The 72,089-nt window shown below is 41.8% G+C and overlaps 2 protein-coding genes across 2 annotated transcripts; one reads left to right on the forward strand and one right to left on the reverse strand.

Moving 5' to 3' along the window:
* Positions 1-947: 947 nt before the first annotated feature.
* On the forward strand, positions 948-33,649 carry syngap1a (synaptic Ras GTPase activating protein 1a). Its single transcript, XM_083766915.1, has 20 exons — positions 948-1,010; positions 2,003-2,124; positions 4,522-4,675; positions 11,090-11,188; positions 11,341-11,580; positions 13,307-13,642; positions 14,735-14,879; positions 15,407-15,551; positions 15,857-16,093; positions 16,929-17,130; positions 18,502-18,692; positions 19,546-19,750; positions 20,095-20,559; positions 21,565-21,732; positions 23,682-24,100; positions 24,784-25,033; positions 26,738-26,899; positions 27,063-27,274; positions 30,322-30,383; positions 33,500-33,649. Exons 1-19 carry the CDS (start codon positions 966-968, stop codon positions 30,371-30,373), a joined length of 3,849 nt encoding a protein of 1,282 aa, XP_083623041.1. The 5' UTR covers positions 948-965; the 3' UTR covers positions 30,374-30,383; positions 33,500-33,649.
* A 7,113-nt stretch (positions 33,650-40,762) lies between these two features.
* On the reverse strand, positions 40,763-41,887 carry LOC310872070 (relaxin-3 receptor 1-like; the record flags this gene model as incomplete). Its single annotated transcript, XM_083783765.1, has 1 exon — positions 40,763-41,887. The coding sequence occupies one exon, from the start codon at positions 41,885-41,887 to the stop codon at positions 40,763-40,765; it is 1,125 nt and encodes a 374-aa protein (XP_083639891.1).
* Positions 41,888-72,089: the final 30,202 nt, after the last annotated feature.

Here is a 72,089-nt window from a genome sequence, read left to right on the forward strand (position 1 = left end):
CTGGGGGGTCAAATTGTGACAGGCAATTCCTGCTGACCAAATACGACCCCCCCCCCCCCCCCAGTCAAAAAACACTTTGTTTGAAATAGGCACTCATGGCCATATATCATCCTTACTGGGGGGGGGGGGGAGTATCATTACTTTGGACAGTGCAGAAACATAATTGCCTTCCTTGATGGGCATCAACGACCATCATCACCTGGGCACACACACACACACACACACACACACACACACACACACACACACACAGCTCCCCTCTACAGTGCTCTACTACTGAAAGTGACTATCATTTCTCTATTGAAGCATATTCAAGCACGTGACGTGAATATGATGGAATATGACTAAAGCTCACATTTCACATCACACACTAGCCCCCCCCCCCCCCCCCCCCCCTTTTTTTTTTAAATCATTTTTTTTATTTCAATGAATCGATTCATATCGTCAGGATTAATATCGATATATGATATATCGTTACATGCCTAGTGTAGACTGGTATGGAAGCCGGGAGAAAGGCATGATGTGTACGGATAAAAAAAAAAAAGCCAAGAACAACGCAAATGCTTCAGTTAAGGAACTGCATGCAGGTGAGTACTGGAGCACTTACATATAGGTGCTCCAGTACTGTCTGTGGGGTTTCTCATTCAGAAGTGGTTCATAGTTGTTAATTGGATTACTCAGTCCTTCTGAGAGCACTGACCTCCTGGTGGACAGGGGGGCTGAAGCGCATGAGACCCTGTGTCAACACTGTTAGTTAGAGCTGCAGGTGAGCTTCTCGCTCAGACGGCACTGGTCAGAGTATTGGTTTTCTTTTCTTTTCTTTATTTCTGTCACTGTTGGCCTCTTGTCTGGTTGTTTATACATAAATGTCTTCCCTACGTATACTCTTCCCTATTAATCCGTTCTTTGTCTTTCTCCTAGACAAACACTTGCAGGCCAAGTTTGCCTCTGCCAGAGAGTCAAGCATGGAAACGCCTCCCAACGCCACACCACAACCCTTCAGACAGCCAGTGAGTTCACCAACCTCCTCTTGTCGCCCCTTGGGGTGCAGCCGGGGTGCATGCGGTCAGGCTTCATGAAACAGTGAATGAGTAATGTTCTTTGTGTTGGCGCCCGTCAGGAAGGTGTCCTTCATGAGCAACGGGCTGCTCCAACACCCCAGTGGAGCTGCTCAATGACGTGTCAATGTCACCAACACAGAAACTCATTTAGCTCTCTCTTCGTTTTATATGAATAATCCGTGTTCTCCTCAGTGGGAATTTGTTTCTAATGAGAAAACCTTAAAAAAAAAATCTATAACGCATTGTCTAGAATAAAGTCACATAATTAGGTTTCTGGCTATGCGTTTCAGTATATTATTGGTTTGTTTAATCACTTCTGACAATACTAATTATGGTATTCTGCAACTTGGCAGAGTAGTAAAAGGCAATAGCTTCATTCTACTCTTTATTTCTATTAAAAGTTCTTGTTCAATGCCTTTCAATGGCTTTAGATGGACAGTAAGTCTATCTCATGCTGAATGACTTTGAATTGTCGTGTATGCTGTGCATAGAATGTGCAATATAAATAAACTTGCCTTTAGGGCTGTCACAATTACAAATTTAAGATGATGATTAATTATCACAAATAATTGCGATTAACCATTTTTATTGCATTGAACAATGGAACTTTACAATTTGTATTTGTCCTAATCACAAATTGCACAGCGCAGATTTAAGAATTCTTTATAAATGTTTTTCTTTCCAAACAATTTACAAAATAGTGGAAATAGTTGATCGCTGAGCGTGTTGTATAATCTTGTAGATCTGCTATTTTTGGAAAAATGTTGAAAATCTATGGACATTTTTCAACACGGGAGCATTAATTATACGATTAGGCAAATATGCAATTATGACAGGCCTTGCCTACTGCGTTACAGACATCCTCCAGTGTTTGTAACGGCTACGAAATGTCTTCTATTGTGCTCTTACAGACTGTTCCTTTCTCTTTGTTGAATTTCAAGAGTTTTCTCAATCGGAGATTGAAGAGCTCCATCAAGAGGGCTAAAAGTCAGCCAAAATTGGATCGGACTAGCAGCTTCCGTCAAATGATTTTACCTCGTTTCCGAAGTGCGGACCAAGAGAGGTGAGATCTTTTTGTTAACTGTCCAATTAGCGTGCATAGTCTGTGATTAAAAGCCAAATTGTCCAATTAGCGTGCATTAGTTATGATTAAAAGCCTTTATGGTGCCCCCCCCCTGTGATGCCATTTCCCCAGCCGGGTCATACCAAAGACAATAAGAATGGCCCAATGGCTCCCTGCTTGGCACTCTGTATCAAGGGTTGGATTGGGGGTAAGTCCCTGCGACATACTAGCGTCATGTCCAGGAGTGTACTTGTACATCATGTCCAGGGGATGTACTTGTATATCAAAGCACCTCCCGCCACAGAAACAGGAGATGGGCTCCTGCCCTATGGGCCTGAAAGGCTCGGCTAGGCTTACTGGTTTGTTGTGATGCCATTGTGGTGGTGTTAATGGCCTCTTGTACACAAGTACTGTCACATGAACACAGGCAATACGTAGCAAGGTACGGGAGTGAGCTACCCAGTGTGTAAGTCAGTTGGATCAGCGGTTCTACAAAAATATCTATAAATCCAGAAATGCCCATATTGGATAGCCCAATAGAATTACGAGGCATTCGCTCTTATTGCACACATTTTGATGGGATGCATATCAGCCGGCTGTGCTGGGATACACTTCAAATATACTGTAGGTCTCCATACTCCTATATGTCTAAATGAATGAGGCCTTTTATCCTGAAGGGTCCAAGGTCACATTGGGATCAGAGCTCCACAAACACACTGTAAAATCTACCGTGTTTATTCATCCATTTTAACTGTTTTTTTTTTTTATAATCTTTATCCCACGTTTTTGCAACGCATTTTTTCACCCAGTGTCAATCATTCAACGTAATCCTGGGCACTACACTTCCTCTGCCAACCTGGGGGGGGGGGGGGAGGGGGGCAGCAGACTGAGCTCATGCTTCAATCTATGCATGAGGAGTCCAAGCTGCTTCTTTTCACAGGGGGGGGGAGTTTCCCCGGCCAGACATAGCGCGTGGAAGGATCACGTCATTCCGCCCAGCAGTCGACCCGGCTGGCCAGGTGGAGGTAGTTTAGGTAGACCAGGATTACTGCATGTTTTTTTGTGCGGGTACCTTACCCTAGGGGACACGGGGAGAACATGCAAACTCCACACAGAAAGGCATCTTGAGAGGATGCACGATTAACACGTGGACCAAAAGGGTTTACCGCCGGGTCCATTTGGTTAAATGAACACTGAGGATTTTACTATGTGGTTTGGATCCAGTCCAGTGACTGCTGCACACATGGGAGACAAAGTGAGAGGGCAGAGTGGGGGGAAAATGATGCTGACACAGATTAAAATAAATAAAGAAATAAATAAAACGAAACAAAGCACAACCCTAGCAGATGCATAATGGACATTTCCAGGGCAGGGATGTGTGGGTGTGGGACTGTGGGTGCACCACGAGATGTGATCTCAACATACATCAGACATTCATGATCACATCGAAATGAGGTTGGCTGTAGTCTGCCTTAACACGCCGGGCGCCACAGTAGCGTTTTAGTTCATAATTCTCATGAATAAGGGATTTTCATTGTCAAAATGATACAGAACTGAAAAGTGTGACCGCAGACTTACAGGGCATTGCAATATTAGATATAATATATATATGCGACAGATAAAAGCTAGACTCTCTATACTAGCAAACCTTAAAAATCACACCCCTGTGAACTGAGCGGTGCAACTATGAACTGTACTGTAGTAGGGTACAGGCTTTAGGTCCGACTGTCATTAGAACGACAACCTACCTCAAACACTAACCTAAGCATAACCGCAAGCACGGGAGCAGCGCATGTTCAACCACATGTCCGACCGTTGTTACCGCATGTCGGACCTTTGGTGTGTAGGATCGACGTGTGCATCCCCTATTCCCCTGTAGTACTCGTACTGCACTGTCTGTACTACTCATATACTGTAGGCCTACTGTACTGTACTGTACTGTACTGTATACTCAGTGGTCTGTACTGTACTGCTCGGAAAATGAGCATTTTAGATTACGTTCAAAATTGTACCTAGTTTAAAAAGCTGAATTGCCCCCTCCTGCATTGTGACTCACTTTGTGTATTCTCATTTAGTGAGTTCTATGAAATCTTCAATCCTTACCTGACAACATGAAGACTTGGCATCAGTACTAATTAAAAACAAACTAAAACACTGTAACCATTGACTACATTTGATCTCATGGACTTCTAAATGCATATAATCATGCCTGTTGCATTTTGTAATTTTATCCGACAGTGTGTGGGTGTGTAATTGTAACTTTGTATATGTTTTTTTTCTTTTATCTATTGTGCTATTTTAATTGTTTTCTGCCAAAGTGACTGCAGGTGGAAATTAGATATAAGTAACATTTGCAGAGAATTGATCTTACATAAAGCTCTCCCCGTGTCTTCCCAGGACACGTCTGATGCAGAGCTTCAAAGAATCTCACTCCCATGAGTCTCTGCTCTCCCCCAGCAGTGCGGCAGAAGCTCTAGACCTAGTCCTGGACGAAGATGCCGTGATCAAACCTGTCCATTCCAGCATACTGGGACAGGAGTACTGCTTTGAGGTTTTGAACTTGTATTTTAACGTTGTCTTAACCCATTCTGACCGGGCACCCATTTTGGTGTCAGCATCACGTCATGCTTTAGCTATTTAAAAATAGCAGATCTACAAGCTCATATCGCGCCACCGAGTGGCGCGATACGAGCTTGTAGGTCTGCTATTTTTGAAAAATCGAAGAGCGACTGACATTTCTAGAATCTGATCTCAGGTCAGAATGGGTTAATCAGACCAGTGTGTGTCCAGTGGAAACCTCGTTATGAATCTGATCTCAGGTCAGAATGGGTTAAATGTTAACCCGTCCATCCAGTTATTACATTGGCCCGGGGTGCAGTCCGCAGAGAGAGAGAAAAATGAGATGAGAGAAAAACGTAGGACAAAGAAGAATAGTCTCAGTCACACCGTCTGTCAACAGCCTGATCGATTCTCCTGAGCCCTGTGTCTTTCTACTTTGTGTCTGACAATTTTATATAGGATATCCACCAATATTACAAACGCCAATAGTTGTGAATCCATTATGTTAGGGGCACAAGCGCACACACACACGCACACACACACACACACGGCTGGCTGGTCGAAGGCAGTTTTGCTCTGGCTGTGATTGTGTGCATTGCAGAGCCGTGGCTGTGGATGTCAGAGCGGTGAATGAGGACGGGGTTGAGGAAAAGGGATACAATGGCAGCACCATTCGCTATAGAGGAACCTATAGACACCTTTAGAACATGTTCCAACCTTTTTGTCTAGACGACCTATTCTAGCCCTAGTCATACTGACCCGATTGGCTCCTCTGGCCAATGGGACACCAAGTAACGGCAAAGCTGCCCTCTGGCCAATGGGAAGGGGAGAGGCAAATATCAGACAGACGGCGCAGGGGGAGAACACGACGAAGACCGCGCACACAAACAACGGCCGCAAGGTTGTGACACAAACATACACGTTACTAAAATAATAATCGTACTAATATGGGGGGGGGGAACACAATGGAGACAGTGCTTCTTTCACCTGACAAATATCACTGTGGTCATTTCTTATTTTTCTTCTCGGCGACCCCCAGTTTGAGATAGCCTGACCCCACCAGATTAAAAAACAACTTTAGTTTTTTTCAACCAAGGTTCATGTTATAGGTTGTTATTAGAGAAACTAAAAGGTGAGTGTTAATTTTCTTTCATTTGCTGCTTTCTTTCGTTTTGGGGATTTTAGCAGTTTCTGACAGGGGGGCGGGGGCATTCGAGCATGGGGTTAAATATGTATTTCTTTACCAAATGTGATGGTGATTTATTTATTTATTATTTACTATAGTCCTAATAAACCCCAGGAAATTACATCTGGCCACAGAAGATCACATGATCTACTGAATGTGAAGGTAGCCTACTGGGGGAAGGCTTATACTGTGTGTATAGGCTCAATATGTCAGTTTGTCACATTCAATAGATCCTGTGATCTTTTGTGGCCAGATGTAATTTCTTGGGGTTTATTAGGACTATAGTAAATAATAACTAGAAAATTCGCAATTTAAAAAAATTGCAGAGTGTGGTTGCCGCAGTGGCTTACATATGCCCCTCCCACTAGTATTGCCAGCCAATTACAATTTCAAGTCACGCCTTAGATCATGCGTAAGTAATTCGGAGGGGATTTAACCCCCGAAATTCATGTTTTTGCGACAAGCGGTTACATTTCTCGCATTTGCGGCGCCCCCTATAGATGAAAATGGAATTGCTTTTAGAACTTGGTTGATTGAACCACCCCGGACATGTGATTCAAATTTGGGATGGATTGGACATTCCGTTCGTGATTTATGGCATTTTTTGTGATATAGGCCCCTCCTACTAACTTCGGAAGACGATTACGGCCGAACGATACGCACTTTCAAAATTCTGCGGCTCAGTTTTAATTGGATGGGTCCAGAGATCACGTGTGCCGATTTCTGTGAGATTTGGACAAAATCTGTAGGAGGAAAAGCAAAAAGTGTGTTTTGGACAGAATTCAAAATGGCGGAAAATCTATCATGGCGGAAATGGGCGTGGCCTATATGGGGAGATGCGTCATGACCCAAGGAATCCAGGGAAAAAATAATTTTGATTTTACGACCTACGGTTCAAGAGTTATAAGCCAAAAGGTAAAGTGGGCTGTTATAGCGCCACCATGAGGCCGACCGATAAAATTTTAGGGTTAAATAATTTTAGGGATAATGTTGAAATATCCCTAAAAGTTTTGTAACTATAGTGATTACAGTCTCCGAGGAACAAATACTTTTATGTGAATTTTTGCCTTTTCCCATTCATGTCAATGGGGACATTTAATTCACTAATAAATTCATATCAATTAAACTATACAACATTTCTCTTAACAAAATACAAGCACACGATTCCCGATTTTTCCGGTCAATTTGACATATGGCTCAAGTGCGTACAGCGTACAGTGTGGGAGGTATAAAGCGTCAAAATAAAGACTACTCCAGTGAGAAAATAACTAGAAAGAGGCAATTCTGGGAAATTGCAAAGTGTGGTTGCCCACATCGCACCCGTCGAAAATGGAATCGCTTTTGTCTCTGCGTTGATGAAACCACCCTCGACATGTGATTCAAATTTGGGATGGATCGGACATTCCGTGCGTGAATTGTGGCGTTTTTTGTAAAATAGGCCCCTCCCACTAACTTGGGAAGACGATTACGACCGAACTATACAGAAGATAGCTGTTTTAATCGGATAGGTTGGCTGATATAGGCCCCTCCCAGTAATTATACCAGCCAATTACAATGTCAAGTCATCCTTTGTGATCATGCATAAGTCATTCAAAGAGGATTTCCCCCCCCCAAAATCATGTTTTTGCAACAAACGGGTATAGGCCCCTCCCAGTAATTTTGCCAGCCAATTACAATGTGAAGTCACCCTTTGTGATCATGCGTAAGTCATTCAAAGGGGATTTCCCCCCCAAAATCGTGTTTTTGCAACAAACGGGTAATTGTTTTTGCAATTGTAGCGCCCCCTATGGATGGAAATGGAATTGCTTTTGGCTCTGTGTTGATTAGGCCATCATCAACATGTGATTCAAATTTGGGGAGGATTGGACTTTCCGTTCGTGATTTGTGCAATCTTTTGTAAAATAGGCCCCTCCCACTAACTTTGGAAGCTGATTACGGACGAATGATATGGAATATGGAATTTCTGACTGTGCTGTTTTCATCGGATAGGTCCCGAGATCATGTGTACCGATTTCTGTGAGATTTGGACAAAATCTGTAGGAGGAGGAGCAAAAAGTGTGTTTTGAAGAACATTCAAAATGGCGGGAAATCTATCTAGACGCAAATGGGCGGGGCCTATATGGGGAGATGCGTCATGACCCAAGGAATCCAGGGAAAAAATATTTTTGATTTTACGACCTACGGTTCAAGAGTTATACCCCAAAAGGTAAAGTTGGCTGTTATAGCGCCACCATGAGGCAGAACGTTATACTTCTAAGGTAATTAATTTTAGTAATTATTATGAATCTCTCCTCCAAGTCTTGTAAGTATAGCCCTTACGGTCTCAGAGGAAAAAATACTTGAAAGTGAGTTTTTGCATTTTCCCATTCATGTCTATGGGGAAATTTAATGCACTAATTAATTCATATCAATTAAACTATCCAACAAATGTCTTATCCCAATACACGCACACGATTCCCGATGTAGCCCGTCGTTTTGACATATGGCTCGAGTGCATGCGACAAAAACTGTGGGAGGTATAATGCGGCAAAATAAAGTTTATCTATAATAAAAATAACTAGAAAGAGGCAATTCTGGGAAATTGCAAAGTGTGGTTGCCCACATCGCACCCGTCGAAAATGGAATCGCTTTTGTCTCTGCGTTGATGAAACCACCCTCGACATGGGATTCAAATTTGGGATGGATCGGACATTCCGTGCGTGAATTGTGGCGTTTTTTGTAAGATAGGCCCCTCCCACTAACTTGGGAAGACGATTACGACCGAACGATACAGAAGATCTAAATTCTGATTGTGCTGTTTTAATCGGATAGGTCCGGAGATCATGTGTACCGATTTTTGTGAGATTTGGACAAAATCTGTAGGAGGAGGAGCAAAAAGTGTGTTTTGAACAAAATTCAAAATGGCGGGAAATCTATCTAGACGCAAATGGGCGTGGCCTATATGGGGAGATGCGTCATGACCCAAGGAATCCAGGGAATTTTTATTTTTTATTTTACGACCTACGCTTAAAGAGTTATACCCCAAAAGGTAAAGTTGGCTGTTATAGCGCCACCATGAGGCAGAACGTTATACTTCTAAGGTAATTAATTTTAGTAATTATTATGAATCTCTCCTCCAAGTCTTGTAAGTATAGCCCTTACGGTCTCAGAGGAAAAAATACTTGAAAGTGAGTTTTTGCATTTTCCCATTCATGTCTATGGGGAAATTTAATGCACTAATTAATTCATATCAATTAAACTATCCAACAAATGTCTTATCCCAATACACGCACATGATTCCCGATGTAGCCCGTCGTTTTGACATATGGCTCGAGTGCGTGCGACAAAAACTGTGGGAGGTATAATCCGGCAAAATAAAGTTTATCTAGTATAATAAGAAGAAATAAAAGGTCACTAAAGCAATAGTATGGTTGCCCTCAGGGCAACCACACTAATAATAAAGTGTCACAGTTACAAGAGTCTGGTTGCCCATTCGGGCAACCACACTAATAATAAAGTGTCACAGTTACAAGAGTCTGGTTGCCCATTCGGGCAACCACACTAAATAAAAAAATCGCCATAATATTTTGTAAAAAAATACATATTTATCCCCATGCTCGAATGCCCCCGCCCCCCTGTCAAAAACTGCTAAAATCCCCAAAACGAAAGAAAGCAGCAAATGAAAGAAAATGAACACTCACCTTTTAGTTTCTCTCATAACAACCTAAAACATGAACCTTGGTTGAAAAAAACTAAAGTTGTCATTTAAAGATGGGGCGCTATTGCGTTCACAATACAGCCTCCATGGATTGGCGTTGAAACCAATCAGTGGAATCAGACGAACCAATCGGTGGCAGATACGGGCGGGATCTTGGCGAGACCGGGTGTGACGTACGGCATCGAGAAGCGCCTGTTGAAATTGTATTTCCCCCGCTGCCTTAAAACTGGAAAATCGTCTTCTATTCTTGAAAGCAAGCGAAGGCATGACCTACACATCTGACGCGATAGTGAGGTTTTATTGTGTTTTGAATGTTAAACCTAATGCTATCAGGGTGTTCGTTAACACTTTTTCGTTTGCGGGGGTTAGTCCTTACTTTCCTGTTGTCGCAGCTACTATAGGTCATGTAGACGTCAATATGATTTAGCACGCCCCAGGTGATGAACAGACGGTCCCATCCAATCATCTGCCTATAGTAGCTTGAGATTTTCAGCGATTGGGCTGCAGAGCTGCTTCCATCTGGCGTAGTCGGGTTAAGTTTGATGAGCATTAGGCCATGACTTCCATTTTATAAAATGTTATCTCTGGGCCCGCAGCCCATGTTGGGAACAAGTTCAATCGAACACATGTGCAGGCCCATAGTCCCATACTAGCCTGGGTCTACACTCTAGTCTACACCATAAACTAGGCCCATGCCTCCTTTTCTCTTGAATAATAAAACACCACCATAACAAAATGGAACAAATCCAGCCTACGGGATCATGTCTGTTCAATGCAAGGGGTTAGAGGTGAACGACGCACCATGTAACCACCTCCGCCAGCATTCCCCTTCACCCACAAACGCAAGTTATGTAGCTGCCCGTAATAATGAGTCATTTCCCAGAAGGTAATGCAGAATCATCATGGGATACGATGTTGTCTCCAGTCATTACACATTCGGCATAGGATCTGTATTTACGGTACATGCTTAATTACAGCGTCGCCCAAAGGGTGTACTTTCTGGAAGAAGCTGGGAACATGCACAGTGAAATCCAGAGTGTTCATTTTACTCTGAGAGTGATGTAATAGACCCGACCGTTAAGGGTCAATTATAACACACTTCAATATACACACCAGATTTGACTGTGTACTGTACATACACCGGGGAGCTGCCTAGTAAAACATTAGCATTTTACTCTTAGTAATGATGCAGCTCCACTGTGACCGTTGGGAATTATGAGTGCCTTGCTCAAAGTGTATCTATGCAGGAGTTTTTAGAGTGTTCATCATACCCCACCCCCCACTTGCATTTAGTGTGCGTTAAATTTAAAATAAATACGGGCATGTCCCTCAAATTCTGTGTACTTTTTTTATCATCGCTATCGTAAACCTTGAATTTATTTTGTCACAAGCTCTTAATACTTTCCATTGGTTAAATGTTTATAAAAACCCTCAGGCAGACTTATACTCCTGTATCCACTGTCGACCTTTTCAGAAAAGGTTTCTGCCTGCCGGGGATAATGGTGTGTGCTTTGTGTCTGCAGGTGACGACTAATTCAGGGACAAAATGCTTTGCGTGTCGCTCAGCTTCAGAGAGGGACAAATGGATCGAGAATTTGCAGCGAGCTGTCAAACCGAACAAGGTACAGTAAGACCCATAAGTGGTTGAAAAGAGAGTGGAACTAAACAAAAAAAACATCTGAATCGAGGCCAAACTTTCTCTCATCTCAAGAGAGAAACTAAAAGCATTTAGTGGGGGAAGTGACACCATTTATAACATGACTTTCTTTTATAGGATAACAGCAGAAGAGTGGAGAATGTGCTCAAGCTGTGGATCATCGAAGCTCGGGACCTTCCGACGAAGAAGCGGTACTATTGTGAGCTGTGTCTGGACGACATGCTGTACGCACGCACCACCAGCAAGCCCCGCACAGACACCGTGTTCTGGGGAGAGCACTTTGAGTTCAACAACTTGCCGACAATCCGTAGCCTTCGTTTGCACCTCTACAAAGAAACGGACAAAAAAAGACGCAAGGTACATTAAGTCTATTCATTCTACACTTAACTTTCCGTTTATCCATGACACTCTTTTTACTGTGCCATATTGCACAAGATATGTGCAAAATGACTTGCTATGCTGTACTGTAGTGAAATAAGTTGTACTGTTACGTAAGGCACATTTAAAACATTCTTTATTGTAAGATTTCAACTTGTGGATGGCATAGAGGCATTGTAATGAGTGCCAATATTCACTTTATTTACATTGCAAAGTCGTTTTTTTTTCTATCTCATGAATATTAATAATTCAATTGTGTAATTAAGAGCAAAAGAATACACAAGAGAGTAATTTAGACCCAAAGTCCTTTGGGGTATTTGATTTATACTTTCCCATCATTTATTTTATTTTTCTTACAACATAACGCTACAGTACATATCTGTCTCACTGACATCTTTTTAAAGTTGGAGCCATCCACTGGGCACCAATCCGGTCTGCTACTGGCACTCCTCCTCCTCCAATCATCCCCCCCCCCCCACACACACACACACACACACACACGGGCGGCGGCGGTGGCTCAGGGGTAGAGTGCCTGGATGGTAACCGTAAGGTTGCCAGTTCGAACCCGGGCTCCCCCAGAGTTACTGTCGAAGTGTCCTTGAGCAAGACACTGAACCCCTAATTGCTCCCGATGTGCTAGTTGGTGCCTTGCATGGTTTCCGCTGCCATCGGTGTATGAATGTGTGTGTGAATGGGTGAATGTAATGCACAATCTCTGTAAAGCGCCTTGGATAAAGGCGCTATATAAATGCACCATTTACCATTTACCATTTACACAGACACACACACACACGGGGGCGATATCGTCCGGTACTGATAATCTGAGAATGTGGCCGATATTATCTGTGCATCCCTAATAAGCGGTGGTGCTGTACCATGTGATATTGGACCTGGTGTGCTGTCACTCTTGCCTTTGGTCTCATGCTTATGACCACAGCAAACCAGTGCCCATATCTTACAATAATACTGTAGCACAGTAAAAAAAATAATTGGGGACATTTTCGTCGCTGTCGGGTAGAAACATCTCAACTGCATATTCTATAACTTGTGTTTTTTCCGTAAATGAATGTCCTATACATGATCATATTACAGCGTCAAAAGGTAGTACATCCACAAGCTCGGAACGCGGTGTGTACGAGGCGACGCATTCCGAGCTTGTCGATCTGCTACTTCTGTTGGTTTTGAATTTCTGGTACTGAAAATGGCTCATCTACAAGCTCAAAGTACATTGCATGTTTTGAGCTTGTAGATGAGCTATTTTAGCAAATTTTATTTTATTTTAAATTTGTGAAAAAGGATATCTCACATTAATAAAAAACGTATTTTGATCGTGCAAGTGGTAGTGTGCGGGTGTAATCTTTCCAGATTCATCTCACCTATTTTGATCCAAATTAAAATATTTTACACTTTTACCAAAAATAAGTATGCCATAGGTATTTATGCATTCAGCAAAAATGTTTAACCAAATTATTTAATTGCGAAATATCAAATGTATCAGACAGTGTACCTTTCCCAATAATAAAGAAGAGCATGCATTTATTTAAATCTGACCAGAAGTAGGGATATAACACATCTCTACCGGCGAGAAAAGGTCATGATCAGAGTGGGGGGATATCAAGTTTTGTCCTCCGATACCTTCCTTACTAAGGAACAACTGTGTACTTGAACCTGTAGTGATTCTACCATATTTTATTTCCCAATCAAGGAAAAGAGCACATACCTTGGCCTGGTGAGCATCCCCATCTCCAGCATCACCGGCAGACAGTTTGTAGAGCAGTGGTATCCCGTCATACAGTCCAGCGTCTTGGCCAAGAGTGGCGGCGTCGGGAGCGGCAAAGTAATCAACGCCTCGCTCCGCGTCAAGTCCCGCTACCAGACGATGAACATCCTCCCCATGGAGCTGTACAAGGAGTTCGCCGAGTACACCACCAACAACTACCGGACACTGTGCGCCGTCCTGGAGCCGCTGCTCAGCGTCAAGAGCAAAGAGGAGGTGGCGTTTGCCCTGGTGCACATCCTGCAAAGCACAGGGAAGACCAAGGTGAGGTCGGTTGGCAGTGGTCAAAGACATGATGTAACATGTTTATTTTTAACTTTTTTTTTTTAATAATTTATATTTTTTGTCCCACGATTTTGTAACCCATTTTTCACCCCTGTGTCAATCATCCTGTGATGTGATCCTGGGCTCTACACACCCTCCGCCAACCTAGGGAGAGCAACGGACTTAACTCATGCTTCCTTCATGCTTGAGTGTCCAAGTTGCTCCTTTACACCTGACAGGGGGGAGTTTCCCTGGTTGGACGTAGCGCGTGTGAAGGAACACGTTATTCCGACCAGTTCCTTTCCCCTCCATCAGGCGTCCCGGTTGGCCAGGGGGAGGCAGTTTAGAGACCAGGATTACTGCATGTTTTTGTGAGGGTACCTACCCTAGGGGACACGGGGAGAACATGCAAACTCCACACAGATTTTATTTTATTTTTAACTTTATCTTATTCATGTTAAAGTATCACAAAGAAAGCCAAAATCATAGGAAATTAAGTGGCTATCCTACTGTACATAAGTGATGCTCTGAATAAATCAGAGAACCGCAACATGGGGCAAAACCAGCATCAGTGTTTAACCTTTATTTTGGCATGAATGCGCTATGTTGGGAATGTCCAAGATCCCATTGTAATAATCGGTGGGATCTGAAGAATAAATAATTACTTACTCATTTTTATTTTCATGCTTCACAGAAAGTGCTACATGTAAACGGCCCTTTCGCTTATAGTGTCATCCAAAAACACACATGCAATCGTAAATTAATGTAACTAAATGATATTAACACAATTACCCCCAAGCAAATAATAACAAAATAAAACAATTGAACAATAACTTTCTTTGGGATAATATAATGTAAAATACGGTAGTATACTGTATATTTGCCACACTTAAATAATCATAGGTTGTAATAATTCTGGCCAAGACTACATTCACTTGTGTCAAGCTGTATACCATGAAATGATGATGAGTTTGAATCAGTCCCAGGCCTGCATTGACACCCATTCACCTTTGTGACTATCTATACATTGTGTGTTTTTTTTTAATTATAATTATTATTTTGTGACTTTTTTTGTGACTGATCTCTTTTCAGGAGTTCCTGTCTGATATGGCGATGAGTGAGGTTGACCGATACATGGACCGGGAGCATATGATCTTTCGGGAGAACACCCTTGCAACTAAGGCTGTCGAAGAGTACCTCAAATTGATAGGTCACAGATACCTCAAGGATGCCGTAGGTAAAACACTGTGTAATGTAGTATTTTCACAGCAGATTTCTAATCTGTCACCATGGACACCAGCTGGTCTAGGGGTGGAAGATTGGAATAATGGGTGGTGCTTACCTATTGCCTTTGGCCCCTTTTCCACCAAAATAACTGGTCCTAGAACTGGTTCCGTTTTAGATTCTTGGAACCTTGGTCCTTTCACGGAACCGGTGGCCATTTTTTGGATCCAGTTCCAAACCAACTTTTAGCGTTTTGATTTCCAGTGGAAAAACTCTGAACTGGTTCAATATTAGGTGGGAAAAAATTACTGGACTGTAATATATAATATGAAATATCTTTACATTGGACAAAACATTTTCAGATGGGGGAGGGGGGGGGGGGGGGGTGTCGGCAGCCAAATTTTACTTTGGGCTGCTACTGATTTAGAAGGCATTTGCAGAATCGCCCTCAGGTCTTAAAGAAGCGGTGTTGCATTCTTGATTGCATGAAGCAATAGTAATAATAAATTGCACAATAATGAAAACGTGTTTATCTTATAGGTGACTTCATTCGAGCCTTATATGAGTCTGAGGAGAACTGTGAGGTGGACCCCATGCGCGTCCCCCCCTCAGTCCTTGCAGACCATCAAGCCAATCTCCGCATGTGTTGTGAGCTGGCACTCTGCAAGGTCATCAACTCCCTGTGGTCAGTATTACCATTACAGCCATACAGTGTCACGGAATGTGATGATTTTATTGGCCGAGCACAGACTGATGATGTGATTCTTTTGTTGCACATCGTAGTGCTTTTGTTGATTCATACTGTAAAAATCACACTCTTGTGATGAAGTGAGGGGCGCTCTTATCATCATACATCAAATCAAATCATCACATTCCGTGCTACGGACACACACACACAGCTGTACATAGTCCATTTTGTGCTGAATATTTTATTACGATTATAAATCAAATAAAAGGCAATCTTATTTATTTTTTATTTTTTCTCCCCAGCATATTTCCTCGGGAATTAAAGGAAGTTTTTGCCTCATGGAGAGCCAGATGTGCTGAACGGGGGAGGGAAGACCTTGCTGACAGCCTCATCAGTTCTTCCCTCTTCCTTCGCTTTATGTGCCCTGCAATTATGTCCCCTTCCCTCTTTAACCTCACCCAGGAGTACCCCGCTGAACGTACCTCTCGCACACTCACACTTATAGCCAAGGTGATTCAGAACCTGGCCAACTTCAGCAAGTGAGTCACCACCTTCTTTTCCCACCGTTATGGAAGCTATAACATTCTAAATATATTCTACTTGACCTATGGCATGTTGGGGACTGACATTATTCTTGGAATTCAGTGACGGCAAACTCACATTTCAGACTGCTACCGCGTCATATACTAAAAGATATATTGTCAGGTCCAAAGTGAATAGCACTGGGAAGTATCCAATTTCTTTGCAAATAAATATTTTTATATGGACAATCCAATTTATAATAATTAAATATGTATGTTTTAATTCTTCTGGCACCCCGAGATGTACAGACAAGGTTCAGAAATAATTAATTGATAGAGTGCATACAGTACCTCAACCAACACCGACAATTTGTTTAGAGCAGATTACTGTAGATGAGTCATTAATAATGATTATGATGATTATTGCTTGTTTTAAATCAGAAATGAAAATAGAGAAGAGATGCCAATGTAGTGTACTGTATAAGAATATGCATTAATAGCATCAATTAAGCTACATTTATTGTTTGACTAGATTTTCAAACGCAATAAGAACAGCTATGTACATGCAATACAGAGTGGACAAATTAGGAATGAGTGTTAACTCTTCAACACACAAGTTATGTTTGTATGTGTTTATTGCTCCTAGAGGCTGTTCTCATCATCACGTTAAAAGCAAACTATATTGTGCTTCAGTAGTGCTATTTTTAAATGTTTGTTTCACTTGACCTTATAAAGGGGAGGCGTCCTGTTAAAGAAGGCAAGCCATTACTAGTTATGGTATTGAAAAAAAAATGTTTCTGTCCTCTTTATTTCCATGACTTAACCTGTCTTTGTCATTTATCCACCTCTATAGATTTGGACCTAAGGAGGAATACCTATATTTCATGAATGAGTTCCTGGAGATGGAGTGGGGCTCCATGCAGCAGTTCCTCTATGAGATTTCCAACATGGAGACAGGGGGCAACGCAGGCGGGTTCGAGGGCTACATTGATCTGGGCAGAGAGTTGTCCATGCTCCACAGCTTACTCTGGGAAGTCATGGGCCAGCTCAGCAAGGTAAGTGAAATTGTAAAAAAGGGGGGAAAAAAGCCACTAAAGAAACTTGACCTCTAATAGAAGGCTGAGTATTTGTTCGCCGGAGCTGGCTTTTTTTTTTTTTTTTTTTTTTTTTTAAATAGTTGCCGACGGGAATGGGTGATCAAAAGAAAACCTGCAGGGTTTTTTCTTGCGGACACACCACATACATCTGGAATAAAGCAGTTGTACTGTAGTAATGTAGTCATTTTGAAACGCGCTTGCTGACAGGGACGTGTACATGCATTATTTAATCGAGGCTTACTGCTTGACAGTAGGTTATTTATAAATTATTTATTAATGACCTACTGTCAAACTGTAAGCCCAGCGTGCCGCTGTCTGTGGTGCTATAATGGCCATCTCTCTTTCTCTCTCTCTCTCCGTTTGCAATATCTTTCCGTCCCAATGGAAATATTGCAGGATTATGCTGGACTGGACGGTAATATTGCAGGATTATGCAGGTCTAAGCGACAGGAGCGGGCCGGTGGTCAGAAAGAAATCACAAGTGCTCAGAAATGATACCATTGTGGGCGCTGGTAGGGATGGTCAGAAATCCAACTGGATCGTTGTGGGCGCTAATGGGAATGGTCAGAAATCCAACTGGATCGTTGTGGGCGCTAATAGGAATGGCCAGAAATCCAACTGGATCGGGCGGGAGCGGGACTAAAGGCCTATTCATAGTCCAGTTCTCGGTGATAAAGTGACCAGACCACCGCTTATCACCGAAAACTACAACATGTAGTGATGTCCCTGAGCCGCGGTGAACAGCAGACCACCGCTCTCCCTGCAGCCCTTCTCTCTGTTTTAACTCGGTCACCGAGTTGTGCTGGCTATAGTATATTAGAATAGTTCCAATGAGAGCTCAGATCGCAAAACCACCACGGAGCATAGCCGTGCAAAGCGCTGTCCTCCTGGCCGTGACGAGTGTATGTGTGGGCCGTGACAGAAGAACGGGGAGGCGGGGTTCGCAGGCTCGCAGTATAGCCAGCACAACACAAGTAGCTCCCCCCATTCCTCTGCCTCTCCGTTCATCTGAATTTCTGGGTAAAACGGGGATACAGTCGATATAGGCTCACACTCTCGCCCACACGTTTTGTCCAATGTATTCATGTACTGTAGTAGTATAGTTTATTTGATATGGACAGTTTCACACACCCATGTCATCAACACTGAATTAACAACCATCCAATATCGTAGCTTATATGCTAATTGGCAACACTCCAGGGCCATCTCCCTAGGAGGGTTCATGATGGAAAGTGTATAACTCTGGATTAGAATAAAAAATGTGGTCTGTAAAAATGATTCTGTGTCACACTCACTGGACTCATAATGTTGTTCAAACCATCCTTTTAGGATGCCATTCTGAAACTCGGACCTCTGCCACGGCTACTGAACGACATCAGCGTAGCCCTGAGAAACCCCCAGCTCCACGCGCCGGCCAATCACCAGCCGGAGAGGCCGAAGGATCGATTCTTCTCCCGGCCGTCGTTCAATCGCCTGATGTCGTCGGATTTCCAAAACCTTATGATGCGTGACTTGAACAGGTGATGGGATTTCAACTTAACCCATTTTGGGTGTTATGTTATACTTTAGCTATTGAAAAATAGCAGATCTACAAGCTCATAGCGCGGCACCGAGTGCCGCGCTATGAACTTGTGGGCTATTTTAGAAAAAATCGTGAAAATGTGCCTCAAATCTTTGAATATATATTATTTCAGATGGGGGGTCGGTGGCATGTTAATGGGTTAATGTGGTGTGTTCCTTTTGTATAATAGCCTCTCTTATTGCGTTGTGTTGAAATGAATGAGTGGCAGTCAAATCCCCTTCATATTTCTATTCTGGAATATGGCAGAAAACAGTGCAGGCAGAATTTGAGAGACTTAGGAAGGATAACAGGATTCTATATAAGCCCATAAAAGCTACATGTGATCGCAACAGTGAGCATCGTAAAGCATGAGTAATATTTGGTCGTACACCGGTAAGTAAGTAAGTAAGTAGCCTTGCCGAGCCATGAGGCCCATATCTCTATCTAGCCTATCTCCTGTATCTGTAGCGTGAGGCAGCTTGATGTACAAGTACACCCCCTAGTATGTCGCAGGGACTTACCCCCAATGCTGAGTGTCAAGCAGGGAGGCACTGGGTCCCATTTTTAGAGTCTTTGGTATGACCCGGCCGGGGATCGAACCCCGACCTCCCATAGTCTCAGGGCGGACACTCTAACCACAAGGCCACTGAGCTGGACCGTGCACCGGTGGTGACATGCTGAAATTAGCCGATCTACAAGCTCAAAATGCATCGCGCAGAGACACATTGTGAGCTTGTGGATCGGCTATTTTTGGTGCACGACACCACTCATACTGTAAGTATAAATTGCCATTAATGGTTCTGTTTCTGCAGCTCCATAGACATCTCCCGCCTGCCCTCCCCCACAACGGGGGTATCCGCCGTGGAGGCCCTCTCCTCTCACCTCAACATGAGGCGCCAGCCGGAGCGAGACCTCCGCTCGTCCAGGGAAGTGTTCTACGTGACCCGGCCGCCCTTGGCTCGATCCAGCCCCGCATACTGCACGAGCAGCTCGGACATCACCGAGCCTGACCCAAAGGTACTGTAACTCAATCCAGCCCCTGCATACTGTACGTCCGAGCAGCTCAGACATCACCGAGCCTGACCCAAAGGTACCGTAACGTCGTCTGAATGGGTCATTTGTCTTTGTTCCCACGACCCTGTCGGAGGCATCTCTCATGACCCAGTTTTGGCGCCAGAAATTAAATAAAGCTCTAAATGTTTTCATATGGTTTATTATTATAATTATATTATAATAATAATACAATTTTTTCATTTTTTTTGGGGTAACACTTACACTTTTACATACAATTTCAAAGCGGAAACTCAAGACTGCACTGTTATACAATAAGTACGACCTTTTATCTTTTCCCCCTCCCCAAGATCCACAGTGTTAACAAAAGTGTCTCCATGATGGACCTCCAGGACTCCCGGATGAACAGCGTCTCCAACCTCAACTCCGTGGGGGACATGCTCGCCTCCTCGCAGGCCTCCATCGCCGGCCTGGGCCACAGCTTCGGCAACCTGCAGGGCCCGGGCTGCGGCGGCGGCGGTCCGCTTCGCATGGGAAGCGGGCATATGTCCGCCCCGGGCACGGGGGGCAGCGGGGGCTCCGCTCTGAGGCTGAGCCAGATGGGACACATCGGAGGCCCGACCGAGTCGCTCTCCCAGCAGCAGCAGCAGGCGGCGGCGGCCATGCACTACCCGCTGTCCTTCCAGAACCCCCTGTTCCACCTGGCCGCGCAGAACTCCTCCCCGACTCAACAGCCCCAGCCTGCTCCCCCCCCTCCTCCTCTGCTGCTCGCCCCGGAGCCCGAGAACGGCCACCACAGCGACTACACGTCGCAGGTACAATTGGCAATTTTCGGCATTTAGCACTTAATCCAGAGCTACAAGAACAAAAACGACACGTGGTAATACATCAAATACATAGAAAATCATTAAATGTCATTAATCCATTCTGACCTGAGATCAGATTCATACGAGGTTTCCACTGGACACACACTGGTCTGATTAACCCATTCTGACCTGAGATCAGATTAAAAAAAATGTCAGTCGTTCTTCGATTTTTCAAAAATAGCAGACCTACAAGCTCGTAGCGCGCCACTCGGTGGCGCGCTATGAGCTTGTAGATCTGCTATTTTTCAATAGCTAAAGCATAACATGATGCCAACACCAAAATGGGTTCCCGTTCAGAATGGGTTAAATACATAAATATCACACCCATGTGAAGTGAGTGGTGCAACTCCGTGTGGGGGTAGTCATGAAGAATCATAAGTAAGCTATGAAACTATGAGTATACTCTATACATAGTGCTATGTCTACTCTACATACAATTCTATCTAAAAACGCGCCCAGGGGGGGGGGGGGCGGCCCAGTTCCAGCAAGCCTTCCTGTGTCCGAAACGGTCGAGAAGTGTACCGTGTTGCAACTTTTCGTGCTCGGACATACATTCATACAGACACACATAGCTGCGTAATGGAGCCGAGGCACCGCTCAAAAATGACATAAGTTGATCCTTTGCATAATGCCTGTAAGGTCGTCGGGGCTAGGGTAGATGGCAGGTAGTTGGCTGGTACGATTACACATTTGATGATGAATTGTCACACAAATAATTGCAGTTTTTATGCGTCACATTTAATAATATACTGTCAAAAATAGCGGAAATTAAGCTTGTGGATATGCTTTTTCCGCTATTTCTGTCAAACGTTTGAAAATGTACTGTATGAACATTGAAACCATTACGGTATGACAATTATGCACAGTGCGATTATCTCAAATGATTATCTCAAATAGCTGTGGGGGTGATTGGGTGATTACGGTATTTGATAATTGTGACAGGGCTACGCGCAGGCCTTTGGCAACAGCGCCTTCTCCCGCAGCGAGGACCTGTCGGCGCTACGGTCACAGAGCAGCCTGGTGCAGCCCAGCATCGTCCACTCGCACAGCTACAGTGATGATTTCACCCGGCAGAATCAGAGCAACGATTACGCCTGGCGCCAGCTGTCACTGCAAGTGCAGGTAGGTGGCCTGTTTGATGCCCGAGGCATACATTTGCCGTTTCACTTCATTTACATTATGTGATGGACAAACCATCCATGCGGGCACACTAAAACCCAAACAATATGCGGATTATGCTCTGAATGGATACCATTTTAATTGACAATGTATTTCCTCTTTACCCATTTTGACCTGAGATCAGATTCTAAAAATGTCTTCTACATCCTGACAGTTTTCTGAAAAAGCTATGTTTCTATGTCAGTCGTTCTTCGATATTTCAAAAATAGCAGACCTACAAGCGCTATGAGCTTGTAGATCTGCTATTTTTCAATAGCTAAAGAATAACATAATGCTAAAACCAAAAGGGGTTCCCGCCCCAAAATGGGTTAAGTTTAACAGGTTCTCTTCTCTCTCATCGTCCGGAAATACAATTTAACATAAAAGTTAAGCCTTTATTCAATCAAGGGATATACTGGGATAATCAACGCGTCGTGTGGTTTAAAAAAAATGATGCATTATGTAGGGGTTCATGATAGCGTTTGCCGAGTGTATTATGTTTCCAGTTGATTATCTTGCTCATATACCATGGCCACTTACCAACAATTAAACTGTCTTCATTCATATGCAGCTCTTTAGTTGGAACGTGAACTTTGTGTTGGCACTAAATCTTTGTCAACCTTGGAATAAACGTTACCTTACAACTGAACTCCAACTACATGCAGTGGGAGAAGCGTCTGTGTCTGGTGAAAATATCTTTTCACAACGTCAGAACACATACATTTTGTGTTCCTTAAAACGTGTAACTTAGTAACGATTGTTCTTCCACATTGTTCTATCAAATTATAGATATCTTTTGATTGTATTTCCACATTCTTCTCCCTGCAGAGTTTCATTAGGATTAGGACTAGGCATCAAAGGTGTTCTTTTATCTATATATAATGCACATCCTCCGGCCATACAGAATAATTTATTGTCAGTGGCCATGCAGTACAGCAGGGGTTGTCAACCTTTTTGGCTGGGGACCCCCCGGGAAATGCTTTGGCCATGTCTCGTGATAAAAGACCTCTTTCTCCAGGACTGAAATGTTTCTTCATAGGAAGATTAACCATAGTCCCAAAGGGGCTTTATATTATTTTCCCATTAAAGGTGCTCACCTTAATGTACATTTTGTACGGATAAAAATGCTATGTGTAAATGTGTAGGTACCTTTTTGTTTCTTTATTCTTTCTTCCTCCCCCCCCCTCCTCCCTTGATCCCCATGCCCCCCCCCCCCCCCCCCCCCCCCCTCTAAAACTAATTTCACCCAATGTCTGTAAATCATGTGATGTGACAACAAAGATAGTTCTATTCTTCTGATTATAAACCTGAATCTTATACATCTACTTTGTATCACAGGTTTGATAGCAGTTCATGTACCGTATGTGAAAAGACGCATCAGTCCACTGATGCCATGATTTCCATTACTTTGACTGAGCCTGGATATAGACTGACGGAAAATGTCAGTATCCACATCATCCATTTCATCGTATGTAAAGTGCTGTACAGTACATTCAGGTTTGAAGACATATTAAGTGCAATATAAGTGCAATATATTGTGATACCAGTTTGATGTTAAAGTGGTGGCATTTGACTTGCTATAAAGAACTGAGGCAAGGATGATTGCATGTCATTGGCACCAATGTGTTTTGCTTTACAGGGAGATAAATGACGACATAGTTTGCTCTAAAAAAGATACAACATTTTATCACTGTATAAAAAAAGCTGTCCAAGCCTGGATTCTTGTGTTCCTGTGTTCATGTACATGTTCATGTACATGTTCGCGCCCAGCGGCTACTGGCTTGCACCCACCCACCCCCCCCCTCATTGCCTCAATGCATCGGTGACCAGATGGATTCTTTTTGGGCCAAGTCTGTCTATACTGTAGCTCGCTGATCATTTCTCTGTCGGTTCCATTGTCACTTCCCCTGCAGGAGTCTCTCCAGCAGCAGCTTCTCATGGGCCTGACGTCGCAGCAGACGCCCACCGGCACGGGCACCCCCGCGTCCTTGGCCACGCCGCCCGCCACTGTCCATCCCGTCCGCCACACGACGTCGTCGTCCGCCGTGCCGCAGCACCTCATCAGGTCACAGCGCTCCTTCAACTCGCCCACGGCCACGCCCCCGAGAGCTCGCCCCCAGAGCAGGAACCTCCTCCTGGAGTCTTCGGAAGCGAGCTTTGGCGGCGGCAGCCAGGCGCTGCCGCGGCCACTGCAGCCTCAGCCGTCGCTGCAACAGCAGCCGTCGGCGCTGCAGCCACAGCCGTCACTGCAACAGCAGCAGCAGCAGCAGCAGCAACAGCAGCAGCAACTGCAGCGTCAGCAGGAGGCTAAGGTTAGTATACATTTACTCAAGTACTGTAGCCTACTTAACCCATTCTGACCTGAGATCAGATTCATACGAGGTTTCCACTGGACACACACGGGTCTGATGAACCCATTCTGACCTGAGATCAGATTCTAAAAAAAATGTCAGTCGCTCTTCGATTTTTCAAAAATAGCAGACCTACAAGCTCGTATCGCGCCACTCGGTGGCGCGATATGAGCTTGTAGATCTGCTATTTTTAAATAGCTAAAGCATAACATGATGCCAACACCAAAAGGGGTTCCCGTTCAGAATGGGTTAAGTGAAATGTTGAGGTATTTTATTTTTTACTTTCCCTCGAGTATTTCCAATTTACATTTTTTTTTTTTTTTAAATCTTGTTACTAGATACTTTGAAAATAGCCGATCATCAAGCTCACAATGTGTCACGATGCGACCAAGCCCCATGGAGGCTCTCCAGCATTGAAGCACTCGGCCCTAGTGGTTAGAGCGTGAACTGCAGGCGGACCCGTGGATTCATGGCCGGGAAACCCCTGTGCAGTTGGGCTTTAACATTGAGCACTCGTTTGCACTTCCGCATTTGACCACCAAACTTTGGCGGTCAAATGCGGAACAATACTTATATACCGGTACTTAATACTATAATAACAATACTCTTGTACTTTTACTCAAGTCAATTTTGAATTCCGTACTTTACTTTGATACTTTTTCAGTAAAAAGTACTTTTTCCACCTCTGCCTGCAGGAGCCACAGTCTCTGACGTCGCTGACGGACAGCCCGGCTCCGGGCCTTCCTTACCAGACGAGCTCGGCCAAGGAGAACCAGAACCAGGCCCAGGGCCCGGGGCCCGCTGCAGCAGCAGAGGAGTCTACCGACACACCCACCAAAAGCACCAAGAAGCCTCCGCAGTCACAGCTGCAGCCCCCGCAGCCTCACCTGCTCAAACCAGTTGTCAACAAACAGGTGAATGTGACGAAGCCTAACGTATGCTTCAGCCGCTGCTTCCCCACTGTTTCCCAAACAGTGGGGACGCATGTTTTGGTCGTGGACCAATTTTTATGGATCACAAGTGTGATTTGGGGTCCTAAGGATGAATACAAAATTAATATTAACATCTTAAAACCAAAATGTTGAATTGTGGGTTTGAGCTCACATGCCCCTTTGATGTAAATCAAAAGGGGGGGGGGGTAACTACCTGTAACTGTCAGTGGGGAGTGTTGGCTGGGAGGAGGAGTAGGACTAGGGCCCTATACGTCCTCTCTTTTCTTTTCTCGTTTCCTCCATATAATAGTTTTTAACCCATTCTGACCTGAGATCAGATTCATACGAGGTTTCCACTGGACACCCACTGGTCCGATGAACCCATTCTGACCTGAGATCGGATTCTAGAAATGTCAGTCGTTCTTAGATTTTTCAAAAATAGCAGACCTACAAGCTCGTATCGCGCCACTCGGTGGCGCGATATGAGCTTGTAGATCTGCTATTTTTCAATAGCTAAAGCATAACATGATGCTGACACCAAAATGGGTGCCCGTTCAGAATGGGTTAAAGTATAATAAAAAAGTTCACGTAAATTGCACGCCGCGTTCATGATTTGAGGCTTTTTGTTCAAAATGGGCCAATCCTGCAAAGCCAATGTTAGCCAATTAGGATGGAATATGAAATATCGGACAGATCCGTCTTGACTATAGAGATACTGTGTAATGATTTCTGGGATGTTTGGTCAGAATCAGCAGGAGTAATATCAAAATATGTGTTTTACAAAAGTCGGCCTCCTGGTGGCGCTACAACAGGCCGTTCTGGAACATTTGGGGCAGAGGTTCATCGTTGGCATCCAGGGAGTGTGTGTGCAAAATTTGGCATCGACCGGGTTAACAGTGTCGGAGATTAGCTGGTAACAGACGGATGGACACACACACACCCACACACACACGGATGGTGTGCAAAACATACTCTCTCCCCATGCCTTCGGCCTGGTGGAGACAATTAACAGATTTAATAGATTTTTACAATATAAATTGGGGGTCCCAGATATAGAAGTGCCATTAAATGGGGGTCCATAGCCTAATGCATGTCAAACTGGGGGTCCTTGAACTTTAACGAGTTGAGAATCACTGCTAGAACTGTAAAAATCTTCTCTTATGGGGGTCCCTGGCATAACTATTCAAATGGGGGTCCGCAGGCTAATTGGTGTCAAATTGGGGGTCCTTGACATGAGAACCACAGAATTAGAGTTCTCTGGACTGTAAGGAGATGCGTTTAATACAATTCTAAATGGAAATTGTTAATGTCGACACCAGGAAATTAAATGTAGGGCAGTAACCCCCAAGTAATTATGCATTTATATGGAGTGCTGCAAAGTTTGAATGATTTATAATGAGACCGGTAGTGAGTAATATGGAGTGCCTCATGAAAGATGTTGACATTTTGAATAGTCTTTTTGGGGGGGGAAGTTTCTCCATGAAATTGCGACCTCACATTTTTCTGGAGTGCTGCAACGTTTGAATGATTCATAGTGAGACAGGCAATCGTGGAGTGACTAATAAAATAAAAATATGACAACAATTTGAATCTTTTTTTCCTTCTAAATATCAGGTGCATTGGTTAATTGCAGAAAGAAAATGAAATTGACATCAAAGACACCGTTTGATTTTTTTTGTATTTCAGGGTTCTCAGTCTTCGCTGAGTACCCCAGCTATGAACGAACGGACGGTAGCTTGGGTCTCCAACATGCCACATCTTTCAGCGGACATCGAGAGTTTGCGACCTGCCCGTGAAGGGCAGCTGAAGGAGTACTCCAAGAGCATGGACGAATCACGACTTGAAAGGGTCAGTGCTCACCCCACAAATAGTTGTAGTAGGAATTGTGATGGTAAAGATAGTCCTACAGATTTAGAAGGCATTTGTAGATTCAGTCTCAGGTCGTAATGGGTTAAAACACGGCAGTGACTGCATTCTTTAAAACGTACTGTATTTTGTGTTTGTTTTTCAGGCGAAAGAATATGAGGAAGAAATATATTCCTTGAAGGAGAGGCTGAAGATGTCTCACCGCAAACTGGAGGAATATGAACATAGGCTGTTTTCACAGGAACAGCAGACCAGCAAGATCCTGCAGCAGTACCAGCATCGCCTGGACGACAGCGAACGTCGACTGAAACAGCAGCAGATGGAGAAAGACAGTCAGATCAAAGGCATCATCAACAGGTGACATATTTAGAGGCTTTTTGAGGAGAACAAATTGAACAGTCCTTTTTAGCGGTATTGACACGATAGAAAGCAAGTCAGGAGCGCATGAGAAGAGCAGTCGAGGGGCCCAACTTACTGAATGAAAAAACTCCCGCACACTTCATAAAATAAAAAAATGATTTAATGGGAATACAGCGACGATTCTGTCTTTTAGACCTTCATCAGGTTATCCTAATTATCCCTTTAAAACCTGAAGCCAATTCTACAAAATAATGTCTTCTTAAACGAGTAGTTCTCAAACTTTTTTGTGCTTGGAAAGGCAGAACCATTTAGTACAGATTTCCGATAGCATTCCGAGCGTCTCCCTAGGGAGGTCCTCGCTGCATGTCCCACTGGGAAGAGGTCCCATGGCAGACCAAGGACCAGGGTGGGATTACATCTCTACACTGGCCTGGGAACGCCTCAGGATCCCCTCGGGTTCCCCCAGGAGGAAGTGACTAATGTTGCTCAGGCTGGAGCTCTCTGCTGGAACTGTTGCCCCCATGACCGATTCCAGATAAGCGGTTGAATATGGATGGCCTGTTCTAAACCACTGTTCTAAATCCCAAGAGTTTTCTGAAAAACGTATGTTGCTATATTTATAGCTAAATCACACAGATGCTTTCCCAGTTTGGAATGGAGTAATGGAGTTAGCCTAATAAAGAGCTAACCGAACTTTCTTGCATTTGAAGACGGTGTACGGGAGATTTCCTTTCGCAGTATTGACAGGAAACACGTTTATTTGAGAGGGACGGCACATATTCATGAACACAACACATACAATTCCTTGTAAATACACTGGATTTAGCAAGAATGCTAGTTTCCAACCGTAGTCCCCTATACAGATGACAAGAAACAATAAAAAAGAGCACATGTTAATTACTAAAAGGGTACAAACAGAAGAGAATAAACAACAGTAAAAAAAGGTCAAGTATTGACCTAAAATTCAAGACTAAGAAAACTAATAAAATTAGCCTATTTAAAAATGTTCACATATACCACACAAGTCATGAACCATGGTGCTGTGAGAGGTCTATGCCAATGTAGAAAGTGCACAAGCTGGTCGAGCCACACCAGCTGCCTATAATGGGTCATGTTCCATGCCATAGCCTCTGGTTGTGCTACCCCCGCTCCCCACTGAAAAGGCTTTAAAAAAAATGAAAATAGCTATCTACATCTCACAACTCACTGCGATGAAATGTGTTGTGAGCTTGTAGTTTTTCTCTATCATTTTTAACATACACTACCTCTCCTTTAACTAATTTCCCCTCCTTGTGGCTCCGATCAACTGTGAAAAATCACACCTGTGTGAAGTGAGCGGTGCTACTGTAGTGTGTGGCCAGGTGGCCTGCCCGGTACGGCGAGCTTTCCCGCGTCTGAAACGGTCGAGAAATGACAGAGTTATCGTGTTGCAGCTTTCCGTGCTCATCCATGCTATGACGCGTAGACATACAGTACATACATACATAATTAGGGACACAGGGGACCATCCGGACCCCCAGGAATATGGCCAGGTGGCCGGCCCGGTTCTGGCGAGCCTTCCCGTGTCCGAAACAGTCGAGAAATGACAGAGTTATCGTGTTGCAACTTTCCGTGCTCATTCCGTGCTCATCTGTGCTGGGACGGACATACATACATAGGGACACAAATAGCTGCGTGATGGAGCGGAGGCACCGCTCAAAAAAGAAATAAAAAAGCTGTAGATTCCCAGCTCATTATTAACGAGCCAAGGGGATTCTGTATGAGTTCGTTGTTTTCTTTGCCGAAAGCATGCAATTTGTCTAATTCAAAACTGCAAAGCTGCAAGCAAAGAACGTTTATGCACAATTACTTCCAAGCAATAGAGCACCGAAGTCTGACGTCACTTTCAGTGGAGGGCGCCAATACGCAGGTTCATGTATTTTTTTTATTTGCAGTGAAATCTCCATAGGGTGATTTTAGGTCGCTTCATATAAGAACTGTTTGAAAAATAAACCGACCACCCCGGCCTTTCTGTCAGGGGAGTGGCTGTGCGTCGTTAATGATGTCCATTCATATTTGATACAGCCAGTTTCTGGAGAAAATGGAATTAATGTGGCCGCAAAAGCCTTGAAACTACATATGAAGGCAATGTCGCTGCTAATATACGTCACGCCCAGCTGTCAACACATTGCGTTCCTGAGATTCCTCGTTGACGTAAGCTCAGCTGGTGGTGACTCGACTCGTACTAACCACGAAACATTAAATATCAATAAAATCTAAATCTAAATAAACGTAATTAACATTCAGTTTCTGTTGTGCGACGGGCAGGCACCCGCCTACCCGGAAATGTAGTCTCTGGGTTGTTTGACTTGTTCTAACGCTTATTTTGTTACTCTTTGGGTATATTTGTACATTTCCACCTTCAGTCGATGCTTCATGTCCATATGAGTGAAAAGGCCAGGGTGATCGGTTTATTTTTCAAACACAGGCGATCTAAAATCCCCCTATGGAGATTACAATGCAAATAGAAAGTACACGAACTTGGGGACTGACGCCCTCTACTGACCGTGACGTCAGGACTTGCTCTATAGAAGCAGCTGGTTAACCCATTCTGACCTGAGATCAGATTCCTACGAGGTTTCCACTGGACACACACTGGTCTGATGAACGCATTCTGACCTGAGATCAGATTCTAAAAATGTCACAGTCGTTCTTCGATTCTTCAAAAATAGCAGACCTACAAGCTCGTAGCGCGCCACTCGGTGGCGCGCTATGAGCTTGTAGATCTGCTGTTTTTCAATAGCTAAAGCATAACATAGTGCCAACGCCAAATTGGGTACCCGTTCAGAATGGGTTAACTCAGTATTTTGATGAAACATGAACGCATGTAGCCAATAGCCATATATAGCTGTAGTATATCTCCATTAGCCATGTAATGCTAAGTCAAAGATATTCATTTCAGTACCATGTACTGCTACTGTAAGTCAATGATATTGCATTCAACAATGATGGACACTTGGTATTTGTGAATCAATGTGTGTTGTTTTGTATCTTTTTGTTCCCAGACTCATGGTAGTAGAGGATGAGCTGAGAGGGAGTGCCGATATTAAGGTTTGAATCATGACAGGTCTGTTTTTATTATTTGTGTTGCATGACTTCTTGCGTTTACACCTTTTAGAATACTTACTGTATATTTGTAAATACTTCAAATGCAAACTTTTACGAGGCCATCCAAGAGCAGATCCCATTGTCTTTGTTATGGCCAGGGTTTCTGTGCTGAAACCATCGGCCTTCAGCTGCAGGACAATAGCAAGGGGAATATTATTGCTGCTTCATTACTTTACTTTATTTGTTTATTTTGACGGGACAGAGCATATTCATGAACATTTACAAATATATGCAACAGTCAGGCACATTACATTTCCGGTACAGTATGAGACAAGGCATAAAAACAAACATTCGAGAAACAAAAGTACAAGGTATACAGTGCATCTATATGGTTTGCAGCATTTTTAAAGGGCAATACAAAATTGTAACTAAAGTAACTCGTGCATTATTGCTTTCAAGTACGGTAATCTAGGATACAGTACGCTGTCAAGGTGCACTACTAGACTATTAGACCATTCATGGTCACAAGTTTGGTTGTCGAGTAACCATTTTTTAGGTTGAACTTAAAGGATGGAGATGAAGTCCAATCTATTACACTAGGAGTGTAAAAAATATTTGATACAAATACGAATTAACGTTAACTACGCTACTACACTGATAGGCGGACCCCTGACTGTAAAACGTAGATGCTTTGGAAGACTCTCTGATCTAACATTGACCTTTTTCAAAAGAGCACTTGCAGACACAAACGCAGAGCCTATTTACAGCACACCACGATATTTAAATTCAAACGTTTGGAAGACGTGGGTGACAAGTGCACTGTGGATGTTAGTACAACAACAAGCAAGAATAGGCAAGACACAGAGAGTAAACATTTACCAATCACAACTTGGCCACACATCGATAGCCCATTTTATTTTACTCTGTCTACTGACAGTGTGTACTGTACTGTACTGTACTGACAGAATACTGTACATGCCATTTTACCATACTGCACATTGTTTACTGACTGTACACTGCATATTATAACCATACCACTGACAAATTGTAATTGATAATGAAATAAATTAACATCATCATATATTACAGCGTATCACATTGAATCGCACTGAATCAAGTCAAAATGGATCGCTCGGTATTCAATTGTATCGTCATACAGAAGATATGAATCTCATCGTCTTATAGTCAAAATCATACAATTAGTCACGCACGTTACCGCAGACACTAACCACAAGGCCACTGTCTGGTTATAAGGGAGAGATGGACACTCGTAGCGAGCTCAAGTTCCTTGGAGTACACATCGAGGAGGAGCTCAATTGGAACACACACAAGATGTACAGAGTTAGTCCTCGCATCCTCAGCCTGACAGGACACTTTCAATGGTGCTTGTTGTAGTACAATCTGTGTTACAGCCTGGAATAGAAACTTTACTACCCGAGAAAAGAAAAACATACAGTGTGGCGCGCTACAGGAACTGTACAAGAAGAGGCAGGGCAAGGAGACCTAGGCCTACCGTACTATCGAGGGCAAGACCACCAGATTTATGAACAACTTTCACCCGACTACCATCAGACTGTTGAACAAGACATGTCCACTGTGGCACCGCCTGTCAATCTGGCCTCAGACTTTCCTCATGGACCTACCTGAGGATTATATACCATACCACAAGCAAGTTCAACCTTTCGAGGACTATGAGGTTGAACTTGACACTTGCCGATAACCTGCAGCACCTTAATCTCATGTACAAGACACTGATACTCTAATGCCTATGACATGAACTGTATACACCAGCTGCTATGCTCATGCACCTTATTTCTAAATCTTAAATTTCTGTTTAACACCTGCAAATGATCTGGTCATTTTACTATATCACAATTGTGAGCTTATCTTTGTGAGAGTATCTACTATTTTTGAGTGGCGCCTCCGCTCCATTACGCAGCTATGTGTGCCCCTATGTATGTACAGTATGCCTATCCATCTGTCCGAGCACGGACAGATGAAACACCTCGCCAATACCACGGGATGGCACTGTTGAGCAGCGACACAGTCACACACACACACACACACACACACACACACACACACACAGAGGCCAGTACAGGGAGGAGTACAGTACAATTAGTACAATACGCTACAGCACAGTATGATTAGTGTAGTGCAGTACAGTACAATAGCGAGTAGTAGTAGTACATTTACATTACGGAGTAGTACAATACAGAGTAGTATATTACCGAGTAGTACATTAGGGAGTATTATAGTACATACAGAGTAGTACTATACAAAGTAGTGCAGTACAGTACAGTACGGAGTAGTACAATACAGAGCAGTACAGTACAATATGGACTAGTACAGTACAATACAGAGCAGTACAGTACGGAGTAGTACAGTACAATACGGAGCAGTACAGTACGGAGTATTACAGTACATTACGGAGTAGTACAATACAGAGTAGTACAGTACAATATGGACTAGTACAGTACAATACGGAGTAGTACAGTATAGTACAGAATAATACAGTACAGTTACTACAATATGTAGTACAGTACAATACGGAGTAGTACAGTTCGACTAGTATAGTACAGCACAGAGTACAGTACCCGTGCAGTACAAGAACAGTGAGTAGTACAGTACAGTACAAGTAGTATGAGTAATACAGTAAAGTATGTATAGTTGTTCCGCTCCGTTTACACAGGTATGATTTTACTGAATGTTTGCCATATAATAGGGACATAACCTGTAACTACAACAATAAAAAAGTGAGATATGGGCTAGACTAGAGGGAAGGATTGAACCTGGGGTTGAATATTTTAATTGTCTAATTGTGTTATAATTATATTTTTGTGAGGACGCGACTCCAGACAGTTAAATAATTTATTTTATGTAAAACGTGTGCAATGAAGCAGCTTAATGTTTTCAAATTAATTTAACTAATTTTGTAAGCTATCCTTGACTTATCCAAAGCAGTCCCTCAGCCCTACGGCAGTTTTGAATTCCCTTGATGCAGAGTTTTAAACACTCATTTCTCATGCATGCCGGTCCTTCCTATACACCCAGGGACTGCCCAATTAATATGTGTGAACAGCAACTTCTCAGAGAACCACATAACTAAGATCCATACTTCTTCTCTCCCTTTAGCCTCTCAACTTATACGGTGGGCACCCAGGATCCTGACTGCCCAAAAAAGATATAAGCTGAGCTGATTATGATCCATGTTCAAGGAGGCTCCGATCCTACCGCAAAATACACAAATAAGAGACACTCCACCTGCCTAATTCTTGCTCGGAGACCAGCGGGAGTCTTTGAGCATTTGTCTAACACTTTGCACATACTCAAAACTTTGCCTGTACTAGAAGTTGACAATCAGCTTGAAAACAAAAAACTAAACATGTATTGACTGAAATGTAAGCCAATGCCACAACCATGGCAATATTGAACTGATATTTGTCTTTATTTAAGCAGACAAATACAGTTTGTGCAAGACGTTGGGAAAGAAGATGGAATCACTAACTAGGAGAAACTGGCTTCTCGCGTAAGGTTCTGTTGGCAGAATGTATAGTCTTTTGATGTTTTTACTACTATCCCACATGGCGATGCCTAATAACATGCGACGGCTCATCATTTGCTGTCTACAATGCTCAAATAGAGGGCCCAAGTAAGGAGCTGTGCTCACAAAATCAAACGTGTTGTATTCAAATGCAATCATTTAGAAAAGGTACATTCATTGAGTAATTACTTGCTATAAAATGTTGTAGAAATGCATTTCTTAACCCTAGAACACTAAACCCAACTTTTGTCCAACCATCACAATTTTTTCGGGTATTATTTTACCCGATGATAGGGGGCCCTATCGTGGGGGGGAAAGATGGTGAAAAATGTGGGTATTATTTGAAAAGATATTTTCCGAAAAGGGAATTATGGATTAGGGAACTTTGGTCCACCCATTGCTGGGACATCTGAGAATGGTCCAGTAAAATGGTGCCTGTAGGAGAAAAAATATCACACCCATGTGAACTGAGTGGTGCAACTCCCCTCTCTCTCTCCCCCCTCTCTCTCTCTCTCTCATTAGCAGGCAACAGTGCAGCACTATGTCTCTCTCTCTGATTCTGGCACAACAGTGCCCCGCCCTACTGGTACTCATAGTCATACTGGTGCTCATAGTCGCATAGTTCCACAGGGATGTGGAAGGAAACAACCCTACCTTCTATGATGACACTGAGCATCATGAAGCTACCCAAGGACCCACCCACATCAGACATCAGCAACATTATGAAAATAAATAAATAAATAGACATTGTGTTCTAGGGTTAAAAGGACAATTTTGAAATGCGTTACATTTTCACTCAAATATAAGTTATTCAAATGTAGTCAATCTCAACCACCTCACTTATCAATATTTCTTCAATACTGTAAATTCTGACCTAAAGCAATGTGTTGAATTCAGCTGTCTCCAAATCTCCAAGTATTACTCATAGCTTCTGAACCTTTTCTTAACAATTACTATATATATATATATATATACACACACACACACACACACACTTGAGATGAAAATGTAGCTCTTACTTTTCTAATACTGTATGCTACCTTTTTTAGCGTATTATCATGGGACCCACTATTTCTTAATGGCACTGTAGCTACACTTGGTAGGTGGGGCATCCATCTCTTCTCCCTCCATATTTTATTACCAAGAAATGTGGAATTAATTTTGACAACAGATGTTTCTTTTTTTTTCTCCTTACCACTGGTCTTGAGTATGTAAGAATGGCTATGAGGACTCTGGGTCATTATAATTTAGTTTTTGCTTGTTATATTGGGCAATATTATTTTAATGTAGTAATCCTCTTTTCATGTCTTGTATTTAAGTGCTATTGGCTTTTACTTAATTATTGTGCAGCAATTATTGTTTTACGAACTTTCTTTTTGTCACTGCCAATTCCCTTCATGTTTATAGCACCTGTCACTTTTGACCCCTACAGATTGGTCTTGGGCGGGTTTTAGACAACAACCACGTCTCTTCCGATATACACACGACGTCAGCCGGCACCTTCTTTCCACCTGACACTAAACAGTTCACAGAGAGGGAGTAACAGATGCAGGGGACCATGCTCTCCTGCAGAACAGCCACCCACGACCAACCTGTAGAAGATTACTAGTGCAATGACAGAGAATTCCTTCCCCTGCCACGTTTACGCTCGTGAACACAGCCAGTTGTGTTCATCGGAGTGCCCGGCCACACCGGAGGCACTGCCGAGGAATGGAACCCCAGTACTCTCCACAGAGGTGGGCAGAAACTTTACCCTTGCACCACCGGATACCCTGTACAGCACTTTTTTATTATTATTATTTGTAAAAAAAATTACATTGCTTTGAAAGGTGTGACATAAATCTCTTAATTCTAATAATAAACATGCTACATAGAGCAAACACATTACTTTAGCAAGTAGCAAATTACTCATTGTATTTAATATGCGGCGTAGATGTGCAACAGTTCTGCATGTGCTTTTTTTTGCAAGGAAACGTTCAAAGAATTTCAGAATGTCTAAGTGGTATTCAGCTATAGTATGAGTGTACCAGCTCAAATTTGACAATGACCATTTTGTTTACTTGACCTGCCAAATCTTCCTTTTTTGTTTTGGAAGACGTTGCTCATTATACAACAAGAATATATTAAAAGATGTAGTGAAAAGGGTAGGGAGCCAGAAGAGAGAGTGACACAAAGACGAAGAATAGCACAATGTTGTTTCTCCGAGCAGGGACATGTACTATATATGTACATATGAGTTGACTGCCTTATAGTCTGTGCCACATGGCCCAATACAAAATACTAATACAAATTTGTAACTTGTAAGGCAATTTGTATATTGTGTATTTTAATAGTTTAGTGAATTAATAAGCAGTGTGTTGGTTAACTATATGTGGGCTGGAATAATTTATATTGCAGATTTCCTGGTTGATATTACTAATCCTAACCTCTTGCCTTTAAACAGACTTTCTTTCTAACTGAATAGAAAGTTATAATTTCATGTTAAATGTTTTTCTTTTATAAAATTGTAAACCTGCAATCCAGAGTCATTCGTGTGACTATGCTGCTTACGGGATGGAAGCTGCTGTAATCAGAGTAAATGAAATGACCAGTAATGGCAAACATGCAAGCTTTCTACTCAAGCTAGCAGTGTTGAGCTTGTTACTGAAAAAAGGGAATATATGATGTGTTACTCTTTTCAAAAGTAATATTACTTTACTTATTACTCAAAGACAAAAGTAACTTGTTCTATGACTTTTTCGTTACATTGTCCAAATGTGTAACAGAGTTAAATTAATACTATTTCAGACTGAGAATGCTTTAGTGACGGGGTGGCGTGGGTATAATGTTGGCAACTTGGCACAAAGATCGGAACAGAATCCATTAACTTTATGGACTTTTAAATGAGATGAGGGACACTCTTTATTCACTGCGGGTAAAGTTAGACTTGGGTCCTCAACTTACTGCACTTTGTTGTTTGTTAGGGGCTGTGTCCACACCACTGTCCACCCAGGCATTTTTCCCTGAGTGTTGTCAACTTATGTTTTGAATGTCTTAGATGGGACAGTCAAGGTGTGCTGGAAACACCAGATGGTAAATGGTGCATTTATATAGTGCCTTTATCCAGGGCACTTTACATACATTGTGCATTACATTCATCCATTCACACAAGCATTCATACACCATGACAGAGGAAACCATGCAAAGCACCAACCTAGTATAGTCTAGTATAGTGAGTATAGTCTCATAATATAGATATTCCACTGTTACTTTCTTAGCTTACGCATGTTTTATGATAAATGCTTTTTTGTGATGTATTCCCATGATTTTTGTTCTCGCTTAATGTAAGTCGCTCTGGATTAAGAGCGTCTGCTAAATGCCTAAATTGTAAATTGTAACCTGCACATCGGGAGCAATTAGGGGTTCAGTGTCTTGCTCAAGGACACTTCGACACTGACTAACTCTGAGGGAGCCCGGGTTCGAACTGGCAACCTTGCGGTTCCCGTCGACTCTACCCCTGAGCTGCCTGAGCTACTGCCGCCCGCCAACTGTACTGTAAATTTTCCCAAATTGCGTTACACGCTACTGTAAATTTTCCCAAATTACGTTACACGCTACGACCAAAGTACAAGAACATTGTAGCTAGTTACTTTTGGGGAAAAGTGACTGTAATATCTTCTTAATTATTTCTCTTAATAATTAAGTAACTTTACTTAACTTTTTACGTTACTTTACTCTTGTTACTTACCAACACTACATGCTAGCATACAGTGCAAGAGACATGATACTAGATTGCAGTTTTAAGACATTTTATTTTGATGCTTTTATCGATGCACATTGTAATACAGTATTTTTTTTAAATACTGCACTTGTTTCCATTTCGTCAAAAGTATATTGAAATCTCCTGTATAAGCATAGGTTGCTTGAGAGTTAAACTGAACACATTCTGAATTAGGGTGCAATTGTAGGCTACACACTATACCTCCAATCATGTCATCTCGCTTGTCTGTTAGCATTAAAGGATGACTTCACCCATGTTCCTATCCTCATATAACTGGTCCTAATGCTCATTATATGGTACCGTTCTATCATGAGCAATTGTGAGGACCAATTATATGAAGATGGGTCAAAAATGGTTGAAGTCATCCTTTAAAGATCGGGGCTTTACTGTACTCTATACAGCCTGGGAAAATACTTGATTGTGAATACATTTCCATTAATTGTGTTTACCTAATGGTAACACAGATAATGCTATAGAGCACATAGGCTAAGTACTAAAGCACACACTCCTTATAGTGTTTGACAAGTGGCAATGGTTGAAGCAGCCCCTTGAGGTATATTGAATTATTTGGATGGATTGTGCAGATCAGGCAGTCACTATTTAAATGTCATTCATTTAAATGTTTAGCATATACCTCATTGTTTTGTCCTAAATAGACAAGCGGTCCATTCCAAAGTGGGATTTCCATCATTTGAACACATTAACCAATTTTGCCTAATTTAGCTACGCCCCATCATATGACAGCTACCCAAAAATTGCTCACAATGCGTTGTTACGTTGCAATGCGTCGTGACTCGTGACCTTTTAGATTGGCTCATTTTGGTGCGGGACACCTTTTATATGACAGTATAAATATGAAGTATACATCAGGAGTCACAGCTGTCGCAGGAATAAAGGTCTACTTAGAATAATTTATATGAAACCATCAGGTGAACACCTTTACTTACAAAATAAGATCTGTCATTTTACTTAGAATAATAATTGATAAATACATATATACAGTAATGCATTTTCTTCAAGTGAATTAAGAGTGAAACCCTTAAAAATATTTCTTTCTTGGCAGCTATATTCTGCACAACTGATCTTTTGTGTCACAGTTGACCCAGTGTGATATTATTTTTTTATCGACTTGGGCCTCCTGGTTGTTATATGTTAATTTATTTGACATTTGTTTTGAAATAAGCCATGCCCCTTGGATAAGCCATATACTCCAAAACTCTGATGTTGTATGGTGGATGTTATATAAATGTTGGTAGTTTAATTCATAATGGTAATTAGTCTAGGTATGCATACTCTTGTAATTATTATTATAATTATTATTAGTGTTACTAATATTTGATCGATATGGTTTGTTTAGTTTGAACACGGAATGTATCATTTTTTTCCTCAGGTGTTTCCCCCCCCCCTCCCCCCCCCCCCCCCCCCTTCAATAAATTAATGAATCCATATAAAACCATAACTCATTTTCTTTAGATCGGTACAGCTGATTTGTTTTTCTGTGAATCTCACCAGCAACATGAAGAGCGAAGGAAAAGCGGATGTATACTCAAACATTCCAAAAGAGACTCCCTATCCAGTGCTACATGAATTACAAAAGTTGACCAACAATGCTACCTTGTGGCAGATCTGTGTCTTAGATGTGTACCAGGATAAGTAGATGAATATTAACTACAGGGTTGATTAATAGAAAATGTAGCGTTATCTATAAGCTTTCCATAACAACACAATAACTGTCATAAAGTGAGTTCCAAAAGCTCATGCAGAATAATTCCATAATGCTCAAATGTAACCAAAGCATCTATGTTAGATTGAGATAATGTGTGTAGACACTTGACTAGACAAACACTCAAACCCATATTGAATTTGAGTGTATATATTATTTCATTCTAGCAGTGTTATACAACATTTAACCTTAATCCTCTCCCAACCCTTATGTCTAACCAATGACTATAGTCTAAACTAAGTATGCACCCCTTTCTATACATAGTACATGGGTCATTCATGCATCAATGTTGGGTAGTAGATTTCAAGGGCACTAGATGGCGTCAATGTGGCTGCTATCATATGAACTATACTGTAAATACTCTGGTTTATGTACAGTACATGTACAGTAAATGACTCCTAATAGCGCTGGAGTTCTTCTAGCTACAAATATAGCAGCTCATAGTAATTCGTCCAAGTAACAAATATTCTGAGACCATCTTCTTGTAATACGATTAGTTAGATCATGAAAAATAACAGTTAACCCCATTATAATACACATTATTACAGCAACAAGTTTACTTAATCTGTATGGCTTTGGCATTTAATGAATAACATAATCATTATGCAGTTAACAATAATAATCCATTAATACAATGAATATATTATTAAATAATGCTAAAATAATTAATTTCTCCCATGGTATGTTTAGTCCGTTTTGCCTTGGTATGAGAGATGTGCAGAGAACAAGTTAATTAACCAGACATTTTCTTTATTTACATAACTTAATATACAATGCCTCGGTAGTTGCACTGTGCACCCGTACTCCAAATAATGGGTATTAACATCACCATTGTCACAAAACACCTCATTGTCTTATACTTTGTTTTTTTTAATGCTGTACTTTTTGCTGTACTGATTGCATGACATGAAGGATGAAATAGAGTTTTATAGCTTATAAAATAAAGAAATGAAATTCACACACTAGAGACCACAAAACATGTAAAGCACAGATGAGTGACGTAGTACACACCTCAGACCAATCCAGAGTTCTTATAGTGTATACCTGCTCTCAAGCTGAAGTTAGGATCTCGACAACAGAGACTCAAAACTTTATATAACCATATTCCTTGTTCTCCTTTAAAGACAGCTAAACCTGTATCTGTTAACTGTTATAACTGTTTCACTGTACAAGCCATTTGTTCTTCGAGACCAGCATAATTATGTGTTTCAAAGTACAGTAGCTACACTTTACATTACAAGTTCTTGTACCTCTAGTAATATACAGCATATGTTGTATTCTAATGATACAATGACTTAATGATTTATACATTATGGCAAGTGGCTTTATGGCATATTCATTGATGGTGGAATGTGCTACACACTGTACTAACTAATATCTCTTTATCTCAGATTGGACAGTCTGACTGTCCAAGGTGTTGAGAGCAATGGCCAGCTGTTGACCCTGTCCCTGGCCCTCTTTGAGATTCATTTTACCCAGGCAGATAATGGCCACCAGATTCCGAAGAGCCACGCGGTATTCTTTGCGAACTAGGCAGTAGATGACAGGGTTGAAGCAGCTGCTGGTGAAGGCCAGGCAATTGGCCAGGGGGAAAAAGTATGTTTGGACAAAATAAAATGAGGGAGTGATATCTGCGATGTCGAGTTGGATCAGGACACTCCAAAAGGTGAGGACGTTGTATGGGAACCAGCAAGCACAGAAAGAAAGTACCACCACTGCCACAGACCTCGAAACATGGGCCTTTCGCCGAGGGTTGATCCCCTTCATTTTATGCCGGCAGAGGAAACGCAGCAGAAGCAAATAAGAGAGAATGATAACCAGGTAGGGCAGCAAGAATCCCAGCACCACCCTCAGGAGCTGGTTTACTCCAAGCCAAGCTGTACCATCTGGGAAGAGGAGCAGGCATGCTGTGTCATTGCTCATGCCCACAATCCTCAGGTCGGCGAATATGGCTCTAGGCATGGCGGCCACAAGTGCAACAGCCCAGATGATCACCACGGCCACCTGGGAACAGCTAACCGTGCTGCGGCACATGGGAGCAGAAGGATGGAGGGCAGTCGCGACAGAGCAGTACCGAGTCAAGCTCATGGCAGTCAGGAAGAAGCAGCTGGCATAGACGTTAAGCCCTGTGAGCAAAGACACGGCCTTGCACATGACCTTACCAAAAGGCCAGTTGTAGTCCAGTGCGATATCTACTGCCCAAAATGGCAGGGCCAGGGAAAACAGCAATTGAGCCACAGTCAAGTTGAACACAAAGAGATTGATGGTGCCCTTGGTGATGGTGTTTGTGGAATACAGCAGATACATCACCAGGAGGTTCCCCAGCATCCCGGCTATAGCCACAACAAAGTAGACCACAGAGATGACTGTCTGTAGCCAGGCGGAGCCATCACCAGGAAAACTCAGGTCATAAATGGTGCTGTTGTAAATTAAACGAGAATCGTTGCATGTTGACTCTTCGCTGCATCTGTTGAGTTTGTCGAAGAAGTCGGACATTTCTTTACCCCAGTAGGCAATCGTCTTAGATGGTTAAAGTTGCCAAACTTAAGTGTTTTCTCTTTTTCTACTTGTGCCCCTTGTGCCACAAATATACAGATTAATGTTTTGGTTGTCTGGTTGCTTTCTGATTAATGTTTTGGTTATCTCATTACTTTCTGGCAGTCATTAGTCCCTGCAAGGAAAGAGGAAATTATTACTGTAGACAGTGCAAGCTTGTGAGAAAATTAATACATTGCATAAGGTTTAGAAATGGGAAAGCTAATTTCAAGACCTTAGTGGCAGGACGAGATAATGATTACATTCATTCAACAACCACATCTTGGATGCGTTAATTTGCCCCTGTCAGTTACAACAAAAACTAAATGTTCTGTAGTCATTTGAAGAAAAAAACCTGTCAAACTACTACAATTCCCATGAGTAACATTGGCACTTTTGATGCGGCAAATACAAAACATAATTATAAATGTAGCCGGTGTACCCTTTGAATCACTGTCTCAGTCAATGTTTACATACCGTACGTAAATGTGCCTCTCTGACGTTCATAGAGGTGTAACTAAATTACTACCAATTGAATTATGCAAGAGGCTGTGTGAATAAAAGATCACAATAATTTACTTTTACTTTTTTGAACAGTGCGCAAAAATGTAATTTAAACAATAATTTGGTAATGGAATGGTAGATTCGATTTGATCGATAGAATGTGTACTTATGAAGGGGCAGTTCTGGTCTTATACAGTAGACTAAATGGAAAATGAAAAGACTTGTATTTGTTTATTATGAAGAAATTAGCTGTGCAACAAATGCCTGACTAGTACCCTAGCACATAATGCAGGAAATAGGTTAACAAATCATTGCATTATCACAATTCTTTCAAGATCATAGCAAATGCAAAGACCATTTCAAACAAAGAACCCACATTCCATGATTTAGAGGGAATAGATTCGAGTCCGTTTTATTTCAACTGGAAATGGACCAATTGATAACTAAAGATAACATTATGAATTGACCATCTTTACCAAGTGTGCAGTTTTTGACAGATGCTATATGTTCATGGTGTACCACTGTACTGTACCTGGTTTCTTTAGGCAGTACACTCTCTCTGCATTCTATGTACTGTATCATGTGATTATTTAACTTGCTACAGATACGAGCGTCTGCTAAAGCCTGAATTGCAATTGTAATTGTTTGAGGGATAAAGCAACCCTATTAACTTCAGCTCTGAAATGACTCATTTATGACCTGTTACTGACCTGCATGGAATTATCTTTGTTATTATTTTTAAGTGTTTAAAATCGATTTAGAATATATTTAACTTAATGATTAAACTATACAAATAGGACATGTGGAAGGTTCTTACCTCATTCTCATACACTTTTTTCAGCCACCACTTGTATATTCCACAGCAAGACGGTCATCTAAGTTACAGTGTGGATGTCACTCCTCCTGTATGCATGCTCCACCCCATCCTTTTCTCTGCGTATTCAGTCTTGGGGCGTTTCTAGTACCGCACCATATAGATATATGGTGTATAAATATGTAGATAGTTTGTCTGTTTTTATTGAGCTCACTCCCTCTCTTCCCCTTGCCCCCTTTGTTCTTCCCTTTCTCTTATGGAAATAACAAATGGAACTTTTTTGTCACCCACTGTTTTTCACCTGTAAATCTGTGATGTGACAATAAAGTTGTCCAAAACAGTTTCAACAATAGTGAAAGTAACTCATTTAATTTGCACTATTTAACATTTTGAAAGTATAAAATAGAGGGGGACGGGGTCCCCAGTCAAAGTAGGAAATGTAGCACAATCATTTTACCCACTTTATCCATAACATTGGCTATTCAAAAATGACAATCTTAGAGCTTGTGCATCTGCTATTTGTGAACATTTTTGAAACACATTGAAAATGTTTGGGAAAATATTGAATACTTTTGATAACCTTTTAACCCATTCTGACCGGGCACCCATTTTGGTGTCAGCATCATGTTATGCTTTAGCTATTTAAAAATAGCAGATCTACAAGCTCATATCGCGCCACCGAGTGGCGCGATACGAGCTTGTAGGTCTGCTATTTTTGAAAAATCGAAGAGCGACTGACATTTTTAGAATCTGATCTCAGGTCAGAATGGGTTCATCAGACCAGTGTGTGTCCGGCGGAAACCTCGTATGAATCTGATCTCAGGTCAGAATGGGTAACATAAATCTTCTCTTCTGGGGGTCCCTGACACACAACCTTTTGAGATGGGGGCCAAATACATATCAAGTTGCATGGGGTCCTTGGCATGAAAAGGTTTGAGAACCAGTGTGCTAGAATGAACGACAGCCACAGAGCAGTTGTGTGAGTGATGGATCAGTGTACACCACGTGGTTCCAAAACAGTGGGTCGTGGATACACTTTAATGTATCGTGACTTGCCAGTAAATAAACTCTTTTATACGTTTCCTTCAATTTAAAAACATATATTATTTCTAAAGATTTAAAAAAATATTTTGGTGAAATGTTTGGGAATAATCGGGATAATCGGCAGCTTAATAAGTGTGATAATGTGGTAAGGGGACATAGAAGGTGACATTTATTTTTAATAAATAATAAAAGATCAGGATCTTGGAATTTTATCCAAGGCTTAAGATGTTAAGCTCCCCTCCCCCACCCTGCCCTATACATTCCCCATCCTGACCGCGTGCTGACCCCAACTGTTACTGCACAAAGAAATGACCAGAAGAAATAGGCCATTTAAAGATGCAGCAATGTAACATTAATCATAAACACAAAAACAACCGTGTGAAAGCGAAAAGGTGAGTGTAGAAGCCATCCTCACTGTTTAGTATGTCTATTTATTATTATTATCATCACAATTGTTGTAGTTAGATTGAGAGAGGGCATTATGTAGGCCTGGGTGATTGGGGAGCGGCATGCACCTGGTGGACAAACCAGTTTTACCAGATAGACAGATAGATAGACAGACAGACAGACAACACAGAAGAGACAAATGCTTGTAATGTACCATCACTGCACTTTAAAGGAAAGTAAATACAAACTACAATGACATTGAACCTGTGGACAACTACTTCTTATATCTGCGTACATCCATAGTCCCTGGGTGCATCAGTGGGTTTGTTGGCTATAATGTTTGGAACCAACAAAGAGCCACAACAGTGAGCTAAAACATTGGGGGGGGGGGGGGGGGGGGGGGGGGGTTGGGAGAGTGGTGAATTATGGATATACTATAGTATTCACTGTGGTGAATACATTGTTATATTTACATGTTACATTATATTCTACTATATTATAATGTATAGTCAATACATAACTTAACAGTATATTATATGAGTGCTTTTACATCAAATGTAAATTGAAACCAATACAATACGCATGGATATATATTTTTTTCTTCCCTTTTTTCGTTTTTACAATTCAATTCAATATCCATACAGAACATGAACTAAGAATAATGATGGCACTGTGTAAAGGCAAAGAAAGAGGATCAGGGCAGGCCTTGAAGATCAACTGCACGTTACTGCAGGCTGTATGAATGAATTAATGTCTTTATTGCAGACTCATGGTCCATAGAACAACATACAATTACATACAACAAGGAACATAGATTAAAAAAAAATTATAATCTGTTTTCTTCTATTTATGTCTGGGGCATTGTTCCAAGATTAGATTGAGCAACATGGATGCCTCTGATTGTAAACTGTTAATAGCGGAAAGATCATCAGCAATTGAATGAGTAAACTAGATTAGGTTGAAATAGGCGGAAGGGTGATGCGGTTGATTAATGCTGGTCTGCTTAAATTGTGCCGTGTTCATCAAGTAGCTGGAAAAGAAAAATAACACATTTCCTTGAAACATTTACTTTTTCACTGCCGGGAACAAGCACATAAAATTGATGTAACATGTAGGGTACCTTGGCTTTAGGTAAAAAAAAAAATTAAGAAAAGAAAAAAAGATTCATTGGTGTAAGCTGTCCAAGATAACCTATGGGTTCTATGATTCTTTTGTTTAGCTAAAGGTTAACAATCTACGTAACTTGTAGGCTACTTGCAGGTGCACACAAGATGTAACCATAAAGAAACCTTGAACCTTAAACATAATTTGTTAATTGTTAATAATAATTGTTAATAATAAGTCATTTTATGAGGTACCGTATACAGGCCATGCATGGAGCTGAGAGTCAATATAGTCAACATTTGTAACATGCTTTCTGGAAAAGGCGGAATTAACCTTCCCACTCACTATCCACAAGAATAAGTTGGACATTTTATAAGTGTAAAACTTCATAGAAAGGCAAATCTATGATAAGGATAAGAGCAGGGCAATGTCCTAGAGGTGGTGCAGTTGCATGGTGCATTATTAAAGAATGTCTATTCTGCTAGACATTCTGTAAAATGTAATAGTCTCCCAGATCAGCTAAATGCATTCAATCTCTTAAATCCAGCATATGGTTATTATTATCTTATTTTTTTATACAGTTGTGATATAGGCCTACTTTGAATTTATGTAAAGAACTTTTTCAGGTGATGTTTTTTTGTGTTTTGTCTTGTCCTCGTTCAGGGCTTTGACAGGCTCAGGGGGGAATAAACCTGCTGAGTCTCTTCATGGTTACCTTGAGAGTGAGACACACCAGGCGCTTGCCTGTCCGCACTCAAATGAAAATGCTGTATTCCTTCCTGCAGCTGGCCAGGGATGCTCGCATGTCATGTCCCTTCTCTTCCCCACCTTTCCAGACTCTCCGTTCAATATAGGAATATTTACATGGTTTCATCTGGTTATATGGTTTCTGCTGTTGCTTGAAACTCTGTATAAAAGGATAATGTCTCTTTAATGGTTTGTTTACATATACTGTGTGGACTGTGATTGCCTTGATAGATGGTGTTTGGTTTATGGTTTTGCCATTCCCTAAAGCATGTGACATGATTGATTATTGACTTGTTGTAAACTACAGTAAGACCTAAATTACAGTATCCAGACTGTCCTGATACTGAGGAACACGCAACGTTGAAATCTGTTGGGTTTGTATTTGCACAAAAAAGGACCAAGCAACAAAGAAGTAAGTTCCATATTAGATGTTGTGCACAGGATAAAAATAAATACAGTTTTATAATTGCATTTCTTGAAGGAGTGTCTAGCCTTTCTGTATCAGAAATACAACTATCTTATTTGTAGCACGTCAACATGAATTTAATAGAGGTATAGCAATAAACTCAGTAACTCCAGCAACATGAGATGCATAATGATAAGATAAGAGCTGAACATACAGAGTGGATAGTAACTAAGTACATTTACTCAAGTACTGTACTTACAGTAAGTACAAATTTGAGGTAATTTCCAATTTTCAAAACTTACACTCATCTACTTCATTAGCCTACATCATCTAAGAGGCAAATATTGTACTTTTTACCCCACCACAAGTATTTGAAAACTTTAGTTACATTATTAACAGTTTGCAGATTTTTTTATTTATTATTATTAACAAACATAGCCTACCTACATTAACCACTTCAGCCCTTCAGCTCTTTGAAAATTGACTAGCCTCGGAAACCCAGACGTTTTTATTTCCATGGAGAGAAATTGACAATCTGCTAATTTCAAATGATTTTAATACGTTTTAGACATTTGCAAATGTGTGAAATGGGATATTCTGCATATTGAGTACCTTTTAGGTCTGCAGTATATTGCAGTATTGATACTTTTACTTACTTTTACTTAAGTTACCCTGCCATTAATGGATGTAGCAATGTCACGCACCCTATGGTAAAAAAGACTGACAAAAACGAAATAAAAGTTAAGCTACGATGACTAAAACTAAGACTATAATAAAACTACTAAGATATTAGGGGGGGGGGGGGGGGTAGTGGAGAAGAGATCCAGTAGGACTTAAAGACATGTCATTTTATGTTCGGTTGCATGCTGAAAATAGCCGATATACAAGCTCACACCACGTCACAGTGCGACGCGTTGTGAGCTTGTAGATCTGCTATTTTCAACAAGCCATTACAATACATTTTAGTCGACTAAATCAACTGCAGACTTAGCCGACTAACACTAAAACATGCAGTTGACTAAAATGTGACTAAAACTAAATTAAAATTATTCAAAAGACTATGTATGACTAAAACTAAATCAAAATTTGCTGTCAAAACAAATACAACACTGCTGGCCAGGCCAGGCTGGATTGCATTGCTTTTCTCTTGCTTCAAGTGAGCCCCCTGGTGAGGACTAACTGACCTAGCTACAAATTAACCTTTTGCATTGTGTAAAGTGGAAAGAAACTTAGTACAGTATGTGTACTCAAGTACTGTACTTCAGCACAATGTTGAGGTATTCTTTAATCTTTACTATACTTGGGTATTTACAATGTTCAAAACTTTCACTCCACTACATCTCAGAGGCAAACATTGCACTTTTACTACACTACAACAATTAGGCTTTATATTGTAAGCTGATCTTCAAGCTCAGAATGCACCGCATGTGACATATTGATGTGAGCTTGTAGATCTGTTATTTTCAAAATATTCTTTATATTTTGAACTTGTGAAATGGGACATTCTGCACAATGAGTAGTACTTTTACTTTTGGTACACTACTTTAAGTATATTTTAACACGTTTGTAGGCTACTTTTATTCAAGTACATGTTTAATACAGGACGTGTAATTGTAACATGTGTAAAAGTAAATCTACATTGTAGTATTGATACTTTGATTTAAGTAAAAAACATGTAAGCACTTCTTCCATCACTGCCCTTCTGTACATCTCCAACAAGTTTCTGCTGGTACCTGTATGAGAGAGTGAGCGACGAAACTGTATGTGCAACTTCTGATCAACTGGAATGGCTTCTATTTGGAGATGGCGTACTGGCCAATCCTGAAGAATTTAAGAAATGCCCCACAATGGTGAATTAATTATGAAGAATGTTGTGTTGGCCTATTCACATATAAACAAAGAAACAATTATGTTCTTTGCACACATAAAAAGATAGGAGTCGTGTATGAACCGAGTGTAATAGCATGGAAAAGTCACTGTTTAGGCTACAAGCTTGTCATGACACTTTAGCAAAGTGATTGATCTGTGTCTCTCCTAGGGTCCTACTCGCCCCACAACAAGGATGCGGGCTGGAAGGCTAAGCGACATACAGTATGTCCTTTTGGGATATTTTGCTGGTGCCCTATAGGACAGGGCCTGAAGGTATACCGACAAGTAACAGACTACAATGATAACCAGCCACACTAGCTTGCTTGGTATATAACATTTATTTGGGGATTCTTTTTTATTTTATTCCTCAGATCTTCATCAGACAAATATACCAGTTTAATATGTTCTAATTGGAACAATCGACACGTGTGCATGCTCTCTCTGTTCGTCCTGTATAACCTTTGTAGATTACTGATCGGTGAAATGACAATTGAGTTGTGATCATAATTATAGGCTTTTTGTGACAGCTCAACAAGGTTAGGAGGTGGCCTATACTGTAGCAGTGGAATGAGCAATGGTTGAATGTTGAATGCAAGCAGAGAACCACAGGGTGGTGCTCTGGTGCAGCAATTAGCACCTGTGGCTATCACACTTCTTCTGAACTCCTATTTTGTCTCCTGTGAATGTGATGCACTAATATTTTCGCTGATGCATGTTTTATTTTGAAGGTTTTCAACTAAATATATAGGCCTAGAATGTGTTGAAGTAAGAGAACATTATGACAGCACTATACCTTTACAGCCCTACATTTAGTCCTACAGCACTATAGGCAACACAAAAGATCAAAAACAAAGCCCCAAAAAGATATCTATCTATCTATCTATCTATCTATCTATCTATCTATCTATCTATCTATCTATCTATCTATCTATCTATCTATCTATCTATCTATCTATCTATATAGACACACACGCGTTCCACTTCACCACAGGGGGCGCAGTGAACGGTGTCAAGTCCGGCGGCGGCCGACCCACGGTTGTCCAGAACCGCCACAAAAGGCCTCTGCCCGGGCTCTAGACCAAGCCCCCAGAAAGGCTTGCCAACGGTTGAAGCTGCGAGACAGAGTGGTGAAAGCTGGAACTGCAGGCGTGCCCCTGAATTTATCATGAGGAAACCCCGCGCCGCTGGGGTTTAACATTGAGCGCTCGGTTGCACTTCTGCATTTGGACACACGGGGCAGTCCGCCCTCTATCCTTTATAACTATATGCTCTAGACAGGGCCTATATGGAGCTGGCCTGTTCTGACATCATTCTGACATCTGCTCTGCATATAGACTTCATATTTGCATTTCCAACTTGCATCGTTCCAAGTAGGCCCAGTGCTCAACGGGCACCGCTGTAGAGGCTCCAAGCCTCCAATGCATAATATCTGGGTGGGGCATGCATTTTCAACTTGCATCGTTCCAAGTAGGCCAGTGCCCAACCGCACCAGGCCCCACGGGCACCGCTCTAGTTGTAGAAAACGAGAGCTTCAGAATGCTTAAAAGTATTGTAGAAAACAGTGGTACTTTGGAATAGTATTAAAATACAATATACAGAATACAATGGAATATTTCTACTTTTGGTTTTTCCACACTTAACTCTATACTAAACTCAGCTGCTGCAGGCAAGGGTGCAGTTGAAGGGCTTCTCCTCTCCTTCAGCAGTAGCAAAGTGCTCGTTGTGCTATGGTGGTTGGCTGTCCTGCATGTCTTTATAGTGCAATGGTTCAATCTGTGGGCTCTGAGAATATTGCAACTGCAAGTGGACAGTCAAATAATAGCAAAACACTAATATTGTATAAAATTGATAATATAACATTAATATTAAACAATGTGGCACAGTAGTGCAGTAAGTAGGCTAAGCCTTACCGAGCCATGAGGCCCATATAGGGCATGCATATGTTTCTGTAGCGTGAGGCAGTTTGATGGAGATTTGAGATTTCCAATGGGCCCTAGACCAGAAAAGGGGTTAGAACCACTGCTTTAGTTCACATGGAAATAAAGATGAATGTTGCTATAGGTCTCAATCTGCAATCATACTCAGCAGTTTAGGCTGTTGCCTTGCAGGTCATTTATGCAAAACACTTTATTATTATACCTACCGGTATGTGGTTATGGACAATCCTGCCTTATAATATAACTTGTCCTGCACACAGAATCTTATGCACATAGCCGTTTGAGATTTAAATGTCAGATGGAACCAAATAGACAATGTCTGTCTGTCTGTCTGTCTGTCTGTCTGTCTGTCTGTCTGTCTGTACGTACACTGGCTCTCTGTCTGTCAAATAATTGATTTCCATATACTACTGTTGGTGTATAAAACGTAGGGCCTTAATATCCTTTAAAATCTTGTCATGGACCATCATAAATGACCTCTCAGGTTGTCTGGGACAGATAATTGCTTTCTGTCCCCAGAATCCAAATGAAAAGCACTAGTGTAGGTTACAGTTATGCACCACATATCTTTCTGTTTTACGCTGCCCTGTAATTGTACTGCTTCTGTTTCTGGGTAAGTTTGTATTGTAGGCTATTCAAAAGTTAAACTGCCTTTATAATAATGATGCTGGAGATGGTCTGACTGGCAGTTCAGTGTGCTTGAGGAGTTCAGGGGAGCAACTTTGATTTGATGCCCATGCAGCAGCCCACAGGTGATTGATCTAAAATTCGATTTAGATTCTAAATCAATGGGGGGTAACACACCACACAAAAAACAAGGCACATGGCATGCCTTGGTTGATGCTGTGCTGCTGTGCACTTGGTTTACCCCTGGCCCCTACCACCACTCGGTGCTGTCACTATTGTCTGTCTGTCTACAGTCTGTCTGTCTGTCTGTCTGTCTGTCTGTCTGTCTACAGTCTGTCTGTCTGTCTGTCTGTCTCTATCTCTCTTATATCCATGGTCTCTCATCACCACCACTATTTAACCTTTCCCAAATTCCCGCTCGAGTTTGATGTTTTGGATTGGACTATATGCACGAGCACGCGCACGAGAGCGCGCGGTCATTGAACCAGAACTGCGTGCAGAGCGAGGCAAGCGTCCCTCTGTTCTCAGAGTCAATTCGCTCGTGTTGTCAGGTATTTCAATCCAACCTCTACTTCTTTTTCTTTCAGTCTCTCTGTCGCTCGCGTGATTTGCCCTTGGCTTCTGTCCCGAGAGAGAGAGAGAGATAGAGAGACACAGAGAGAGAGAGAGAGAGAGAGAGAGAGAGAGACACACAGAGAGAGAGAGGCTCAGCAGCAGCAGCAGCAGTTGTGCGCTGCCTGGGCTGGCCAGTGTCTCGCGCCGCGCTCAACCCAATCGGTGTCAAGTATGACAGGGCTTTAGAATTGTTGACCTCCCGAGTCCCGACCGTTAAACGTAGCTCGCTGTGCGCGGATGGATGGACGGACGGATGGATGGATGGATGAGTAGCACCGAACAACAACAGACAGTGGCACACGGGAACACTCCGCGCTCACTGGAAAGCTTCAGACCCTAATCGGAGCGTTGGATATTCTAATGTTGACAACTTTTGTTTAGCCTTGTGCTGTGCTAGAATTCTACCCCATGGGCTGTCGTCTAAACACAAGGTAAGGATCCTCGTACAATAGATTGATCTATGCAGTGAAGTTAGTACAGGTGAAGTAATGGGCGGTGCGTTGTGGCATGCAGATTGCAGATAGGCTATACTAATCGAGATCATGTTTTGAACCATATATAGGCACAGCGGCACTGTGCAGTGCAATGTAAGTTCTGGACGGGACGGGTTGATCAGCCGAATGTCTATGAGGGCGAAAGTTGTGCTCCCACTGTCCAACAACATCAAACAGTGTCCAGCAGCAGTGAGTGAGCCTCATATAGCACTGGAACAATGATAGCCGATCGACAAACTCACAACGGGTCCCACATTAAGGATGCTGGCCCTGGATTTAGTGCTTAACACAAGTGGCATGACATGCTGATGTCTCTTTGCTCCCATGCCTTATTATTGGGACGAGGGGACATTGGGACAATGAGTATAGCCTAGTATAGGCCATCGGCGTGTGTACAATGTCAAGGCTAACTTGTGGTGGTATAGTGACTATAGTGAGAGGCTCAAACAGGACAGACAAGGCTGCCATTGTACAGGATCAGCAGCGGATTACTAGAATTCCTTTTCTGTCCACTGTCTGAATGGCCTCTCAGTGTGGTGTCATGACGCCTGCCTCTGTTGGTAACGTCTTTATTTTTGCTCTCTTGTTGGGAACATACTAAAAGTGCTCGTTTGCAAGCAGGGACCTCGTGACATGATGCCCCCAGGTCCCAGGAGTCAGGACGATGTTGTAGGCCTATAGATGTCCATCGGGGCACATTGGACCCAAAGTGTCAACTGTGGTTATTAATAATGCAATAATGCCCACAGCCAAAATGGTGATACATAGATACAATGGTGATACATACATACGGCTACTATAGGCCTTTTATTATTAACCCACCACAACCTATATCTGTTCTATTGTCTGATTATGAGTATAGGCTAACCATCAGGGGATTATAGCAAAGACTGACAGGCTGTAGATTGAAACACTATATGAAAGACTTGAATCATTTCAAAAGTAGGCATTCATGTTTTATTCCACCATAGCCTAATAGCCTACTTCAGGGGGTACACAGACAATGCAAACAGACTTATATGGGTACCCCCCCCTCTACCCCACACCATAACCCTTCACAGACACACGTACCCCTCCATCCCCCGGGTGGCCAACATGTGGGGAGGTAATCCCAGCTATTACAGTAATCTCCTCAGCATGGCGATCAATAGGGTGTGTGTGTGTGTGTGTGTGTGTGTGTGACAACTGACAGACAGTGGAGGAGGGACTCAATTTGTGCCAAAGAAAAATTATTTAATCATCCAGATTAGGTCAGGAGGACTAGGGGTCTGGGGATGGGTTGGAGGGGGGGACATTTGTGTGTTGGGGGGTGGGGATATACAAAAGAGGTTAAGATAGTCTATTCCATGTTTCATCAGCTCCTGGCTGTTGAGGTGTAATATATATATTGTTTACTGTAGAATAGATACAGTAGAATGAGTGTCAGGCGTTGACTTGACACTAAGGGTTGCTCACCTGCAGGTAAATAAAACTTCCAGGCAGGTGGAGTTTGCCATCAGGTTGCCCGACCCAGCAGTGCTTTGTGAGGGGACGCAACCGTCTATAAACACAACACGAGATATCTGTCTAAACACCTGAACGTGGCCAGAGCGGCGAGCGCTGTCTTCTGGTCTGTGGAATGTAAATTAAGAGCACTATTTACCTATAATAAAGGTGCTGTTTTCACTGTTGCTACACTTAAAACATATGAAATATCAAGTGTGAACCCATAGTCATATTTATTCATATCTATGTCTATGTAGGTATTTGGCATAACATTTTTGGTATAGCCCCAGAAAGTTAAAAATAAGTTTTATAATGGACGCTTTTATAATGGATTTACTTTTCGGGCAAGTGGGCATTACCTTAGGGCATGTAGAACGTGACCTGTACTTGTCTGACGGGCAAACATGCCTCTGAGACCTTAACGTCAACCCCTGAATGTGATAGAAACATGAATGACGGTTTATTGTGTTAAGAAAAAGAAAGAAAGACAAATCTCAGTAGTGGTTTAGTGAGTGCTTTTAAATGTCTTTCTCCCCGAGTTAGACTCACAATCCTTCCAGAAACTTTAAAGAGACACTTGAAACCCTTTAGAACATTAATCCTTAATGTGATTGATGTGATTACTATTTAGTTAACATAACGTGTGTGTGTGTGTGTGTGTGTGTGTGTGTGTGTGTGTGTGTGTGTGTGTGTGTGTGTGTGTGTGTGTGTGTGTGTGTGTGTGTGTGTGTGTGTGTGTGTGTGTGTGTGTGTGTGTGTGTGTGTGTGTGTGTGTGTGTGTGTGTGTGTGTATCCAGTAACATGCTAACACATGCTAGCTAGCCTAGTACCCTTGCTATGTAGTCTCTGTCTGTGGTAAGTAATGTGGTGTATATAAAACTGGCCTTGTGGTTAGAGTAATAGAGTTTCTGCCCTGAAACTGGGAGGTCGCGGTTCGATCCCCTGCCCTGTCATACCAAAGACTGTAAAAATGGGACCCAATGCCTCCCTGCTTGACATTCAGCATCAATGGGTTGGATTGGGGGGTCAAATCAACTAATCAAATGATTCCCGAGCGCGACACGGCTGCAGCTCACCGCTCCTTGGCTATGGCTCACTGCTCCAAGAGATGGGTCAAATGCAGAGAACAAATTTCACTGCGGTAACGTGTGTGACAAATCGTATGACTTTGAACTGCTTCCAGTGATGAATTCCATTATTGTGTCCCCCATAGCATTTTATTCCTATGGTATTTGATGTGAATACGATTAATATTGGCACATCATTTTGTTCTGATTATTCACTGAAACAACCCACTTCCCACTGACTGATCTTGTTTGCTTTATTGCATTTACTTGTTGCCAATGGTAGACCTTAAACTGAAATTGAATGCTTTATTTGGCCTATCATGCCTTTAAATCTCTGGGTGTGAATATACGTTCAAACAGTACATGTACATCATGGTTGGGATTTTGTTTTATGGGGGAAGAGCTTAAATTACTCTTAAGTGCATGATAAAAGCAAACAAAAAATAAACTGTCCCTTTAAGTCCTCGGAGCATATCAGGGGTTGAAACACAGTTGAAATGTGTGCAGATGGGAGATGGGAGAGATGAGCAAGGGAAGGCGTCCACAGATCCCTCCTGTTTGGCCCCTTTGAGACAGAGGAAGACGAGATTGGATGGATCTCAGAGAGTCATGTTACTATAGCTCCATTCTACTCCACCGAGGCGACGGTGTAAAAGATGCAGTGCGCTATGGGAAACCTAATCCAGGCCCTGCTGCCAGCTGTCATTCTTGTGCTCCAGGGTGAAATCGCTAAGCACATATCACTTTACTCTTGCTCAATCCTTACCTTAACCATAGCAGGGAAATGGGAAAATTGCCCCCTAGGGGAACATGTATTTTTGTTCTGTTGTACATGTTGAGAACAAAGGAGCAATCTGGGCAGTGGACAAAAAAATGGAGGCAAAACGTAATGCTCGTAATATCTTAATACGTATTGGCTAGTATACCAACACAGTCTTCATCGTGTTGCCCTGATAAAGACTACATGTTTTCCCCTCCCATTTTGTTGAGTGCCCGGATCATTCCTTTGTTTTATTACTGATCTTTCCACTGATCCAGGAGCACCACCAATACTTCTATATTAGTCATTACTTTATTACTCTGGAAGGGATCATTGGTTGTTTTTCCTCATCTTTCTCTGCAGCTCATCATACAGTATGTGTTGATTATCTATTAAAATTTATGTTTAAGTTCGACACAACAAGCCAAACACTCTGTCTTCAGAAGTGATATTGAAACAAGATATGATTATGGTGTCGAGTTCTTTCAACCATTGCATTAGTTAAAGATTAGCCTAATGCAATCATCTCTATCATTGTGAAGTCTGAAGCAAATTTAATTAATTGAGAATGAATTGGATAAGACGGCAAAAGACTGGATAAGCGATCAGTGATATAGATCTACTGTATCACTGATCGCGTTTTTAAAGATGATTTTATTAGACTAGATCACTGTTTCCCAATTTTGTTATGGGTTGTGAGTAAATATCTTCTTTTTCCGTTAACTACATTAAAATGAGGAAACAAAGTGCCGTTGTGAGCTTGTAGATCTGCTATTGTCACAAGTTTGGGGAAACGTACTGTACAATGTTTCGTTTGTGTCTTGGGCTAAATCGCTTGGGAAGTACTGTTCAACTACCTTTTATCACTGACAAAAACTACATAAAAACTAAGCTATGGCGACTAAAACTAAGCCTAAATATTTCCTCAACAAATAGACTAAATTGTCATTTTGTTTGGTTGCACTCAGATGTTGGGCTCTGAAAATAGCAGATCTACAATCTCCAGCATGCAACAAGTATAAAATCAGCCATTACGACGCCATCACGGCTCACCAAAATACATACAAAATCAACTGTAGATTTAGTTGACTAAACCTAGACTAACTAGACTAAAACATTTCAAATTACTAAATTATGACTATGAGTAAATACAAATGTATTAGAAAACACTACGTTAAAACTAAATCTAAATTTGCAACACTGCTGCGGAGTGCGGACCATGTATGATTAATCACATTTGGGTTAAGCTTACTGCTTAAGTATCCACTGAATCTTGATATTTTCATGATGACAGTCATTCATTTTTGTGCAACAAACTCTCTCACCCAAAGACAAAAACTAGGGGATTTTGATGTCATCAGGCCAGTACATGGGCCAGACGCCTCGTTTTCGGATATCGGTACCATAAAAAGGGACAAATGTTGCATGTGATTTTTGTATTGCTACATGGCTGTAGTTTATGAAATGTTATAATAGCAATGACAAAATGGCAGCTGATTACTTGTTTTCGGCCCTTACAGTATGTGATATATTGTGAATGGCATAACTCGGCAACTAATGGGCCGATGCTAAATTTAGCAAATAAACAAAAAAAAAAGCTTTTTATTATCAAAATAATCACATCAGTCTTAACTCATTAACTGTGTTAACTGAGTCTGCACACACACACTGCCAGCGTTTTTACTAATCTTTCAAGACCCACAGAATATTTTGTTCTATGACTATGTAAACACCAAAAAAAAGAAAGAAGAGACCTTCATCTGGATAAAAACTGGATAAAAAATTCCGCAATGTTCCGTTCTTTAGTTATTGGCAGTCGAATATAGCTTGTTTTCACCAAGAACGCTGTCTTAGAACAGAAAGCAGAGTATTCTTATGGATCCTAAAATACTAATAATGGTGGTCTGTGCATTGGATTTGAAATTACGTCTATAAACATCATTGGCAGTCAATGTTTATATTGAACTACGCAACCTCTTCCTCATCAGAACTGTCCTGTTCAACTGTAGGCATTGAATCTCCGTCAGGTTATTGGTTTGTACAGTTCTGGAGTTTGCAGAGGTCTGTGGTAGTGTAACTTGCATAGTTTATTTTACAAGCCCAAAACTCAATGAATACAGGGGTCGTGCACATCCAGTTAATTTCTAACTATCCAACATCAACAGTTGTCCATCCACTGCATGGGATCTCTGGTGCAGATGGGTGAGTCTGCAGAGAGCATCTGCATATTTGAGTCTGGTAATTGGTACGGACGGCAAGGAGAAATACACATTTACAACGGGTCGTTTCGAGGAAGCAATCCGTGGTTCAAACGAGCACCACCTAATCAAAACAAATAATTCAGCTAGCTAGTTTCTTGGGACATTTGTGGTTGTAGTGACTACATCTGCCATTAAAAAAATATGTTTTTGTGTGTGTGTGTGTGTGTGTGTGTGTGTGTGTGTGTGTGTGTGTGTGTGTGTGTGTGTGTGTGTGTGTGTGTGTGTGTGTGTGTGTGTGTGTGTGTGTGTGTGTGTGTGTGTGTGTGTGTGTGTGTGTGTGTGTGTGTGCGCACATGTGTGTGTGTGTGTGTGTGTGTGTGTGCACACACACATGTGTGTGTGTGTGTGTGTGCATGCGCCACCCCCCTAGCAAAATCAGAAGGAGTGTGTTGTAGGTGTGAGGCCAAGTAGTAACATGATGATCATGATCAGTTTGTTTTGCCTCTTTTAAGACCTTTTGTGGTGCTATGGTACCATGAAGTGCATGCATAGTCATAGTCCAGCTCCAGCTAGAGTCCCCAATGTGTTGCGACTGGCCAGTGAGGAGATCCTGTACAGAAAGTGTGTTCTTTGGTTGACTTTTTTGATTACTTTAGGGCTTGTACACACTGCACGATATTTACTCCGATTATGCTGTCGGGAAGCATTCTCGGTGCTCGCCGATAAAACCCTTGATCTGACGCAAGATCGGGCTTTGATCGCCAAGGTTTTGCTCGCTGTGTGTGAAAGGAGCTGCGAGAAGATCCAGCGCTGATAAAAGCGCTCGCCGGCGCCTTCCTGAGCGTTTCCGAATATCTAGCAGGTTTGATATTTTGCTGTCTCGCCGACTGGACATCATACAGTATGCACTGGACATCATACAGTATGCACTGGACATCATACAGTATGCACTGCCAGTTGCGAACACGTCCCAAGAAGGCCTGTATTACAGCCAATATGAGCCACAGACAGAAAGTCTGTCTGTTTGTATCGATAGATGATTATATATACCTTTTATTCCGCAGGTAAATCCAGGTATCATAGGTAGCTATATTAGCCTAATATATAGCTACTTATGGTATATAAACCAACGCATCTCACTTGAATAATGTTGAAAAATGCAGGGCAAACATTTGGACCACCCCGTGCACTGTGCGTGTGTGTGTGCAGAGAGAGAGAGAGAGAGAGAGACGCAGGCTGCGTCCTGTCGGTCTCGCACATGTATCATGGGATCCTGCACCCATACGTGAGACGTCAAAATTGATTGAAATAAATACAAATGTAGCCTATATGTATCGGGTCTGGATCGCATCATCTTGCAGTGTGTGATCCCTAGTCGGCGATCAATCATTTAGTGTGAAAACCACAAAGATATAATGACAGCCGATTTTTTTTTTAAAAGGCTCCTATAGTGTGAAATACATAACGATCTGATGACTCGCCAACAACTTTAAAAGTCCTCCAATGTGTAGGGGCCGTTAGTTGCTATTTTGTCACTGGAATAATATTGTCACACACTTTTATTGTGAAGCCGTCGGTCTTGCTGAAGTTTATTTTGGACCCAAAGAGAATGGATTCAGTTTTACCCAGGTTTAATGCTAGTTTGTTATTTTGTTATCAGCGAACCTGCAATGATAGTTTATCAGCAAGCCTAAGAAACTTAGAACAGGGGTTATCTCAACCCCCGGAAATGCTTTGGCTGTGTCTTGCGACCCCCGCCCCCCTCCCCACCCCCAATACAAATTGACCGCTACAATAACCTTAAAGGGATAGTTCAGATTCTTTTAACTTAAGTTGTATGAAATACTTGCCATTAATATAGTGGTTGCAACTGTATTAATTGGTTGCCCGAGTCCCGTGGTGGGAGTTCTGCTCTGGTTTTGGTCAATATTATTAAGCAGTTCCGGTCATTTTGTGGGGGGCACTGGGGCCACGCAGTAAAAGTAAATTAACCCACAAAACAAACGTAATGTGTATTGTTGACCTATTTCTAAATTATTAGCGCGACTTTCGTTCAACTTTGACCCCTCTATCACATGGAACTATTGTTTGGGCGTAGTGATATGGACACAAAAAACATAGTTCCGTGTGATAGAGGGGTGAAAAAATAATGAAAGTTGCACTAATATTTTAGAAATAGGTCAACAATACAAATAACGTTAGTTTTGTTGGATTCATTTACCTTTACTGCGTGGCCCCCAGTGCCCCCCACAAAATGACCGGAACTACTTGATATTTCACCAAAACCAGAGCAGAACTCCCACCATGGGACTCTGGCAATCAATTAATACAGTTGCAACCCAGGGGGGCAGTCAGCCAGATATTTCGTGAAGCCTCATTTGAAATCGGTAGTTCATAATAATGGCCTGTTGTGGCGCTGGACTGGACCCAAAAAGCCCCATAGCTCCATAGAGGCCCATGTATTTTGGCCCAACTTCACCTAGACTGTATTACCTTAATAAACATGGTCATGAATACTTTCTTCTTCCAGTCACTAGTTTAAAGTCTCATTTCTAATGTCATAATATTCTTTTTGGAAAATTATGGTCCCATTAATTAAAGAAATGACCATAAAGAAAAAAAACCATTGCGTATGTTCTGAGGGGCGTGGCTACCGTTACAGTCTATGATCGGGATTCCCCTCCCACTCGAGTCAAAATAAAAACCAACGGAGAAGAAGGGGGGAAGTCCCGCCTCGTTGTATGGGCAGCCAATGGCCAGCTGGTCCAAAACGGAGCCAGCCAATGGCCAGCTGGTACCAAACGGATCTAGAAAGATGGCGACTTACAGTGCAGGAATAACAGGCTTCATTTTACGTCCATGTTAGACCCGGCGAACGCTTTGTCCATATTTTTTACAGTCTATGTTGCAACCAATATATTAATTGCAAGTATTTCATACAGCTTAAGTAAAAAAAAACTGAACTATCCCTTTAATAATAGCGGAAATACATCATAAATAAATACTGAAACCAGATATAATCATTAAGGAAACTTTATGCATGTACCGTGTGTAAATTTCTTTTGTGGACCCCCCAAAATAATTTGGCGACCCACCGGGGGGTCGCAACCCACGGGTTGAGAACGCCTGGTTTAGAACAGTGCTTCTTAAAAATAGCTCGGGCCACGCCGCAAGCTTGTACATCTGCTATTTTTGTGGGGGGTTTTTAACACAAATCTTCTCTTCTGGGGGTCCCTGACACGAAACATATCCAGATGGGGGTCCGCGGCTAAATACATATCATGTTGGGGGTCCTTGACATAAAAATCTTTTCAGAACTACTGATTTAGAATAATTTGTAGAATCATCCTCAGGTCTTTAATGTGTTAACTTGGGTCCGGTTTACTAAGTACAGTGGGTCTTAAACTGAAGTGACATTGATGAATTCCAATTATCAAAGTCTTCTGTAGCACCCCTGGACCTGCCTCACGTCACCCACTTTGAGAACCATCTCTGCCCAGGGAGGGCTGCATTGGCCATATTAGGTACAAGTAGCCAAAACAACCTGGCCCTACAGTACACCAAGACAAGTCTCTTCAACAAACCATAGCAGATCTACAAGCTCACAACACGCATTGTGTGACACGTTGTGTGAGTTTGTAGATCGGCTATTGTTGGTGAATAGTATAAAATCACACCCGTGTGAAGTGAGTTGTGCAACTCCGTTTCGGGGTTCCCGGGGGTGCTATAAAGGGGTAAAAGGTGCTATAAAGTAACAATGTAATTCAGGGGTTTCGTGGATGAAAAGGTTATTTACAGCAATAGTAAGTGAAAAAATAGCCAGCACACAATTTACAGTGGTGGCCTGAGCCAATTTTTTTGAGAACCACTGTGATGGAGAACCAATGATGTTCAGACACTCTGAGAGGCACAGGGCAGTCTGACATAGAGAAACGCAATGGGAGACAGAGAGAGGGAGTCTGAGCCGACTGCACCATGATAATCTAATCCCTGTCCAGAGTGCTTTTTTTAGAGAGCAAGTTAATGCCCACAGATTATACTCCAGTGTCTCCCACACTGGCCAATCCACGCTGAAATGAGCGCGGGTCAGCACTGTGCTCTAAAAAGATGTGATGTGTCGATCAAGAAAACATTGATTACCTATTATAGCCTGTGTGGTGTGACATTTCAAAAAGCATTGGAATGAGCCTCTAGCCCCTTGTGTGTCCAAAGTTATATGCCGTTCGTTGCATGTGAGTGACCGATGTTTGGTATCCAAAATGGCATTTTTGGGTGATAAAGTGTGTGTGTGTGTGTGTGTGTGTGTGTGTGTGTGTGTACTCATGTTTGTAATACAAAGTATATTATAGTAAGTACAAACATGGACAACTTAACCCATCAAAAACCGGGAAAGTCTTTTTTGCCGTTGACTATTCAGATGTGCCACACGCTGTGAGCTTGCATTCTGCTTTTTTTCTTTTTTTTTCCCCCTTTTACGTTTTAGAAACATCTTGAACATTTTTGAAGTGTGAGATCTACTGATTTAGAAGGCATTTTGCAGAATGGGCCTCAGGTCCTAATCTGTCTATTGCCTTCTGTTGGATGAGGCACATCTTTGATAAAAGGCCACTCACTGAGCCGCTCATCTCATGCAGTGAAGAATAATCCCTGTATATATGTTGTGTAACCCAGGGGACAGTTGAACAAGGCGGGGGATGGGCCGGGGATGTGTACAAGTTTGTGTGCGCGTGCGTGGCTGTTGAGCTCATGTGGCAATCTAATCTCTTAGGTACATTAGAGCATTTGGCCCTAATGCTGTGCTATTTTACTGTTTTTCACAACATTTAAGTCATTAGGCACTGTCAACCATTACGGATCTGCTTAACTTCTCAAAAAATTGCAGTTAAGCCACCTTGCCTGTGACCCATAAAATACCTACATTCAAAACAACAATGCAAAATTAAAGTAAATCAATTTTGTTTTTTCTGTACAAAGCATGAACAACTCTAGTTAAACATACTGCGTAACATTTGTTTGAAACGTGTTTTTTCTCAATGTAAAACATATTTAGTTGTTGAGCATGCTACTCATGCATGGTTTTGGAGGGATATCTGTAGAATCAAAAATTTGTACATTATGAATAGGGACCGTGTATGACTATGAAATATGTTACACAAGAGAATATGACAGAAATACAGTAAACACTTGAACAATAAGAAATTTCTCAAAGTGAGTGTTTGAGAATCAAAGGGTAAAACTATGTGTCATAAATTACAATGTTCTTTAACCCATTCTGACCTGAGATCAGATTCATACGAGGTTTCCGCTGGACACACACTGGTCTGATGAACCCATTCTGACCTGAGGTCAGATTCTAAAAATGTCAGTCGTTCTTCGATTTTTTCAAAAATAGCATTTTTTCAATAGCTAAAGCATAGCATGATGCCAACACCAAAATTGATTCCCGGTCAGAATGGGTTAAAGACCAAGATCATTTAAAATGCCGAGAATTCTAATAATGTTAAAAACCTTCTCATAAACCATAAATATGTACATTTTGGAAGTGTGTGTGGACAGATAAAGCCTCCGTGCAGTGCACCAACATTCGGAAATCGTGAATACATTTTGTAATGTCAGGAGAAGAATTAAGAACCAGGGAGAACTTCCCTGGTAAACTCACCCAAGGAAACTCTGTATAAACAAATGCAAAGATATCGTCGATATGCTTTTAATTTCACAGTAGCGTTGGTAATATATCTGTTTCTGAATGCTAGACATTTAAAATAGACAAATACATTCAATACAATATGTATGTATAATTTAATATATATTTTTAAAAGCCACTGATGTTGTCCACACAAGGAATATATAAACATCTGAAGTTGATCCTCATCTGTTGCCCTACCTTTTAAAATGTTTAGCCTAAACAAACATCAAGTGGCACACAAGTGGTTAACCCATTTTGACCTGAGATCAGATTCTAAAAATGTCTTCTAAATCCTGACAGTTCTCTGAAAAAGCTATGTTTCTATGTCAGTTGTTGTCGTATGTCAGTCGTTGTCGTATGTCAGTCAATTTTTAAAAAATAGCAGACCTACAAGCTCGTAGCGCGACACTCGGTGCTATGATCTAGTAGATCTGCTATTTTTCAATAGCTAAAGCATAACATAATGCTAACACCAAAAGGTTAATATTACCCTCTTGGGTGTCTGTCTACACACTAAGGGCCAAGCTTGAAACGGGCCATCTCAGTGGACGGCTGGATGCTGTACAATCTTAAATGGAGTTTAGAGTTTACTTTGGACAGAAACATGTCATTGGTCCGACCAGTCAGACCATTACTAACACTATAACACTATCCCAAACCCTAACCTATAACCCTAACCTCACAGGATGCCACGGGTGATTTTTAACCCGCAGCACGGGTGAGTCTTAACCGGCTACGCAGGTCTGACTTATGGGCACTCCCCCTTTGGACAGCTGTTTTGATAAGTTGACTATTACTTTGATCAATGCACACGACTTCAAATCAATATCGCGATTATTTCAAACTTTTCCCTCGATTAGGATTAATTACCATTTTTTTTTAATGGAAAATAGAAGGTCTACATTAAGCTCACAGCACTAGCTAAGTGGTTAATCAGACCGTGTCATGTCGATTCATTGACATAATAAGAAATGAAAAAGAAATATATATATACAGTATATAATCTTTTACCATCCTTCTCAATTAACCTACGATTATTGGTTCTAATTCTCAATGCAGGTTTCAATATATTGTGGATTCATTGCCCACAGTGCTTTTATCATTTGTTTGTCCCTTTCACTAAGTGCATGAAATGGCCTATCATATGATTTCTCAGAGAGAGAAAAAGTATGATAGACAGTTGAATGATCATGGCCCTACATTTTGGTTGCATTCGCTTTCTAACAGAGTGTAACAGGCACCTCCATTGAACATTAAATGAGACTAGTCTAGACAAACTGAACAGGAACGCACAGGGTGCAGGGTTGAGTATGATACTTGTTGTAATTAAATATGTTACCGGGCACGTGCAGATGGGGCACTAGGGGGGCTTGAGCCCCTGCCCTTTTGCCTCAAAGTGCCCTTTCCCTAAAATAATATAAAAAATATATATATATATATATGTATATACAGGTAGCTTTTCGTGCACATCCAAGTGGGGGAGGTGCTGGTAGGCAGAAGGCATGAAATGTCGACCAGGGAAACCTTCCTTAGAAAAGGAAGGGACCGCACAATCAGGACAAGATAATTTTTGCTTCATTGCTTTATTTGCACGACGCGTTTCGCCGTGTAGGCTTCGAGGGGCCAATAAGGGCTTATGTGGGGGGCCAATAAGGGCTTATGTAGGGGGCCAATTCAAGACAAACATTTGACAAATAATGGTAATTCCACTATCATAATTGTTATTTATAACTAGGCCTATACTTTTAATGTGCTCAGTCTCTCTAATAAGAACGTATTGCTTATTTTACTGTCCAATGACATGACATGGCACAAGGGACAGACCCCAGAAAAAGACCACCCCAAAATGTGCCCTTTTCTGGAGATTGAGCCCCTCCCCTCTCAGTGCCCTCTGCATGGCCCTGTATGTTACTGATTAGGCTTGCATGTCATCACTAACCACTATTCACACGCACTATTCGTTGTATTTTTTGGGTGAGTGCACGTACACACGTGAACATGTCCTGTTACTTGCCTGATGGTCAAGTACTTTGGAGCCTAGTGTCAAACCCTGAGTAGAGGGAATAAAGGGAGGCTCCTCCACGGGTCCTCTCCTTAACCTCTAGTCACCAAATCTCCTTCCCACCTCAGCTGATCTACAGGTAGCTCACAATTACTGACTAAGTAACATCGGTTTTACTAGTTTAAGCTTTTTGCACACAACACATACAGTTAATTAATACGTACTGTACATTATGCATTACAGTATCTAATTCATGTTTATTATACATTTTATTGTTGTGGAGAGCAACTGACACCGTTTTACTATTCAGCTGAAATGATCGCTTTTAAATTAGATTTCATTTACAGTATGTAACCAATTTACTGTGTATTTCTTCACTTGGGTTCATTGTCAAATAACTAAACTGATGAGCTTATACCGCAAACCTTTTTTATTTGTGTTTCTCGTTTGTATAATTTGGCAGAAACAGGCAGGACCACTATTGTGCATGAAATCATTGAAAGGTAGCCTACTAGATGAAGCTTAGTTACTGCCTATGGCCTGGAACACTGACATAAGGACGGTCACATGCTCCCTCCACTCAGGGGTATGCTGGCACATGCTCGCTACTGGTTGTATTTGGATGACTTCAGCACAGACGCACCCGTGCACCGCACACACAAACAAGACACACATGGTGCACTCAAGCATGGAGGCACGCGCATACACGCACAGTATGCCAGATAGCATATTCCGTGTGAGGCTCTATCTCTGGCAGACGCTATTCAGAGAGACTTGCAGCGCGGCCGGTGATTATAGTACAGGTTCTTAGTGCCGAGATTAGCCATTAGCAGACTTACTGTTTAGTCTCGAGAGTGTTGAGGGAGTGATTCACAATGGCAATTTAAACTCATTTGTGTGCCTTTAGTGAAAAAGCATGCAAAGTGAATTAAGGGGCATTTTCTATTTCCAGTCCCCCCCTAGCTGGGGAATTAGACCCACCGTTTTGGTGCATCAACAAAGCACACAAATGATACACATTGCACACATAGAACTCTCAAACAGACATTTTCCCTGCAAGCATATGTGTGTATGTGTGTGCACCCACACACACACACACACTCGTGTGTGTGCACGTGCGTACGCGCTCAGACACATACAGAGACGTGCACGTGCATACACACAGCCTCTCAGCACCAGTACCCTGACCATAGGGAGTTTGTGCTGAGCTGGTTTGGGACGTCAGGCTGAATCAATGTGAGGGGACAGCTGACTGGACATGGCTATTCATCTGCCAAAGAAAAGAGCTAGAAAGAGAGCGAGAGAGTGTGAGGGGGATTCTGAAAGAAACGAGCGAGCCCCCCCCTTCCCCCCCCCCCCCCCCCCCCCGGAGCAACATGTTTGGATATCTGCATCTCGTTGCGGATCTCCTCTGCAGGGCTTTTCAGTGTGTCGTGGGATGAGAGCTGACAAGGTGGCGAAGATTTGGCAAATTATAGTAGCACACAAAGGGGGAACTGGAACGCTTAGGGCATTTTACATAAGATTAATACCACTATCAAACACAGCACCGAGCAAACACAAACAAGTATATATATATATATTTATTACATATAATTGGTTATATAAAACCACAGCAACACAGGCTGTAGCGCAGGGTTGCTTTGCACAACAAACGCAGAAGCACTGTACAGTGTATAGAAGCTGCCACAACTCCATTCTGATGGCCTCTTTATTCCCATCTGTTGCCCTCAGCTCTCTGACTTCATCCCCATTGTGTTAACTCATTATGTTCGCCTTAACCTTAACCCCTTAATTGCCACCCTCCAGTTTCTCCTGTACAGTCCTCCCCCCACATTGGAGACGGCGTGCCACACAGCCCACATGCACTAATCTGATAGCGTCTGCCTAACCAAACACCTGCCATCTCTGGAAGAACTCTGCTCGCCCCTCCCACCTTTTTAGACAACACCAGTGGTGTAAAGTACATTTACTTAAGTACAATTTGGATTGTAGGATGAGGGTTTTTCTTTATTTCAAATTGTCAGTACTTTTACTCTACTCCACTACATCTCGGATCCCTATATTGTACTTTTACTCCACTACATTTATTTGAAAACTTTGATTATTATTACAAAACATACAGTACCCACTTCAGTTCAGCCCTATTATATTTTTTGGGCATAATAAATTGCATAATAAATTCACAGATCTACAAGCTCACAATGCGTCTCACGGCGCGATGCATTGTGAGTTTGTAGATCTGCTATTTTGAAGGATTGCATACATTTTGAACTTAGTAATTTGGGACATTCTGCATAATGAATACTTTTGGCACTTTAAGTACATTTTGATGCCAATACCTTTACTTGTAAGTTCTACATTGCAGTATTGATACTTTTACTTAAGTAAAAATTGTGAGTATTTTATCCACCACTGCACTGGACAACACCCATTCTGGCCTTAAGTGGAAGCACATACATGCATACATGTGTGCAAGCAGGCATGCATGCCATGCAGAACTTTATATAGTACGAGTATATAATAGTATTTCATGTGTATAACACATGCAAACACAGATACAGATGATAGACGCAGTGGCACAGACCACTCACTCCTAGGAAGTCATGCCAAAGACAGTCAACCTCTCTCTCTCTCTCTCTCTCTCTCTCTCTCTCTCTCTCTCTCTCTCTCAGTTCTGCAGATGTGCACAGTGAGTTTTCACATTCAAAGACGCGGGTTCTCCCCATTGGCAGACGAGGGTTGTCCTTTGTGTCCCCTCAGCCTCGGCCAGACATATATTCCAAGACGCTGACACGTAGGCCCGGGCCTCTTTACTCCAACAATAACTATCTCGGCCCCCCAGTGAGGGGTGGAGGGCCAGACATGAGGCGATGTGACAGTTCTGGTGCGGCCGACACAATAGCCATTTTTTTTCTTCCTGTGGCTGCCTGCCTGCCTGGGCTATAGAGCATGGTGCACTCTCCCTCACGATTGAAGCTTTGCAAATGGCCATGTTTATATATTTTAATCCCACCGTTTTGCTATTTTTATCTTGGAGGAATTCGGAGGAATGTGTTACTGGCTGACATTTAACCCATTAAAAGTGGCAAAGCATCAGTTATTTTAGATTTTTGCGTTGGCTATTCTAAAACAGCAGATATACAAGCTTGCAGCGCTTCACTTCGTGAGCTTGTACATCTGCTACTTTTGAACTTTTTGAAAAATCTTGTGTAAGCGTGACAACCACTCAGATCTTAATGGGTTCAAGCCACATACTTAAAATAATGACTAGCATGGCTATAGTTATTTCACTTATTACATATTAATTCTCACAAATGCATGTGTGTGTGTGTGTGTGTGTGTGTGTGTGTGTGTGTGTGTGTGTGTGTGTGTGTGTGTGTGTGTGTGTGTGTGTGTGTGTGTGTGTGTGTGTGTGTGTGTGTGTGTGTGTGTGTGTGTGTGTGTGTGTGTTTGCGTGTTTTGTAAGATGAAGTTGGTTGATAATGGAATATTGATCGTGAATTAGAGTAGACTGGCCCTGGGGGCTGAGCCTGATTGGGCAGGAATGAATACATCTCTTCATGCTTCACCTCACACACTCAATTTAGGCACAGAGAACCAAGGACACTCGTGTGGAGACACACTCACCCACGCTCTAATGCGTACGGACAGTCATCGCTCATCCAGCAAAGGACAATGGCTATTCTAGATTCTTTGTAACACAATTGTACAATCTATCTCTCACACTCGCTCGTTTCTTGCAACGTCAAATAAATAAATGACCTCGTCTCAACAAAGCAATGCATGAAGTCAATATCAGACAAATGCTTTGTAGCGAAAACGAGCTGGGAACACCGGAAAATATGAACATGAGAAATAATTTTATATCTGCTATTAAAAAAATATCAGATTCATAAGCGCACAGTGGGTCACTTCTTACCACGCTGCAAGCTTGTACATCTGCTACTTTTGAACGTTTTTAGAATGTTTTGGAAAGTGAAAAGAATTATGAATTGAGAACTACTGATTTAGAAGGCATTTGTAGAATTGGCCTCAGGTCTTAATGGGTTGTAGCGACAAAGTCATGCTCACAATGTATTCATTTTAGTGTCCCTCTCAAAAGTGGGAGAAAAGAAGAGAACTCAATACTTGAGAGAAATGTCCAGAACATGTTGTGAAACAGTACTTGTTTTCCCTGGTCCCATGAGCAGGCTTAAATCTCTCTCTCTCTCTCTCTCTCTCTCTCTCTCTCTCTCTCTCTCTCTCTCTCTCTCTCTCTCTCTCTCTCTGTGTTGAGGTTGGAGGTGGGGGAATTTGAGCAGTCAGCACTCTGAACAATCATGACCTTAATAAAAACGTGAAAACTACTCTCACTGTCGGTACAACAGGGTGCCAATAATTCACCACTTTAGAAGTTGAAAAGCCTGACTTTCAGATTTAACGGTGCTTTAGGTTTAAAACGAAATGTTTATCTTTTTTGTTGTTTTGTTAAAAAGTTCAAGCTCAATAGTGATAATTACTGTAGTGTCTTTTCAGTACCAGGGGTATCCCTGTCTTCCCAACTCCTTTAAATACTACCTTAAAACGACCTAAAATAGCAGACGCCGCGACGTGTTGTGAGCTTATTGCTGTGCTTAGATCTGTTATTTTTGCTATTTTTTCGTACGACTAAGTATGTAGCCCTGTGTACGCCCCTAAGTCATCAATCTAATTCAATCACAAAAGAGAACCCATATCAGCTTTGTTTTTTTATTGCTCCAAATTCAAAATTGTCTGCTCATTTATTTGTGTCATCACTTCCAATGACACGTGTTTATCCTGGTATCCTGTATGAGTTATCTCTCTTGATTGGATGCAATTACTATCCTGACCTGTATTTTCTGTTTACTAAATGAGCTGTAGAGACAGGGGGGTCGATTTAGGACTTCTATTTTACTTACTTCTATATTACTAATCTAATTACAGTATTATGATCTGGGGGCAAGTAGTATGTCATATTGCAATTTTGGGCATGTTAAGAAGCGCTTTTGACACCCCGCGGAGTGCGCAAAACGGCCTTAAATTAGTCATGGGTGTGTTTAAGGCGTGTTTGAGACGTACCCAATCAACATGTCCGTACTATTCTCTTTACCAGTCAGCTGATGTCACATACGGAATGCGCACTTTGGGGATCGTGGTATGACATTTCTTCAGGCTGGCACCATAGAAGACATGACATGCCTTTGTCACATTTGGGTTAATTATTCCTATTGCACTGCATGCTGTCACCTTTATGCCTCAAAAGAACAGACCCACCTTTCAGATCGGAATGGAATTGCGAGTAGATAGCAGCATATTGGCAAATTGGCCATGCAATCCATGCGTAATTAATTCATTCGATAACGATAGAACCATGTACCATACAGCGAATGAAAGCAAGATTCCTAAGGAATATGGAGATTTTTACATTTAATAAAACGGTTGAGAAATGAGAGAACCATGAGTGTTTATAGGCTAATATCAACGTTTTTTTATGAAAGACCAAACGGGCTGTGAACTTGAAGAGCTCAATCACCATCCCGACACGGAAGAAATATAGCCTAGTGCATGCATGTATATGCACTGTTGCACTTGCACACAGTAGCCTACACACGCTCTTTATTTGTTTCTATTGAAAAACACCAGTAAAATAACGTTTATTATATTTTATTTCATTCAAGTCACGACGAAGGAATGAGTTGAATGCGTGCTGCGTAATGCTGTGGCCCCGATGGTATGGTCTTCGCTGAGTTCGCTCGTAGCATTTTATTGAAGAAGACTTGAATCGGGTGTGATACAGCATATGAAAGCACATTTCCCACGGATTATGGAGATGTTTTTATTTATTTTTAAGGTTGAGAAATGAAAGAATTATGGCCGTTTCTAATCTCAACATTTTTTTTAAAAAGACGCAAAACTGCCATGTCTCATAGAAACAAGTAAATAGGTCTATAAAAATAAGCGCATATAACAGGGGTCTGTAACCTATTTTAAATGAAGTGCCATGTTTTTATTTTCTAAATAGTGAGTCTGCCATATCCAGATTAATTTGAATGACACCACATTAAAATAAAAAAACATATTTTGATTGTCCACAAATATAAAGTTCTTCCTTCTTTTTAAATATGTTCTTGCACATTGTTATAATGATCATTATATATCCCCCTGCAGTCAGAGTTCATAGTTTTAATGAATGAATGTGATGCATTGTGAGCTGGTATAGATCTGCTATTTTCAAAAGTAATCATTTTATTTAATTTTTGGATTAGCCGTCCTTAGTTGGGCAAATGCATTCATCTGGGGATCCTTGACATGGGAATGTGCTGTGTGAGGATCACTGGTTTAAACAACATTAGGAGAAAAGCCCAAATAACCACTTTAGAAACAAGAAAAGCAACAACACAGAAAGCAACT

The sequence above is a fragment of the Protomyctophum parallelum genome (assembly GCF_964188405.1).
Source record: "Protomyctophum parallelum genome assembly, chromosome: 1".
NCBI lineage: Eukaryota > Metazoa > Chordata > Actinopteri > Myctophiformes > Myctophidae > Protomyctophum > Protomyctophum parallelum.

Excerpts from the sequence above, each read along its gene's own strand:
- syngap1a (XM_083766915.1), top strand. The coding sequence starts at position 966 with ATGGAAACGCCTCCCAACGCCACACCACAACCCTTCAGACAGCCA. Across the intron at positions 16,094-16,928 it reads AACCTGGCCAACTTCAGCAA|ATTTGGACCTAAGGAGGAAT; the intron begins GTGAGTCACCAC and ends CCACCTCTATAG. Across the intron at positions 27,275-30,321 it reads ATCAAAGGCATCATCAACAG|ACTCATGGTAGTAGAGGATG; the intron begins GTGACATATTTA and ends TTTTGTTCCCAG.